The sequence below is a fragment of the Pelobates fuscus genome, chromosome 13 (genome assembly GCF_036172605.1).
Source record: "Pelobates fuscus isolate aPelFus1 chromosome 13, aPelFus1.pri, whole genome shotgun sequence".
NCBI classification, from domain to species: domain Eukaryota; kingdom Metazoa; phylum Chordata; class Amphibia; order Anura; family Pelobatidae; genus Pelobates; species Pelobates fuscus.
The window spans coordinates 16,248,983-16,321,071 of NC_086329.1; the positions used below are offsets into that span (position 1 = coordinate 16,248,983).

At 42.6% G+C, this 72,089-nt stretch overlaps 1 long non-coding RNA gene across 1 annotated transcript in view; it reads right to left on the bottom strand.

Moving 5' to 3' along the window:
* The window catches only part of LOC134582783 (uncharacterized), a 3,275-nt gene extending 2,847 nt beyond the window's left edge, over positions 1-428 (bottom strand). The window contains exon 1 of the long non-coding RNA XR_010086272.1: positions 350-428. This is a non-coding gene — a long non-coding RNA (uncharacterized LOC134582783). The remainder of the gene's footprint in view (positions 1-349) is intronic.
* Between the last annotated feature and the right edge of the window lie 71,661 nt (positions 429-72,089).

A 72,089-nucleotide genomic window follows, 5' to 3' on the forward strand; every position in this document is an offset into this window, starting at 1 on the left:
TCACTAGATTCCGGCACACAGACAGTTAATACTATTATGCTCCGGCACACAGACAGTTACTTTCACTAGATTCCGGCACACAGACAGTTAATACTATTAGGCTCCGGCACACAGACAGTTACTTTCACTAGATTCCGGCACACAGACAGTTAATACTATTAGGCTCCGGCACACAGACAGTTACTTTCACTAGATTCCGGCACACAGACAGTTAATACTATTAGGCTCCGGCACACAGACAGTTACTTTCACTAGATTCCGGTACACAGACAGTTAATACTATTACGCTCCGGCACACAGACAGTTAAACATTCCATCAAACATTGAATCTACTATAAAAATCTCTTACCTGAAGCCCAGACACATTGGGGAGATCCTCTCCTGCAACACACAGAGTAAGAATGATGTAAACAATGGGACTATCCTCCATCCTCCACCTCATACCCACCCACCCCCGGGTAGATCAGATTTATAGATCTAGGGTCCCACCCCCTTCCAATAAGCAATCAATAACACACCTGGGCAACACATTAACCCTTTCCTGGCTGAGCCTCAAAACCATTAACCCTTTCTTGGCTGCCCCACCCAATCATTAACCCTTTATAGCTCCACCCCTTTCAATTAGCAATCAATAACACCTGGGCAGCACATTAACCCTTTCCTGGCTGAGCCTCCAAACCATTAATCCTTTCCTGGCTGCCTCACATGATTATTAACACTTTTATACCTGTGCCCCTCCACCTGAGCAGCATAACGATCTTAACCAAACATTAACCCTTTTTGGCTACTTGCCTACCCATCAGCCATTAAAGGGCCACTCTAGTCACCAGATCAGTTTATTGTATTAGTTCTGGTGAGTAGAATCATTACCTTCAGGCTTTTTGCAGTAAACACTGTCTTTCCAGAGAAAATGCAGCGTTTACATTACAGCCTAGGGATATCTCCAGTAGCCACTCATCCGATGACTGCTACAGATGCTTCTTGGGTCAGTGCTGCACAGTGTGACTGACATTTAGTGTCTCCACCCTCTGCATGGAGACACTGAACTTCTATCATAGAGATGCATTGATTCAATGTATCTCTATGAGGAGATGCTGATTGGCCAGGGCTATGTTTGACTTGTGCTGGCTCTGTCCCTGATCTGCCTCCTTGACAGTCTTAGCCAATCCTAAGTGAAATCATTGTGATTGGCTGAGATCACCACTTTTGATGATGTCAGCCAAGCAAGCAGATCAGGGGCAGAGCCAGCACCAACAGACTGGAATAAAAGTAAGATTATACAATATTTAGGGGGGCAATGGGGGCCAGGGGCGCTAGATAGTGATATTAACACTCTAGGGTCAGGAATATATGTTTGTGTTATCGACCCTATAGTGTTCCTTTAATATCACCCAAGCCTGAATTTGTGTGATAGCACCAAGCAAGGAATTTGAACTTGTGTCGAATGTAACTCCTTTAGTCTATATTAGTATCAGACTATGTAACAGGAAATATATGCTTTGCTTTTACTAATTTCCATGGATTTTATGATTTATAGCTTGTTTTTTTTTTTACCTCAGCAAGATCAAGTCAAAGGTAAATCGGGGTCATCAACTTATGGCGTGTGAGGCTGCCAGACACTAACAGGCTGGGGCAATCCCAAGATCTCCACTGAGGCTGGCCAGACAAAGAACTTCTTCAGATATCTGCCAAGACCTGATAGCAGTAGGACGTGGCAGCCCTTAATTCACATTTGTCAGTGCTGAGAGGAACTGATCACAGCCCTCACCCTGTACCCCTAAATGCTAATAAAAAAGGAGGTTTGCTAAAAGAACAGCATTGTCAATGTGTGTGTGTAACATGGTGTGCGGCAATGTGTAACTGTGTGCCATAGCAGTGTACATTGGAAGAGTACCACAAATGCCACAAACTGCTCTCACACAAATAGCCCACAAATGCACAAATATATCTCTACACAGCAGTTATCATACATAACATACGCAGCATATGGCAACATACACATAAGTTAATAATAATAATAATAATAAAAAAGTAAGATCGGCACGCCAAGGGAATTCAAAGTCTTGCTGTGGCACAGTGCTGTGAAATGTCACCTACCCCTGGCCTAGATTGACATTGCATGTAGGGTACTACAGCGCTATCTCTGTGGTTTATATTATAGGGTTTTTCACTAAACCAGGAATTGTAAATAACTTTTTCCAAAAATAAAATGTAGTGACCAAAATTCTCCAACTCTGCCTTCGTCACGGCTTTCATTCTTCTTTAATAATTACGCTGTCGGTATAGGAGCGACCAGGTCGTTTATTATAAATAAGAATTTTATATTGTGAAGTGGAATACACTACATCATGTTTTAACCCCCAAAATATGTTGGGTTCTGTCATCTCAGACCCTTGTGGTTTTAGGTGCAGAATGAAAAGATCCCAAACTCCTTATTGTTTACTGGGAGGCGCCATTGAGGGCAGAGTCCGTTGTCTCATGCTGAAGGACATCATTCCGCTTAACCTTCTGGTTAAAATTAGATAACTGACCAACTATCACTAGGAGAATATGATTATGCAGATTTTAGACTTTCAGTAGTTGGTGATTTGGAGGACAATGCTGCCTGAAAACAATAATAGAAAACATTGTAAGATTAGATAAAAGTTAACCCCTTAACACCGCAGCCAAATGTACAAGTTGTGAACAGAACAAAACGTAAACAAAACCTGGCATTTGCGCTATGTCTGTCCAACCGTAATTCACCTCTTTCATATGAAATGCATCCCCCCTTATTATATATCATTTTATTCAGGGGAAACAGGGCTTTCATTTAACATTAAATATTTAGGTATTAAACATAATTTAATATAAAAAATATATAAAAAAAATGGGAGAAAAAAAGATTTTTTTAATTTTATTTAGTTCTATGTGACATTTTAACTGTGGATGTCAAAATACTGTTTGCTTTTACTGCAATACAATACACATATTTGTATTCAGCGATGTCTCACGTGTAAAACAGTACCCCCTATGTACAGGTTTTATGGTGTTTTGGGAAGTTACAGGGTCAAATATAGCGTGTTACATTTGAAATTGAAATTCGCCAGATTGGTTACGTTGCCTTTGAGACTGTATAGTAGCCCAGGAATTAAATTTACACCCATAATGGCATACCATTTGCAATAGTAGACAACCCAAGGTATTGCAAATGGGGTATGTCCAGTCTTTTTTAGTAGCCATTTGGTCACAAACCAATCTGCAGGGGGATCACTGTGCCAGTTACATGTGTCAGCCAATAGGCTGACACATGTAACACTGATCGCAGTGACAGGCTGTCACTGCGATCAGAGTGCTTTGAGATCGCAGTGACATCCTGTCACTGCGATCAGACTTAGCAGATCGCGGTCACTGACCCCAGGGGGACTGCCTGGGTGGCCAGGTAAGTCCCCCGACCGCGATCTGCACGACGGGAAAGCCGCCGGCCGCATGTGTCAGCCGATTTGAAATCGGCTGACACATGCTGAATACTGGTCGCAGTGACAGCCTGTCACTGCGATCAGAGACTGCAGATCGCGGTCACCGGCCACAGGGGGGGTTGCCCGGGGGGCCAGGCATCCCCCCCGACCGCGATCTGCAGCGGGAGAATACCGCCGGCCACGTGGGCGGCAATAAAAGCGAGGACGTACTATTACGCCCGCCGGCGTTTAGAGCCGGTTTCTGCGTGGCGTAATAGTACGTCCTCCGGACTTAAAGGGACACTATAGTCACCTGAACAACCTGAACATGCCCCTGCAGCCTAACTGCTCAATCCTCTGCCATTTAGGAGTTAAATCCCTTTGTTTATGAACCCTAGTCACACCTCCCTGCATGTGACTTGCACAGCCTTCCATAAACACTTCCTGTAAAGAGAGCCCTATTTAGGCTTTCTTTATTGCAAGTTCTGTTTAATTAAGATTTTCTAATCCCCTGCTATGTTAATAGCTTGCTAGACCGTCCTGTATGTGATTAAAGTTAAATTTAGAGATTGAGATACAATTATTTAAGGTAAATTACATCTGTTTGAAAGTGAAACCAGTTTTCTTTTCCGTGCAGGCTCTGTCAATCATAGCCAGGGGAGGTGTGGATAGGGCTGCATAAACAGAGACAAAGTGATTTAACTCCTAAATGACAGTGAATTGAGCAGTGAAATTGCAGGGGAATGATCTATACACTAAAACTGCTTTATTTAGCTTACCGGATTTTTCGCTCCATAAGACGCACTTTTTTTTCCCCTCAAAAGTGAGAGGAAATGTCTGTGCGTCTTATGGAGCGAATATGAAGCTTTACTTATCTGTCTTGTAGCGTGGGCCGGCTTAACAGCGCGCACCGCGGTACAGGAACTTCAATTTCAGGTTCTGGTTTCCGGCGGGACTGAAAGGAAGTGCGCACTCAGTGTGCACACTTCCTTCCAGTCCCGCCGGAAACTGGAACCTGAAATTGAAGTTCCAGTACCACGGTGCGCGCTGTTAAGCCGGCCCAAGCTACAAGACAGGTAAGTAATTATGGGACAAGGGGAGGGGAGAGGGGAACACTATGGGAGGAGGGGGGGAACACTGTGGGAGGAGGGGAGGGGGGAACACTGTGGGAGGGGTGGAGGGGGAAACACTAAGGGAGGAGGGGAGGGGGAACACGAGGGGAGGGGTAACACTATGGGATGAGGGGGGAGAACACTATGGGAGCGAGGAACACTGTGGGAGGAGGGGAGGGGGAGAACACTGTGGGAGGAGGGGAGGGGGAAACACTATGGGATGAGGGGGGAGAACACTATTGAAGGGGAGGGGGAACCCTATGGGATGAGGGGGGAGAACACTATTGAAGGGGAGGGGGAACCCTATGGGATGAGGGGGGGAGAACACTATGGGAGGGGGGAACACTATGGGAGGAGAGGAGGGGGGAACACTATGGGATGAGGGGGGAGAACACTATTGGAGGGGAGGGGGGAACACGAGGGGAGGGGGGAACACGAGGGGAGGGGGGAACACTATGGGATGAGGGGGGGAGAACACTATGGGAGAGGGGAACACTGTGGGAGGAGGGGAGGGGGAGAACACTATGGGAGGAGAGGAGGGGGGAACACTATGGGATGAGGGGGAGAACACTATTGGAGGGGAGGGGGGGACACTATGGGATGAGGGTGGGAGAACACTATGGGAGGGGGGAACACTGTGGGAGGAGGGAAGGGGGAGAACACTATGGGAGGAGAGGAGAGGGGGACACTATGGGATGAGGGGGGAGAACACTATTGGAGGGGAGGGGTAACACTATGGGAGGGGGGGAGAACACTATTGCAGGGGGAGAACACTATGGAGGGGAGGGGGGAACACTATGGGAGTGGGGGAGAACCCTATGGGAGGAGGGGGGGGACACTATGGGATGAGGGGGAGAACACTATGGGAGGAGGGGAGGGGAGAACACTTTGGGAGGAGGGGAGGGGGGAACACTATGGGATGAGGGGAGGGGGGAACACTATGGGATGAGGGGGAGAACACTATGGGAGGAGGGGAGGGGGGAACACTAAGGGATGAGGGGGAGAACACTATGGGAGGAGGGGAGGGGGAACACTATGGGAGGAGGGGAGTGGAGGGGGAACACTATGGGATGAGAACACCATTGGACAAAGGGAGGAGGGGGTTAAAGAACACTTGGACAAGGGGATGGGGGTTAAAGAACACTATGGGACAGGGGAGGAGAGGTTAAAAATCACTATGGGATAGGGGAGGGGGGTTAAAGATCATTATGGGACAGGAGAGGGGAGTGGGTGGTAAGGAACACTATGGGACAGGGGAGAAAAAAACACTATGGGATAGTTTTTTCAAAATATTTATTTTTTCTGGGTTTCCTCCTCTAAAAACTAGGTGCGTCTTATGGTGTGGTGCGTCTTATGGAGCGAAAAATACGCTGAGTAATTTAGGTGACTATAGTGTTCCTTTAAATAACATAACTCATTTCCTCATACAGTTTTGTGGATATGCAACATATTGTAATGTGAATATAAACCCACAGGACAATACTGAATATATACAGAATATTCTGGCACTGTATAAATACATATATAATGAAGCTATATTTATATGCAGCAATTTTAATGTGGATATGTCACAAATATTACTCTCAAATTATATAAAACACAATATAGACATGTAACAAATAATAATAATGCCAACTGGCTGCATATTTAAAGAACCACGCCAAGCACCAAAACCACTACAGTACGCTGGAGTGTTTATGTTATCACCTGTATTCTAAGTAATTCACTCAGGAATGGTTTCATTTGTTACTTGGGGTCTCCTCTATACTGTGCCGCTGTTACATACTCAGTTTGCTGCTATCCTGTACATATTAAAATGTCACTTCATTAGTTAATACTATTATCGAGTTAGCTCACATTGGTCAAAAAGTTTACTTACCTCCTCTGTAGTTCCATATTCGGAGCTCCCATTTTGTCCAATGATCACGAGGCATACTCATGCATGCTCTGGCGTCTACGGAGAAATATCGAATTTGTGTATTCCCCCTCCATGCATTCTCTAGTCGTGCTGTAGATGAGCATGGACGACATAGCAGGAGTTAACGTATTTGCCCACTGTGCCCAAAGTACGTGAATTAAAATTGGATTTTAGAAAACGAACACAACCAAAACCTTAGTTTACAGTCTGGTTGTGCTACCTTTGACAGTGTCAGTGCCTATTTAAGACAGTTAGTTTTGGTCCACTCTTTCTGCCCCATGATATGACAGTTGTAGTACAATGAACAAAAACCCGTGATAGGCCAGGAGAGCACCAATATAGGACAAGCACGGTAGTGCTGTAAAAAGTCATGTCATCACGATTGTCTCAGACATTTTTTTAGTTTTGTGGGACCTTATTGCATCAGTTACAATATATGAGGATTTACATGAACATTAAATGTGCAAATATTCTCTCTTTTTTTGCAGCAAGCTTTTTAGAATGCTAACAGGAGTTTGGACTGTCCTTTTAAGGCTGCAAAGCATCCTGGTAATTGTTTGACAGTTGGACTTTTTGATTTTGGCCACCCAGTTGCTTTGGAAAATCACAGGCAGGCAGGACAACACTGATACATAATTTCTAATTTACTTTCAAAAGACCATTAGAAATGTGTGTGTTTTCCAAAAGAACCCTTAGCATCATTGCTCTATTAAAAAGTACCCCATGCACCAACTAGTTTCTAACCACAAATAGATCTTAAAGCATGCGTGAAATTCCTAAATACCCCAATAAAGTATTATGCTTCTAAATTTACTTTCTAAGTAATGAGGTTCCATTAAAAAACAGAAAAAAAAACATATCACTCTTATAATATAAAATATAAGTTTTATTAAGGCTGCAGAGTAGGTCTGGAATAAACGTGCACATCATACAAGAGAAGTATCCTTCAGGGGTGCAATTTTAAATCGAGACCATAGTTGTTGCTTTAATTCATTTCAAATTAAGACGTTTCTTGTTCTGAGTCATGTGTGCCTGGATCAGATTAACCATATAAGTCTTCTTCATCTGAAGACAAGGGGTAGATATCTAGTTAAACCAAATAAACCATAACAAGAGATAAGTACACAAAATATACCTAGAACACATACCACATACAGTCTGTAAGCAATCATGGGTGAGGAGGTGAGAAGAGAAAAAATGTTTACTTACATTTAATTTGCTGTTCGTTGTGGATTCATCATATTGTAGTTATAAGATTTACCAGATCGAACAAAAAATGGCTCTGCGGCATTGTAAGTCACGACCTTTTAAAAGTAAAAAGTTACAGGAATAAAAATATGTATAAGAGCTACCCTTCACCCTCCCACCAATGGGTTTTATTTTCCATAATTCATTGCCAAAAGTCGAAGGGTAGAGTATAGGAGATGTAGGCCAGCAACAGCTTGCAAGGTCTATTGCTACCCACCATTTAGCAGGACATTCTGAGCAGTGGATCACCATAATTATGCAATCTTGGAGGTGATTGTCCAAGATCCTACTTGATACAGGTCCGATGTGAACTCAATTCAGTGGCTTAGACTGAGGCAGGTGAATTACCTCGATATTACATAATATACCCCAAGCAACACACATTACTGCAAAGGAAACTATGATTTGCAGACACCACTTACTGGTAATATTCTGTCTTGTACTAGATTAACTTTATGGAAAGCGTGGTTAATCTAGCAGGACTTAATGAAGTGTTCTTAACTTATCAGGTAGTAGCTGAATAATAATAATAAAATACATTTAGCATCACTACATATTTAATCATTTATAACTAAAGGTGAATGGTAAATTTTCTTAAATTTACACCACTGAATAAAACATTGGAAACTTTCGATAACTTTCATCAACTGGTTTTCACGAGATGCTCCATTTATTTAAACACTAAACTTATAGAAAATGACATAAGAATCTAGTTCATACATGGCAAAGTCAGGGCAAACATTAAAGAAGAGCCCCCAGGGGCTGGGGGAAATTAAACACATGGAGGGACTGGAGGGAAATGAGACACATGGAGGGGCTAGGGGGGATGGGACACATGGAGGGGCTGGGGGGAATGAGACACACTGGAGGCGCTGGAGGGAGTGAGACACCCTGGAGGGGCTTACGGAGTGAGACACATGCATGGAGGGGAGGAAATGAAACACATTGAGGGGCTGTGGAGGAATGAAACACATGGATGGGCTGGGGGGAAATGAGACACATGGAGGGGCTAGGGGGGATGGGACACATGGATAGGCTGGAGGGAATGAGACACATGGAAGGTCTGGGGGGAATGAGACACATGGAAGGGCTGGGGGAGACAGAGACAAGGTGCTGGGGGAGACACACAAAATAGGCTGTGGAGAGAAAGAGACACACAGAGAGACTGGGGGACAAAAAGACACAGAGGGGCTGGAATGGAGCAAAAATACAAACAGGGACATGCGGAAGAGACAACCAGAAGGGCTGGGGACGCAAACAGACACAGAGAGGCTTTGGAAGAGGCAAAAATGACAGACATGGGATTGGAGGGAGACACCCATAGTGCAAGGGGAGAACAAAGAGACACAGAGGGGCTGTGGGAAGAAAGAGACAAGGAGCTGGGGGATAAAGAGACATAGAGAGGATGATAAAGTAAAGAAAGATACACAAATGGGGCAGAGGGACGAAAGAGACATAGAGGGGGTTGGGAAGGGGAGAACGAGACAAAGAGGTATGGTCTGTCCTGTCTATTTGGGTCATGTATTTAATGGTGAGTGCACTCTGTTTTTGTAAGGACATGCATTGATACAGGGGATAATCCAAAACGTTTGTACTTTATGTCCTTGTAAATAAATCTTTATGGTGTGCACAATTGCAATTGATTGCACTGCCCTCATCTTTTTTTATTTGTGGAGAAAAAAAGACACAGGGGGTCTTGGGGGGGGGAGAAAGAGTACACAACGGGGCTGGGGAAGAAAGAGTACACAACGGGGCTGGGGAAGAAAGAGACACACAAAGGGGCTGGGTAGAAAGAAAGAAACAAAGAGACTGGAGAGCAGTAAGAGACCCATAAAGGGGCCGGAGGGCAGTAAGAGAGACACAAAGGGGCCAGAGGGCAGTAAGAGAGACACAAAGGGGCTGGAGGGGAGTAAAAGACACAAAAAGGGGCTGGAGGGAAGTGAGAGACACAAGGGTGGGGTGTAAGAGACACACAAAGGGGAAAATGGGGGGCTACAATATACTAAAGGGGAATATAAGACAAAAGGAAGATACAATACACTATAGACATTCAAAAGAGACAACAAGAAACAAAAGGGGGTAATAAATTCAAAAAGGGAATTAAGGGACACACAGGTGGAGATGCATTTTTTGGGGGGTGGGATGTGGCAAAATGCATCTTCGTCTGTGTAGCCAAATCTAAGCAAACTGATGTCACCTATCTCAACAAACAAATATGGGGATTCGGTTACACCATATGGCCATATTGTTTTAAACCCACCACTAGTTCACAGTATCCCAATATCGATGGGTCCTGCACTAATTCCAACATTGGCAAACAAATCAAATAGTGCTCGTGCTAAATATGCTGAAGTGTACTTAAATAATCTGTTGATATTGGGGGTACTGTGAAGTATTTTCTCTGAAAGTTTACTTTGCGGGCTAGTAACACCTCTAGTGACAGTCACTCAGACGGCCACTAGAGGTGCTTCCTGGGGCAGTGCTGCACAGTGTGACTGACATTCAGTGTCTCCACCCTCTGCATGCAGGCACTGAACATTCCTCATAGAGGAATGATTTATAATTAAATGGTTACTCCAAACACCAAGACCACTTCTGCATTTGATTGGACCTCCAAAAGGGAACCTGTGGCATGGCATGACAACAGAAATTACATGGAAAGGCTCTGGGAGATTGGACCAGCGCTGGATTTAAGATAAGTTATAAAGGGACAATCTAGAACCCTAAATCACTTTAGCTTTAAGTGCTTTATGCGTGACGAGTGTGTCTTTTTTGGCACTTTTATAAATTACCCATGTCTTGGCTGGAGGTCAGTTGACAAAGCTCTGTGATATTGAAAGCATAAATTAGAATTGTTGGAAATCCAAAGTGGATTCAATCAGGTTATCTACTAAAATGAGATTTGTCGAGAATTAAAAGTGAATTTCAATTTTCAAATATAAGACCAAATTTAGCAAAGTCAAACAATTTTCTATGTCGTCTATGCTGTAAGTTTAACTACTTCGTTCTTACTTTATTGACTGAAATGGGTTATTTACTAAACTGTTAATTGCTGAGATATCAAAGTAAATTTCAAAGATTAGTCTGAAATAGGTGAACTAGAAACATGACTTTTTGGCTACTTTGGCCCCCAAAAAATGGTTTGGAAGAATTGTCCATATTAACGACTATTTTAGGCTAGTTTTGTATTTTAGATTTACATGTGCCCAATTCAGAGTTTACTGAACAAACAGCATGTCAGTGTCATATATACCCAATATTAAAGTGCTGACGAATGATTAATAAAAATCACCTACTTGGATCTACAAAGTATGTTTAACTTAAAAAGATGTGATCGAATCAAATATAGTACCATGACATACAAATGTAACACGCAGAATCAATGTGGCATGCAGCTCTGTGCTAGTTTTCCATATAAATCAGCAAAACATACATACTCATACCTGCCAAGTGTCCCAGGTTTGTCAGACAGTCCTGAATTCCTGGGATCGTTCTTTAGGTTTGTTCACTGATATTCCACGTCATAGGAAAACAATGAAATGTTGCCACAGTGTAAGCACATCATTGGATTTGCTTGCAAACTGAGCTGAGGATATTCAGTTCATCCAAGATTGCTTCCTAAGTGCTGTGCACTGTGGCTACATTGAATGGCGCATGGTCTTAACCCAGGGCTTGACAAATTTGTTTGGAATATAGGAGCCAGCTAAAAAAGTTAGGAGCCAGTCATTTTCAACGAGAAAGTGCAATTCTAAAAAGGGACACTACAGCTTGATGTCAGGGCCGGATTAACATAGGGGCTGATGGAGCTGCAGCTCCAGGCCCAGGCCCAGGCCCATGGAATAGGCCCATTGATTTAAAAAAAAAAAAAAAAAAAAAATTTTTTTTTTTTTTACACACTACTCTTAGGGTTGCCAGGTATTTCTCATGTATTTCTTATGGTTGCCAGGTATTTCTCAGAAGTATTTCCCAGGTATTTGAGGCTGCCTAGCCGGTGCCGGTATTGCAGTTATACCGGCAATACAAATGTCTGTCTCAGTATAAACAGAGTTTATTCTGCAATACCAGCGCCGGCCAGTAGGGGTCGGTGTTTGTGTGGAGAGAGGCAGGGATAAGAAGTTACAGCATCTCCCTCCCTGCCTCTCTCTGTCTACTCACTGATCCGCAGGGGAGCAGCTCTGCACAGAGAGTCCAGACAGCAGTTTCAAGCCTGCAAGACATGGGGACAGTGAGAGACTTGGGGACGCTGAGACATATGGACACTGGGAGACATAGGGACACTGGGGACACATGGTGACCCTGAGACACTAGGGACACTGGGGAACATGGGGACCCTGAGACACCATGTCTCCCAGTGGCCCCTAGTCTCTCAGTGTCCCCATGTCTCCCAACCAGTGTCCCTAGTGTCTCAGTGTCCCCATGTCTCCCAGTGTCCCTGGTGTCTCCCAGTGTCCCTGGTGTCTCAGTGCCCCCTAGTCTCTCAGAATCTCCTAGTATCCCAGTGTCCCCATGTCTCACAATGCCCCCAAGTGTCTCAGTGTCCCCTAGTATAAAATAAAAAAATATCAGGCACTCACTGTGATAGATTTAAGCAGGTTTATTGGACACTGCAATGTTTTGACCTGTACCCAGGTCTTTATCGAGTCTCCAGTGTCCCCTATATATCACAGTGTCCCCTATGTATCACAGTGTCTCAGTGCCCCATTTCTCCCAGCAGGGCCGGACTGGGAAAAAAATTAGGCCCGGGCATTTTTCAATCAGAACGACCCTCTAAGGGGCGGGGCCAGAGAGAGTGTGTTTTGTCATCACTAATTACAAGCACGCCCCCTCTCAAAGTGTTGCCAAGAGCTCTGGCATTAGAAAAAGGCCCTGAATTTGTTCTGCGCAGCGCAAGCAAATTTAATAACATGCTTGCGCTGTGTTTGCTTTTAAATTGTCTCTGGTGTCTCCACAAGTGGGATACCAGAGGACAAAAGGGCCAGGAAAGTGTATGGTGCATGTGTTTAGAGCCTGCTTGAGGGATTGCGTGTGTTTACCGTGTGGTGTGGTATTGTGTAAATAGGTCAATTTAATTTGTGTTTGTGGTGTAATATGTGTGGCTAGAGGCTGTAGAGAGTGTGTGTATAGAGGGTATAGTGTTATAGGGGATGTAGCGAGTGTGTGTATACGGGCTGTAGTGTGTTTGTATAGGTGACGTAGTGTGTGTAGGGGTTGTAGAGAGGGTGTGTTTAGATAATGTTGTATGTGTTTGCTGACAAGGAATGCAGTGTGTGTGTGTGTGTAGGAGTTCTAGTGTGTAAAGGACCCAGAGTGTGTATAGGAGATTGTGTGTGTGTGTATAGAGGATTAAGAGTGCATATAGGGTAAGGGATCTAGCGTGTATCTGGAGCGTAATGTGTGTAGTGGTGCAGTGTGAGGGGTGCTGTAGTGTGTGTGTATATATATATATATATATATATAGACGTATTGTATGTGTGAGGGGCGCAGTGTGTGTGTATGTAAGAGGGGTGCTGTGTGTGAGGGTGTTTTTATCTGCCGTCACATTCTAGGTTTCTAATTTTCTTTGTTAACTCACTGAGGGTTATATTATATATATATATATATATATATATATATATATATATATATATATATATATCTGTAAGAAAAAATCAGCACTCCCAGGATTTATACGAAAAAAAAGAAATTTGGTCTTTATTCCAGAAATCGACGTTTCAGTTCCACTAGGGAACTTTCATCAGGACAGAATACAGATACACATACAAACAATCTGGTTTAAATAAGACTAGCAATCATGTTAACTCACGGTTCAGATGTGTTAGGGATCAATCAACCTATCCGCCGAGCGTCCGGGCGGGTGCAGGATGCTTCCGTGTTTCTAATCGCGCGCTCAGCTTACTTCCTGGTTCCCCGCGTCCTCCATTGCTATGGAGACGTCGGGCGCATGCGCGTTTACTCCTGGACTCATTTCTACATCAGCCCTTCGCTCGGCGGTAGGATTTAAGCGAAATCAAATTAGAAACATCACGGAAAACTGCTACCTCCATATAAAGAAAAGCAATATAAATAGAACAAATAATTAATAGTTACAAAATGAAAAGTATGTGATAGACTATTAGTAGTCATACAATGTGAATAAATTCTTGCAATGTAAAGACATCACTTTATCCTTAGTGAAACTCAAGTATTGTGAAATATTTAGGTATTCTCAGCAATTAATATAATCAAAGGAAGGTGATCTACTACCACTAATAGGGGAGTCACTATAGAATGTGATGTAGTGTGTGACATTAGATACTTACTATATCCATCTAAATGTGCTATACTTTATAATCTAGTGTGATGTAGTCAATATATTAAAATGTGAAAAGTGCTAATGCATCCTCAAATAAAGTGCTACTGCATACTCTTAAAAAGTGTTAAACTGTGTACAAACTGACTATTCATTGTGTTCTAATATAGCATTGCTAATTACTCCTATGTGTAAGCTAAATCTATACGTCCGTGATGCCTACCCCATATATAAAGGAGAGACTCGTTATGGATAGATTCTCCTCAACTGCCTTCTCTACATGCCCTTTGCCCATTCTTTGGGGAGCAAGAGTAGGAGAGAATCCCAATCTCTCCCACATATTAACCAGAGCCCACAGATTGCTATAGAGATGAATTTGATGTAAACCATATAATGAAAATTAAAAAAAATTTTGGGAAATAATCCAAAAGAATTAAGTTAAAAAATATTTTCCTTTTAACGGTAGCCTAGTTGTTCAACGTTTATTTTGTCATATAGTGACCCTAGTGATCTAGTGAACCCCACTATTCCTTAATCCAACCCGTTACTTTCCATATCGTGCCACTATTTTGGCCTCATTGGTAAGTAATCTATCATAAAAAGGGGATATAAGAAAGTTTCTCATTAAGGCCATTTGGAGCCATAGTCCCCAATTTCTGAATCCACCATGTCTCTTTCTGTAATAGTTGTTCCTGTCTGTTGCCGCCTCGTCTTGAGATTGGAAGGTGGTCAATCGCGATGCACTTCAAAGAAGATAATGGATGATTTTTTTCCAAAAAGTGTCTAGCAAGTGAGAATGCTGTCATTCTAGGCTCACCAGAAGGAATTAGTCTTAATATCAAACTAAATGAAGAAGTACTAAAATATAAAAATCAACTGGTTAAATTTAAACGCCAGAAGATGGAAAGAGTCAGAATGGACTATGGTGAAAATCGAGTATATAAATGGCTAATGGGGGAACAAAGACACAGACCCAAACGCTTCCGCAGGAAGATTATAAAACCAGATGTTACTACGATAGATGTAACCTCAGGGGAGTCAGCCTCTGACAATGAAGGAGCCTCTGCACGGAAATCAGTCACTTTTTTAGGGGACAGCGATCAAATGGACACACTGTCCCCCCCACGCAAAGTGACAAGAAGCAGCCGCAGAAACGCAAGAGACACATCACAAGAAGGGGCCAGAGGGGACATCCCCACTGGTCTCAGGGACAAACCACCTCTCAGGAACTAATTCCAGTGTTTAACTTATCAAATAGGCCCCTATCTGCTGAGGAGGTACTACTTTTAAACAAAGGCCTTTCTTTCATTCCGACGTTACTGCCCAATAAATTCCAGTGGGATATAGAACTCTTTAAATTTGGGAGAAGTCTCAGATTAAAGGACTATTTCCACAAATCACAAGGAGATGGAAATATGTACAAGGAGGAGCCCACGAAACATAAATTTAAAGTCTCTAGCAAATTTGATCCCCCCAGTTGCCACCCGACGATTAAGACCTTCCTGATGTCTGTAAAAACTGAAACAGAAGGAATCATGTCAAAGCATCAAATACAACATCCAAATGTCTCGAGGAAACAGAAACAGATCATTCAAGAACTTTCAGAAGATCCCACCATAACGATCCGCCCTGCGGACAAGGGTGGGGGCATAGTCATACAGAATTATGAAGACTACGCATCAGAAATCTATAAACAACTGGGAGATGAAAGTACCTACCAAATTCTCCAAGGTGACCCAACTAAGGAGATTATTAAGAGAATTGATGATGTTTTAACATTTGGACTAACATCGGGATTTATTGATTTACAATTGTTCCAATTTTTGCATAAGGATAGCCCCCGCACCCCTATAATCTACACGCTCCCGAAGATCCACAAGAATTTGGAGAAACCCCCAGGACGGCCGATAGTCTCAGCAGTGGGAGGTCTACTCGAACCTATCGCTAAGTATCTGGATTTTTTATTCAAATTACCAGTTACTAGAATCCCCACTTGCATTAAAGACTCGGCCAGTTTGATTGAGGAATTGAAAAAAATCGGAAAGGTGGAAGGGACAATAACATTAATGACCCTAGATGTTTCCAGCTTATATACTGTAATACTCCACGAAGGGGGTATAGAGGCAATGAGGGAGCTATTAACTGAGACAAAACACTATTGTGGTCCACCCGTTGAGTATACCTTAGAGTTGTTATCACTGGCATTAAAGAACAACTACTTCAGGTTTGAGACAAAGTGGTACTTGCAGAGGGCTGGGACATCCATGGGGGCAGCTATGGCCCCCATGTATGCCAATGCCTATATGTACCAGTTCGAAAGGGAGTATATTCTCAGCAAACATCATGACAAAATAATTAAATATTTCCGATATATCGACGATATTTTAATTCTGTGGAAAGGGGGCACTCAACAAGCAATGGAATTCATTGAAGATTTAAATGAATCGCCTACCCCAATAAGAGTGACTTCAAATATCAGTAACCATACCATTCAATTTCTGGATTTAGAAATATCCCATGATCAAGGAAATATAGAATATCAACTTTATACAAAACCCACAGATCGGAACACCTTACTTCACTACGAGAGTGCACATCCCAACCATGTGAAGAGTTCTTTGCCCCTCTCGCAGTTTTTGAGAGTCATAAGAAATAACTCCAGAGAACTACAATGTGAGAAACAACTACAGGAGATGTACAACAAATTCTCACAAAGAGGCTATCCTAAGAAGGTGTTGGACAGCGCTCTAATGAAAGCGAAAGATCGGAGAGGAGAGACGGAAAAGAAACTACAGGAGAAGAACTATAGGATCCCTTTTCCAATGACCTACAATACAGCAACAACAAAATTTTGCCAGACAGTTGTGAAGAACTGGCACATTCTGGAAAATGATAGGAGCCTCCCAAAGAGTATACATAACAGACCAATGTTCTCGTACAAAAACAACAAGAATTTAAGGGATCTACTGGTCCATACAGACCCAATTAAAAGTTATACATCTACAACACGAAGTGTGGCAAGCCTTGGATGTGTAAGATGCCTAGGCTGTGTGACCTGTGGACATCTTATAGCATGCAAAAGTTTTAATCATCCTAATACAGGTCAGGTGTATAAAATACAACATAGGATTGGTTGCCGTACAGATCATGTGATCTATAAATTATCATGTCCCTGCGGATTAAATTACGTCGGGAAGACGGAAACTGCCTTGTGCGAAAGAATAAGGGGGCACAGGTCTAGCATCAGATTGGCCTATAGGGACAACAAATCTGATAAACCGGTTGCTAGACACTTTTTGGAAAAAAATCATCCATTATCTTCTTTGAAGTGCATCGCGATTGACCACCTTCCAATCTCAAGACGAGGCGGCAACAGACAGGAACAACTATTACAGAAAGAGACATGGTGGATTCAGAAATTGGGGACTATGGCTCCAAATGGCCTTAATGAGAAACTTTCTTATATCCCCTTTTTATGATAGATTACTTACCAATGAGGCCAAAATAGTGGCACGATATGGAAAGTAACGGGTTGGATTAAGGAATAGTGGGGTTCACTAGATCACTAGGGTCACTATATGACAAAATAAACGTTGAACAACTAGGCTACCGTTAAAAGGAAAATATTTTTTAACTTAATTCTTTTGGATTATTTCCCAAATTTTTTTTTAATTTTCATTATATGGTTTACATCAAATTCATCTCTATAGCAATCTGTGGGCTCTGGTTAATATGTGGGAGAGATTGGGATTCTCTCCTACTCTTGCTCCCCAAAGAATGGGCAAAGGGCATGTAGAGAAGGCAGTTGAGGAGAATCTATCCATAACGAGTCTCTCCTTTATATATGGGGTAGGCATCACGGACGTATAGATTTAGCTTACACATAGGAGTAATTAGCAATGCTATATTAGAACACAATGAATAGTCAGTTTGTACACAGTTTAACACTTTTTAAGAGTATGCAGTAGCACTTTATTTGAGGATGCATTAGCACTTTTCACATTTTAATATATTGACTACATCACACTAGATTATAAAGTATAGCACATTTAGATGGATATAGTAAGTATCTAATGTCACACACTACATCACATTCTATAGTGACTCCCCTATTAGTGGTAGTAGATCACCTTCCTTTGATTATATTAATTGCTGAGAATACCTAAATATTTCACAATACTTGAGTTTCACTAAGGATAAAGTGATGTCTTTACATTGCAAGAATTTATTCACATTGTATGACTACTAATAGTCTATCACATACTTTTCATTTTGTAACTATTAATTATTTGTTCTATTTATATTGCTTTTCTTTATATGGAGGTAGCAGTTTTCCGTGATGTTTCTAATTTGATTTCGCTTAAATCCTACCGCCGAGCGAAGGGCTGATGTAGAAATGAGTCCAGGAGTAAACGCGCATGCGCCCGACGTCTCCATAGCAATGGAGGACGCGGGGAACCAGGAAGTAAGCTGAGCGCGCGATTAGAAACACGGAAGCATCCTGCACCCGCCCGGACGCTCGGCGGATAGGTTGATTGATCCCTAACACATCTGAACCGTGAGTTAACATGATTGCTAGTCTTATTTAAACCAGATTGTTTGTATGTGTATCTGTATTCTGTCCTGATGAAAGTTCCCTAGTGGAACTGAAACGTCGATTTCTGGAATAAAGACCAAATTTCTTTTTTTTCGTATAAATCCTGGGAGTGCTGATTTTTTTCTTACAGATATCTATTAGTGCAATCGAGCACCGGGTCTACAAACAAAAGTGAGTTGGAGTGCAAGGTTTTTTCCTTTTTTTTATATATATATATATATATATATATATATATATATGTGTGTGTGTGCTGTGTGTGTGAGCGAGGGTGCTGTGGGCGTCTGGGGGTGCTGTGGGCATCTGGGGGTGCTGTGGGCGCATCTGGGGGTGCTGTGGGCGCGTCTGGGGGTGCTGTGTGCGAGTCTGGGGGTGCTGTGTGCGAGTCTGGGGGTGCTGTGTGCGAGTCTGGGGGTGCTGTGTGCGAGTCTGGGGGTGCTGTGTGCGTCTGGGGGTGCTGTGTGCGCGTCTGGGGGTGCTGTGTGCGCGTCTGGGGGTGCTGTGTGCGTCTGGGGGTGCTGTGTGCGTCTGGGGGTGCTGTGTGCGTCTGGGGGTGCTGTGTGTGTCTTGGTGCTGGGTGTGTCTGAGGGTGCTGGGTGTGTCTGGGGTGCAGTGTGCATCTGGGTGCTGTGTGTGTGTCTGGGGGTGCTGTGTGTGTCTGGGGGTGCTGTGTGTGGTGTGTGTCTGGGTGTGCTGTGTGTGTCTGGGTGCTTTGTTTGTCTGAGGGTGCTTTGTGTGTCTGAGGGTGCTGTGTGTGTCTGGGGGTGCTGTGTGTGTGATTGTATTTTGTATTTCAATTAAAATATATATTTTTGTATTAATAAAAATAATAATAATAATAATAAAAAAAAAGTTATATCCCCCCTCCCTTCTTACCTTTAGCCTGGGAGGGGGGGGAGCCGTTCTGCCATGATGGGAGCCGTTCTGCCATGAGGGGGGGGGGGGCATGCTTCCTTCCCTTGTGGTCCAGTGGTGAGAGTGAACTCTAACCTGCAGGCTAGAGTTCACTCTCGCGAGATCTGAGCGTTGCCGCGGTAACCGCGGCAACTCTCAGACCTCGCGAGAGGACCCGGCGGAGATGCTGGATAGAGCTCCGCCGCTCCTCTCTCCTGCCTCCCTCCCTCTCCTGCCGGTGGCTGCATGTCAGTGCCTGTGGGCCGGTGAGGGAGATCTTTGATCTCCCCACCGGCCCATGGAGGCACACAGCAGGGCCGGCGCTCGGGTAGCGCGCTGGCCCTGCAGGGGCTGGCGGGAAGATCCTGTGATCTCCCCTGCCGGCCTCGGCCCCACGGCCATCGCGGCCCACCGGCCATTTGCCCGGTGTGCCCCATGGGCAGTCCGGGCCTGTCTCTCAGTGTCCTCTCATGTGTCAAAGTCACCTAGTGTCCCCATGTCTCCGTGTCCCCAAGAGTCTCAGTGTCCCTAGGTCTCCCAGTGTTCCCTAGCATCTCAGTGTCTCCATGTCTCCCAGTGTCCCAATGTCTCTCACTGTCCCCTAGTGTCCTAGTGACATGGGGACACTGGGAGACATAGGGACACAGACACTAAGGGACTGGGAGACATGGGGACACAGACATGTCCCCTTTTTGTGTATGTTCATCCCTTTCGGCAGTTCTGGTTATGCGATTTGTGTCAGTGGCCCACCCTTTTACCCCATCCATAGACTTGCTGCTTTACTGGACACTGCTGTTAGGGGGTATGGTATGGGACAGGTTTACTTGAAAGATGAAAGCGTGAGATTAGCATAGGGTATGTGTTTTCTCATAGTTGCATCCTATGAGTTTCCCTCCAGCACCATCTCCATCAGATACATGACGCTTAGGAGGTAGGACTGTTTTAGTGTTGTTGGTCAATAAGATTTTGTAATTACGCCCATCATATTGGTCAGCACCAGGCCCACGGGGCTCTTAATCTGGCCCTGCTTGATGTAGTTGTTCTGGTGTCTATAGCCTGTCCTTGCAGGTGTTTCAGTGTAAACACTGCCTTTTCCGCGAAAAGGCAGAGTTTACATTGCTGCTTAGTAACACCTTTAGTGACAGTCACTCAGATGGCCACTAGAGAGTCCTGGGTCACTGCTGCACCACGTGCAGCACCCAGGTTCAGTGTCTCCAAGAGCTAACCTATGATGATGGCTGAGTATGGTAGAAGGTACAAGTGTAGAGATTGCAGGTATATAAATGCGTACTGTGCCTTTAAGATATAAGAAATGTGTGCTGTGCCTTTAAGAAAACTAACATAATATACGTGGCAGGTCTATTAGCAAGAAAAAATATATAATAACAATAAAAAAACGGAGGGAATAGATGAATAATAGTGGTAAAAAAACAAAGGATGAGTCCAATAAATCACAGAAAAAAACAAAGAGAGAAAGATGAAAAAAATGGAGAGAGAGAGATGAAGAAAAAAATATATAATGATAAATAAAAACACTAAAATACAATAAAATAAAAAATAATAAAAATAGAAATAGAAATAGAAAATAATAAAAATAGAAATAGAGATAAAAAAATAGATATAAATAAATAAAAATAAAAAATAGAAAATAGAAAATAAAATAAAAATAAAAATAATAATAAAAATAAATACAAATAGGTAAATAGTAAAAAATGCAGCCGATGATGTGTGCAGTGCAGATATCTCTATCCCTAATATAAAATAGGGTAGTTGATATCCGCTCCAAATATTATACTTTGTATATTTCAAAGATGCGATTCAAATGTTTAAAAGTATAGTAGCAATACAGTATAAGGAACTGGATGCTAGGGTGGTACGAGAGATATATCACTGGATATAGAAAGCAATGGTACAAACTGGATGTAAATAACATAAACCAGTTTATTAGTAAAAAGATAAAAATATATAAAAATATAAATCAGGAACAGTTCATACAGTGGTTACCAGTCTAATGAGGCTCAGAAAAGTGCAGAGGCCCTTGGATTTGGCTGGGATTGATGTGGATTGACTTCGGCCGATGAGCTTTGGAAATCCTGCTGCCGGTGAGGACGGCGGGCTTCTCTGTGTGCGTCCCGATAAGGATCTCTCTCCAGGGGACGTGCTCTGTAAACGGCTCCACTCAGCAAATGCGCCAAAGGTCCTGTGCGAATGCGGTTCTCTGCTGGTAAACGCTCAGTATGCTGGTACTCAGTCATGATGAATTACTGAATTACTGAGTACCAGCATACTGAGCGTTTACCAGCAGAGAACCGCATTCGCACAGGACCTTTGGCGCATTTGCTGAGTGGAGCCGTTTACAGAGCACGTCCCCTGGAGAGAGATCCTTATCGGGACGCACACAGAGAGGCCCGCCGTCCTCACCGGCAGCAGGATTTCCAAAGCTCATCGGCCGAAGTCAATCCACATCAATCCCAGCCAAATCCAAGGGTCTCTGCACTTTTCTGAGCCTCATTAGACTGGTAACCACTGTATGAACTGTTCCTGATTTATATTTTTTATATATTTTTATCTTTTTACTAATAAACTGGTTTATGTTATTTACATCCAGTTTGTACCATTGCTTTCTATATCCAGTGATATATCTCTCGTACCACCCTAGCATCCAGTTCCTTATACTGTATTGCTACTATACTTTTAAACATTTGAATCGCATCTTTGAAATATACAAAGTATAATATTTGGAGCGGATATCAACTACCCTATTTTATATTAGGGATAGAGATATCTGCACTGCACACATCATCGGCTGCATTTTTTACTATTTACCTATTTGTATTTATTTTTATTATTATTTTTATTTTTATTTTTATTTTATTTTCTATTTTCTATTTTTTTTTTTATTTATTTATATCTATTTTTTATCTCTATTTCTATTTTTATTATTTTCTATTTCTATTTCTATTTTTATTATTTTTTATTTTATTGTATTTTAGTGTTTTTATTTATCATTATATATTTTTTTCTTCATCTCTCTCTCTCCATTTTTTTCATCTTTCTCTCTTTGTTTTTTCTGTGATTTATTGGACTCATCCTTTGTTTTTTTACCACTATTATTCATCTATTCCCTCCGTTTTTTTATTGTTATTATATATTTTTTCTTGCTAATAGACCTGCCACGCATATTATGTTAGTTTTCTTAAAGGCACAGCACACATTTCTTATATCTTAAAGGCACAGTACGCATTTATATACCTGCAATCTCTACACTTGTACCTTCTACCATACTCAGCCATCATCATAGGTTAGCTCCTGGTTTCTGCATACTATAGCAGAGTGTTTCATTTATTTATGTATAGGTTTTAGTGAATCCCTATTTTCCAGTTTTTGAGCGACCTATTGCTAGTCGGACTCCCTCTCCCCTGGGCATTACATTAGGTATACCAGTACTGTTTATTCAGTGTCTCCAAGCTCTGCATGGAGGCGCTGAATGTTCCTCATAGAGATTGATTAATGTAATGCATCTCTATAAGGAGATGCAGATTGGTACATTTGCTGCGCATGCACAAAATCCTCCCAAAGCTTTCCTAAGGGAAAGCATTGCCTTACCTGAGATCATAAAGATTGATCATCTCAGCCATGAGGAAACTGGCACGGCGTTGAAAAATGGGAAGAAAAACAGTAAAAAAACCTTCCTCATGTGATCGGAGGGGACAGGTACCTAAACGCGCACGCACACACTGACAGGCTCTCACGCACACACACTCTGACAGGCTCACATACACACTCATGCTGACAACAGGCTTGCACACACACACTTTGACAGGCTTTCATGCACAAATTCTGACAGGCACTCACACACACACATACAGACAGTAACAGGCTCTCTCACACACACTCTGACAGGCTCGCTGACTCTGACAGCACACACACACACACACACTCTGACGGCACACACACACTGACAGGCTCTCTCACAAACACACACACTGACAGGCTCACACACACACACTGACAGGCTCACACACACAAACACACACACTGACAGGCTCACACACACACACTGACAGGCTCACACACACAAACACACACACTGACAGGCTCACACACACACACTGACAGGCTCACACACACACACTGACAGGCTCACACACACACACTGACAGGCTCTCTCACAAACACACACACACACACACACTCTGACAGGCTCACACACACATTCTGAGAGGCTCTCTCACAAACACACACACACTCTTTACAGACTCATACAGGCTTACACACACACACACACACACACACACAGTTTTGTTTTAATTGAAACCCATTCAGCCTCCCTACCTTTGGGAGAGCTGAGTGGGTCTTTCCTGGGGTCCAGTGGGGCTGCTCTCTTCCTGTGTGCGAAGGAGCAGTACTCTGCCTGTAGCTCCTCTCTGCTCCCTCGCACTCTGTAATGATACCAGGGCCGGAATGACGTCATATCCTGGCTCCCGACATCATTAGACTGCGCAAGGGAGCAGAAAGCAGCTGCAAACTGAGTACTGCTCCCTCGCGCGTTGCCCATAATTCTCCCGCAGGCTGGCGACTGCCTCCATGTACCCGCGGGCGGCCTCCTCCATGTACCTGGGGGCGGGCGGCTGCCTCCATGTACCAGGGGGCAGTCGGCCAATTTTCCCCATGATGGCCGCCATCAAAGCTCCCTCCCACACTAACTAGAAAGCTGTCAAATCACACTAGGGCGAAATTTCTAGTCATCGTGGCAATCTGGCGCCTGGGATTTGTTGAGCCCTGTCTTAACCATTCTATTTTTAGGTGAAGCTACCACACTCTTTTCCATATAATGAATATATGTGGGCTCCCTCTGCTGATTAACTGCCTAAAAATTATGGAATCACATATATATATATTAGTTCTTTGTTGTTTTTTAAAGGGACACTCTAAGCACTAAAATAAGTTTAGCTTTATGAAGCAGTTTTGGTGTTCAGACCATGCTGCTTCAGTCTCATTTCTCTAATTTGGGGTTAAATCACTTTTACTTCTGTACATGCAGCCCTAGCCACACCTCCTCTGGCTGTGATGGACACAGACAAACATGGTTTAATTTCAATAAAATCTTCCAGCACAGTGTGTTTACTTTAGAAGTTCTTATCTCTTGCACTGTTAATTTAACTTTAATCACACACAGAAGGTTGTTGCAGGGCCTAGCAGGCTATTAACAGAGCAGAAGATAAGAAATTCTAGACTAATTATAATAATGGAAGCTAAGAAATTTAGACTCTTTTTCAGGGAGGTGGTGCGAGCCTCAGCCAAGGGAGGTGTGGATATAGTTGCATAAGCCAAGGGAGGTGTGGATATAGTTGCATAAGCAAAGTGATTTAACTCCTAAATGGCACAGAATTGAGCAGTAAAATTGCAGAGTTATGGTCTACACACCAAAACCACTCAATTGAAATAAGTTGTTTTGGTGATTAGAGTGTCACTTTTAGAATTCAATTGTTTTCAAGTAAAAAAGACCAAAGAAACAAGTGCAGTGCTCAAAGTGATGACAGCATCAATTAAGATATGTCTGCTAGACACATGTCAAAGGTCTCACCACCCCCATACCATCCAATGCTGGGCTTCACGTACAAACCCCTCCAACAAACTCTAATATGACATTTGAAGCTGAAGAGTCAGTAATTCTAACTACACCTATCAAGTGTATTATTCTGCGCACATAATTTAAAAATCTTTATCACTGTATATTTAATTAATAGCATTATGAATTTTCACTACAAAAGATAGGTTTTCAAAGAGATTAGCTAGTATTAAGTCCTATGAGAAATACATAAAAATGAATCTGAAAAGTCACAGGAGAGATTTTTTTTTAATTGGAGATGTTACCCCACTGACTTATTACAGATCCCAATTCTGAATTCTATCACGAAGGAGTCAAGACCACGAGAAAAATGAACCAATTTACAGAAGTCTTGCTTCTTTCTGTCTTGTAATAACAATCTTTGGGGAATTTAATGAACATTTTAAACGTATGAAGAATAGCATTTATAAGTGCAATTTATATTCGACAAATAAAAAAATTGGATGATGGCGATGCTTAGAAAGAATTTAAATTGTTGTTAGTATGTGACAATACAGAATACCTGTGTGAATTTTTTAACAAGCAAAAAAAATGGAATATCATTCCATCCACAACCCTCTGCTTATTTTTTTTTTTTTAATTATTATTATTTTTGCAAAGATCTCAGTTTGACAGATTTTGCCAGAAATTACAAATATTTGACTAAAGTGGAAGATTGTAGTGACTCATGGGATCTCCCACATGAAATGAAAATGTATATGAAGGTTAACGATAAAAGGAAATGTCAGGAATTTCACATGTGTTCTGTAGCGATAACACATGGCAGTGCTGAACGAGGTAGTGGAACATTTCGGAAGCCAAGGGAAAATAGTAAAAAAATATAAAAATATATATTTAAAAAATGTAGTAAATATGATTAACCCCTCACTATCAGAAAAAAAAAGGTTTCAATTATCACAGTGGCAAATACTGAAATTTGACATGTAGAGGCATCCACTTGCACTGCACACCAGAGTTAAAGGGAACCTCCAGGATCATCAGCAATGTCATTGAAATTAAGTTGTTTTGGTGCCAGGAAGCCTATGGTGCTGGCTTACATTTAGGGGTTAAACCATTCATGGATGGTTAAACACCAAAGGCTTCTCTTTGGTAACGGTTTGCTATGCCCCTGTCCTAATGCCTCTCTGAGATTCTTCAAATAGTAAGCCTCGGACTTCCTTGGCTTCCGATGATTGGCTGAGAGTGACAGCTGACAATCTAAGCCAACCAATAGCTCCCCATTCACAATAAGGCTTGAGAAACGTACATATTTTTCTCAAGCCGTTTTTTTGAAAGAAGTGCTACCAATTGGCTTAAATCATCAGTTGATGCTCTTAGATAATCAGCCGCACTCTTGTCCAACTCTTTCCAAAGTTTCCAGTTTGAAGAAGCTGAGAGAAGCAGAAGTGGCAGAGCTAAACGGTGCTGGAGAGGATTCTTTGGGGTAAAACCATTCGTGAATGGTTTAATCCCTAAAGGTAAGCCGGCAACAGGCACCTCCTTTCCAATTAAGTTGTTATGGTACAGGAGTGTTCCTTTACGCCTTAAGAAGTATCTTTTTAGAGTGCAGCTGTCAATTTAAATATCATCGAACAAATTTCTAAAATAGTGGCTTAATAATATTGCATATACATGAAATGTTACAGAAATTCCCTGGATGCTTTTCCTGCATGTCGCGGCATCATACAAGACTGATAAGTTATAATAGCTTATGTTTAAAGGAACACTCAAGTCACCATAACCACTATGGCACACTGTAGTGCTTATGGTACCAGGCATGACTTGTATAAAATCAAACTAATTTAGATCAGTTAGATAACTTATCCGGGTACCCCGGTAAGTATTCTCCTACAGGAGAAGTTAGGTGTCTCTATAGAAAAAAGCACAGCCAACCCACCACCGCGCTCACTTACCTACACTCTTAGTCAATGAAAACAGTCCTACAATCCTCCTCCGTGGCAAGATCAGGTGCAGGCTATATGGCTGTGGGTGCTCAGCAAGACCCAGGTAAGTTGTCCAACTGTAGAAAAACATTTAACTACTTACTGTGATACAGCACCAGGCCACGGCTTCTGGCACCATAACCACTACAAAAGCCTGTTTTGGTTATGTTGTTTGGAATGTTCCTTTAACCCCTTAAGGACACATGACACGTGTGACATGTCATGATTCCCTTTTATTCCAGAAGTTTGGTCCTTAAGGGGTTAATGTGTTTTATACCCAAAATGAAGAATATATATATTTCTTTCCAGATAGTTATTTTTTTTTAACTACTCTACACCGGACCCCACTTTAAGATTCTTTTTTAAGTGCACACATCAAAATGAAACTTTAACCCATTAGACCCAGAGGAATAATACATAATTATTAAATGCTTTATTATTATGGGCAGATGAGGGTTAAACATACTTTTAGAACTGAAAGGCTCGGTATGATGCACATAGACTTTCATCGAAAGCACCCAGTGCAGTTCAGGGTCATTTTGGGGGATATCAATGCGATATTGTCATGCCATCATTTTTAGAAGACTAACGAATAACATTTAGAATGACAGCTGTACTCTAAAAGGATAAAACCCAACACTTATAAGTTCTAAATCATTTCATGAGGACTTAGAGCAGATTTCATCTTAGTGTGTGGCAGAGAGTGTTGATCCCTCTGCATGCTATCTTTGGAAGCTACATTTAATAGAATACAGCTGATACTGAAATGTTATCTCACAGATGAAAGACACATTACTGAAACATTGAAAATCATATTGGATTGGGAGCATTTGGCCTGGGTCCTCAAATTTTACAAATTTCAGCCTAATAAGTTCTCACCGGGGCGTAATGGACTGCAGAAAAGATGAAAGTAAAGGGTGCCAAGCAAGCACTCAAGCAGGGCGATTTATAGCTAATACTAGTATTTAAGCAGCTTAAATATCTTTTCATGACTCCTATTGATCTACGGGATCCCTCGCTAGAGGAATAAGGGGAGACAAATATGTCATGCTACTTCACACTAAAAATGCAGTTGATCTTTCTATTCCCTCCCTGTGTATATATAGGTTACATTTTGCTTGTCATTAGAAAGCTATATAAAGCAAACTTTAGCCTGCAAGGCCCAACTTATGTTCCTCTTTACTCTAGCACTGCTCATTCCCCCATAGACAACCAAATAGCTCCACTGGACCTCTGTTCAACCCATCTGTCTAGAGCAGGGGTTCACAATTAATTTTTCCTGTGGAACCCTTTGACATAGTGTATCAACATCCTGGAACCCTTCCCCAACCCCCCCAAAAATAGCACCGATTTTTGTATGTGCCAGATTGTGTCAAGGTTTGTATATCTGTGCTTGTATGTGCCAGTGTGTGTATAAGTGTGTGTGTATATCTGGCACACAGATACACACACTGACACACAGATACACACACCTTGACACACTGTGTGTGTGTGTGTGTGTGTGTATGTATGTATGTATCTGTGTGTCAAGGTGTGTGTATCTGCGTTTGTATGTGTCTGTGTATCATGGTGTGTGTATCTGTGTTTGTATGTGCCAGTGTGTATGAATCTGACACACAGATACACACACACACTGGCAGATAGTGGCACACAGGTACACACACTGACACAGATGCACACACCTTGATACACAGTGTGTATCTGTGTGTGTGTGTGTGTGTGTATGTATCTGTGTGTATCTGTGTTTGCATCTGACGGTGTGTGTTAAGGTGTGTATATCTGTGTTTGTATGCATCAGTGTGTGTATCTCTGTGTCAGTGTGTATCTGTGTGTGTGTGTGTCTGTGTGTGTATATGTATCTGACACACAGATACACACACACACACACATAGTGGCACACACATAGTGGCACACAGATACACTCTGACAAACACCTTGACACACAGATACACACACACAGATACACACTGACACACACATCTTGACTCACAAATACACACACTCAGATACACATAGTGACATATACACACACTTGCACCCACAGATACACATTGGCACATACACACACTGACACACTCAGATACACACACACAAACAAACACAGGCACATACAAACACACTGATACACACTGGTACATACACAAACCTTGACACACAGATACACACACTGATACACTCAGACACACATACACTCTCACTGACAAACACACATACTATTTGACAGACACACATACACTCTCACTACAAACACACATACTCTTTGACAGACAAACATACACTCTCATTGACAAACACACATACTCTTTTACAGACACACATACAAACACATATACACTCTCACTGACAAGATCAGATACATTCTCACTGACAAACACATACACTCTCACTGACAAGCACACATATTTATTACTTATTTATTACTGCTATTTATAAAGCGCACACAGATTCCGCAGCATTGACATACACTCTTTGACAGACACACATGCAATTTTCTTTCTTTTTTTTAATTTTACTCCACTCAGCTCCCCTACCTTTAGGAGTGCTGGCATGGTGTCCCTGGGGTCCAGTGGGGCTGCAGAGCGGCTGGCGTGCAGAGCGGCAAGGGAGCAGTGATTTCCCTGCTCAGCTCCCTCGCGCGCCTCTTAGTGATGGCGTAGCCAGACTGACATCATATTTCGGCTCCAGCATCAATGCTGTGCGCGCAAGGGAGCTGAGCAGGGAGATCACTGCTCACTGCTCCCTTGCCGCCCGCGGCCATTTTATTTTTTTTACTTTTGGTGGAACCCCAATTAGGAAACGCTGGTCTAGAGTAGAAACAAATTAAAATGTAGTCCTGTTCCTTCGTCCACCTTACCATGAAAGAGTTCATATGGTAAAAATATATATTGGTTGCATTCTTCCAATGGGTAGAGTAGAGCTATAGACATTCTACAGGACTTCTCTGCAGACTGCAATATCAGCCTTGAATAACTTTTAGTATATATGTATGCACTATGCCCACATATGGACTATATATTTATCATCCTGATGATTTATTTAGTTTTATCATTTATATTTATCTGTTTTTTGTTATACCCAAGGGCTTGCCAACATATTTTTGACTAATTGCAAGTACGCTATAACCCCAGGTTGAAGATCCCGGAAGATGTCTATAAAAACACAAGCAGGAAGATAAACATTGAGTGCAACATATAACAAAATCTATCTAATACAATTTTGTTCTCATTTAGCTTTATGCAACTTAAATTAGAAAAAAGGAATCCATCAGAATTGCAGATGACTTGTCACTTATCGTGTGACAATAATGGCAGCATCGACTATTAACTGCCATAGTCACAGCGGCAGCTCATTTGACATTCGTATGACAGATGGAGCCACCTCGAACAACTGCCAAATTCACAGTAGAAGATCACCGACGGTCATGTGACAAATGAAGGAACATTCGCAAACCGCTAACCTAGCAGCAACAGGTTATTTTTGTTTAATATTTGCATTTCCAATATGGTTCCAATAATGTGAACTGGTGTTCAACAAGTACTGAAATTTATAAATAATAGTGAAGTGCTTTATAAAAAATAAAACATAATTTGCTTACCCTTATCGCATACAGGTTAAGTGGGGGACCTTGTTGGTCATTTTTTGTTGGTTAATTATTGAACACGCTTTCTCGTTTTAAGGATCATTTTGTTTTAGTTCCAAAAAAAAAAAAAAGTTCACCCCTCCCGAGCCCCTGGCCCCACCGCTGAGCGGTGGGTGGGGGCCCTAAATCAGAATAAGGGGGGGACCTAATGTCCTCCCCCTGGCCCCCACCCCTGAGCGGTGGGTGGGGGCCCTAAATACAAATAAGGGGGGGAACCTAATGTCCTCCCACCGGCCCCCACCACTGAGCGGCGGGTGAGGGCCCTACAGTAAAATAAGGGGGGGACCTAAGGTCCTCACCCTTGGCCCCCACCCCTGAGCGGCGGGTGGGGGGCCCTAAATACTAATAAGGGGGGGGACCTAATGTCCTCCCCCTGGCCCCCACCCCTGAGTGGCGGCTGGGGGCCCTAAATACTAATAAGGGGCGGGACCTAATGTCCTCCCCCGTGCCCCCCACCCCTCAGCAGCGGGTGGGGGCCCTAAATTGTAATAAGGGGGGGACCTAGTGTCCTCCCCCCTGGCCCCCACCCCTGAGCGGCGGGTGGGGGCCCTAAAAAAATTTTGTCATCCCCCCAGGTGACTAGGGGTCTCCAAACCCCTAGTCACTCCCTCCCCCCCAATAAAAACGATCCCCCTACCTACCCCTCACCCTAAAAACTAATGGGGGGGGGACCTTTAACTAAGTACCTGTAAAAAATAAATAAAACTTACCATTTAATGTTTTCTTTCTTCTAAAATCTTCTTTTTTCAGCCGCAAAAAAGGGCAAATAAAAAACCATAATAACCGTCGCAATTCTAAAAAAAATTTTTTTGACTTAGTATTAGTAAATTTGGCTGAAAGACCAATTTAAGTCTTTCAGCCTTTTGGTAGATAACTCCCTAATACCGTGGGAATTAGGGAGTTATCTACCAAGCGGCTGCAAGAGAAGTCCCGAGGTGCCGAAGTCCCGAAATTCCGAAGTGTCGAAGTGCCGAAGTTGCTGAATTTCCGAAGTGTCGAAGTGCCGAAGTGCTGAAGTATGAAGTGCCGAATTCCCGAATTTCGGAATGCCGAACCGAACCGAAAATTTTCCCCATGCACATGCCTATTAATCATTAAAAATGATTTACAACATTTTGACGTCAAACTCAAATTATGTAAACATGAATAAGGCTTAAATCCAAAAATTTGTATATAGTTTTGTGCTCCTGATCCTGAATAAAACTCCCTAACAATATCCCTAAAACTTCCTATATGCACTACTATGATTATCCCCTTAAGGACACAACTTCTGGAATAAAAATCATGACGGAATATTTCCATCATGTGTCCTTAAGGGGTTAAGTTATTGGAACATTCTACCTCGATTAGTTTTTTTAAATTTAATCTATATACCATATATACTCGAGTATAAGCCGACCCGAATATAAGCCGAGGCCCCTAATTTTACCCCCAAAAACTGTGAAAACTTATTGACTCGAGTATAAGACTAGGGTGGGAAATGCAGCAACTACTGGTAAATTTCTAAATAAAATTCGATCCTAAAAAAATTATATTAATTGAATATTTATTTACAGTGTGTGTATATAATGAATGCAGTGTGTGTATGAGAATGCAGTGTGTATGAGAATGCAGTGTGTGTGTATGAGTGTAGTGTGTGTGTGTATGAGTGTAGTGTGTGTGTGTATGAGTGCAGTGTGTGTGTGTGTGGGACCTAATGTCCTCCCCCCTGGCCCCCACCCCTGAGCGGTGGGTGGGGGCCCTAAATAAAAATAAGGGGGGGAACCTAATGTCCTCCCCCCGGCCCCCACCCTTGAGCGGCGGGTGGGGGCCCTACAGTAAAATAAGGGGGGACCTAAGGTCCTCACCCCTGGCCCCCACCCCTGAGCGGCAGGTGGGGGGCCCTAAATACTAATAAGGGGGGGGACCTAATGTCCTCCCCCCTGACCCCCACCCCTGAGTGGCGGCTGGGGGCCCTAAATTATAATAAGGGGGGATCTAGTGTCCTCCCCCCTGGCCACCACCCCTCAGTGGCGGGTGGGGGCCCTAAATACTAATAAGGGGGGGACCCAAGGTCCTCCCCTCTGGCCCCCACCCCTGAGCGGCGGGTGGGGGCCCTAAATACTAATAAGGGGCGGGACCTAATGTCCTCCCCCGTGGCCCCCATCCCTCAGCAGCGGGTGGGGGCCCTAAATTGTAATAAGGGGGGGACCTAGTGTCCTCCCCCCTGGCCCCCACCCCTGAGCGGCGGGTGGGGGCCCTAAAAAAATGTTGTCGTCCCCCCAGGTGACTAGGGGTCCCCAAACCCCTAGTCACCCCCTCCCCCCAATAAAAATGATCCCCCTACCTACCCCCCTCACCCTAAAAACTAATGAGGGGGGGACATTTAACTAAGTACCTGTAAAAAATAAATAAAACTAGGGTGGGAAATGCAGCAACTACTGGTAAATTTCTAAATAAAATTCGATCCTAAAAAAATTATATTAATTGAATATTTATTTACAGTGTGTGTATATAATGAATGCAGTGTGTGAATGAGAATGCAGTGTGTATGAGAATGCAGTGTGTGTATATGAGTGTAGTGTGTGTGTGTATGATTGCAGTGTGTGTGTGTGTATGAGCGCAGTGTGTGTGTATGAGTGCAGTGTGTATGAATGCAGTGTGTGTGTATGAATGCAGTGTGTGTGTGAGTGTGATGCAGAGTGTGATGCAGAGCCTTGGTGGGGGGTTATTTTTTTATTATTATTTTAATATTGTTTTTGTTTCATTAATATTTTTTTATTATTACTATTTTTATTTTATTATTTTTTTATTTTATTATTTTTGTTATTATTTTATTATTATTATTATTATTTATATATATGAAATTTTTCGTCCCCCCTCCCTGCTTCCTAGCTGGCCAGGGAGGGGGGCTCTCACTCCCTGGTGGTCCAGTGGCATTGGTAGTTCAGTGGGGGAAAGAGGGGGGCTGGCAGGGAGCACTTACCTCTCCTGCAGCTCCTGTCAGCTCCCTTCTCCTCCGCGCCGGTCCGGTCAGCTCCCCTGTCAGCTCACAGTGTAAGTCTCGCGAGAGCCGCACTATGACCCCGTGGCTCTCGCGAGACTTACACTGGGAGCTGACAGAGGTGCTGAACGGACCGGCGCAGAGGAGAAGGGAGCTGACAGGAGCTGCAGGAGAGGTAAGCGCTCGCTGCCAGCCCCCTGTCTGTATTATGGCAATGTAAATTGCCATAATACAGACAGTGACTCGAGTATAAGATGAGTTGGGGTTTTTCAGCACAAAAAATATAGAGTATATACGGTAACTGTATTTGCAAGCTAACAATATCAAAATATGGCATTGAGTCCATAGCATCATTAATGGATTCAGAGAAAAATAGTTTACCATTGCAGTGTTTATCACTATATATATATATATATATATATATATATATATATATATATATATATATATATATATTACTATCATTTGTTTTTGCAAAATAACCTTATTTTTAACCTAAAATATTTATAAATATTTGCATTTAGTTAATTGGCAGATAAGGAGTTTTGTCTGTTAGATTCACAATTTGGAGTTTAGTAAATAACTCCTCAATGTAAATTTTTTTGGGGGGGAAACCTCAATAATACAGTCTCTACTGACATAAATTAAGGACACTACATCTCCAGCAGAGTAAATATCTAACTCAGCAGAATTTACACCCAGAGATATCCTTCCAATAACCGCCATCGAGTTCCATTTAGTGTAACCCTGAGCTGGTAATTGTCACCTTGTTGGAATAGCTACAGAGGTTTTTTTGTTTAAAAAAAAAATACCAAACTGACAGCAACTTGGTGTCTTAGTGAACACACCTGCAGGCCTAGGACAGATATCCTGCTAACAGCAATCTTTTAACTTCTCGCTATCACGGTTTTAGCTATCACAGTTTGTACATTCACACAAGGCGACCTCTTGCTGATAAATGTGACATTGACAGCGAAGGACTAAAAGAATAGAATTTCAATATATATATATATAAATCTGGCAACATCGTATATTCAGCAATTTGTTGCAGATACACACATAAATGCACACAAAACATACTTTTATTAATACTGATTTTGTTTAAAGGAAGAGTACATTCTTATAGAATGTTTTCCTTTTCATTTATTGTGCACAACTATCTATTCTAGCTTAGGAGGATATAACAGAATTGCCTTTTTTTAGACAGCTTAGTGAGCTTTTGCTTTGTAATATTTTTCAGATACTCTGATTGACCTTCGAGAAATTATTCAACATAATTATTTAGACTTACGTAAAATATAAATTTTACTTTTGGGTTTCTTACACTGAACAAAGTTATAAACGCAACACTTTTGTTTTTGCCCCCATTTTTCATGAGCTGAACTCAACAGACTTTTTCTATGTACACAAAAGGCCTATTTCTCTCAAATATTGTTCACAAATCTGTTTAAATTTGTGTTAGTGAGCACTTCTCCTTTATCGAGATAATCCATCCACCACACAGGTGTGGCATATGAAGATGCTGATTAGAAAGCATGATTATTGCACACGTGTGCCTTAGACTGGTCACAATAAAAGGCCACTCTAAAATGTGAAGTTTTACTGTATCGGGGGAGTCTGAAAACCAGTCAGTATCTGGTGTGACCACTATTTGCCTCACGCAGTGCAACACATCTCCTTCGCATAGAGTTGATCAGGTTGTTGATTGTGGCCTGTGGAATGTTGGTCCACTCCTATTCAATGGCTGTGCAAAGTTGCTGGATATTGGCAGGACCTGGAACACGCTGTCGTATACGCTGATCCAGAGCAACCCAAACATGCTAAATGGGTATCATGTCCGGTGAGTATGCTGGCCATGCAAAAACTGAGATGTTTTCAGCTTCCAGGAATTGTGTACAGATCCTTGCAACATGGGACCGTGCATTATCATGCTGCAACATGAGGTGATGGTCATGAATGAATGGCACAACAATGGGCCTCAGGATCTCGTCACAGTATATATGTGCATTCAAAATGCCATCAATAAAATGTACCTGTGTTCATTGTCCATAACATACGCCTGCCCATACCATAACCCCACCGCCACCATGGGTCACTCGATCCACAACATTGACATCAGCAAACCACGTCATACACGCTATCTGCCCTGTACTGTGAAAACCGGGATTCATCCGTGAAGAGAACATCTCTCCAAAGTGCCAGACGCCATCGGATGTGAGCATTTGCCCTCTCAAGTTGGTTAGGACGACGAACTGCAGTCAGGTCGAGACCCCGATGAGGATGCCGAGCATGCCGATGAGCTTCCCTGCGATGGTTTCTGACAGTTTGTGCAGAATCCTTTGGTTATGCAAACCGATTGTTGCAGCAGCTGTCCGGGTGGCTGGTCTCAGACGATCTTGGAGGGGAAGATGCTGGATGTGGAGGTCCTGGGCTGGTGTGGTTACACATGGTCTGCGGTTGTGAGGCCAGTTATATGTACTGTCAAATTCACTGAAACACCTTTGGAGTTGGCTTATGGAAGAGAAATTAACATTTAATTCACGGGCAACAGCTCTGGTGGACATTCCTGCAGTCAGCATGCCAATTGCACACTCCCTCAAAACTTGCGACATCTGTGGCATTGTGCTGTGTGATAAAACTGCACATTTTAGAGTGGCCTTTTATTGTGGCACACCTGTGCAATAATCATGCTGTCTAATCAGCATCTTGATAGGCCACACCTGTGAGGTTGATGGATTATCTCGGCAAAGGAGAAGTGCTCACTGACACAGATTTAAATAGATTTGTGAACAATATTTGAGAGAAATAGGCCTTTTGTGTACATAGAAAAAGTCTTAGGTCTTTGAGTTCAGCTCATGAAAAATGGGGGCAAAAACAAAAGTGTTGCGTTTATAATTTTGTTCAGTGTATTTGTGCATAGCTATCTTTATAGGATATTCTGAGAATGTAAATAAATATCTGGAGTCTGTTTACATAGGCAGAAAGATATTAGTCAAGGGCTTGAATTCACATCAACAGTTGATAATAACAGTTATTATTAGATATGTGTATTTGGTTTCAAATTAATTTCCCTTTGTCTGAATTTTAGGTGATCTAAATCCTGTAACTCCAAATCACCATATGGACAATTCATGAAACAAACCTTCTATCTGCCACTCCTCACTTGACCTGTGAACAAAATGGCAGGACAATGCATCAATCAATGTACTGCAAAATATATGCATACTATTTATACTATGTATATATCTTGCAGTACATTGACTGACCAGTTTTCTTGCCATTTTCGCCAAATTGTTTTCCCTGAAACGATGGCATGGACAAAATTTATCCATACCAAAACGCCATAAGGACAAATCCGGAATCAAACCGAACTAATCTTTTGCTTGTTTTTTGTGCCGAAAATTTCTTCACCGTGCACATGCTCAGTTATTATCATTAGCATTTATATGGCACCAGCATATACTGTGTTTGTTTACAATTATACAGTAGCAATATATAACGGCATGTAATTGAGAGACAGTGCCGACATTTCTGATATCTCTACTTTCTTAAAGGTTACTCCTCCCCCTTGTTTTGCAGTAAAAATTGCAAAAGAACATATTTTACTCACCTTAAATCCAGAGTTGGCAAAAGCTTCCTTGCCCCCGCCGACATCATAGGGGTTTCGCTCAGTCCAATATGGCTTCTCTAAATCTCTCATTACACAACTGCCACATTCACTTATGTCCTAAAAATTAGAAAAACTTGAATCTCCCTACCATTGTTTTCACCTTCAGTCAATGCACTTAAAGGAACACACCAAGCACCGTAATCACTAAATGTCCTGCAGGGGTTATGGTACTTGGAATGTTTCTTTAAGTTCTCTACAAGAACAGCGTTAAGGTTGTGGTGACATTCTGTCATCAAACTAATATGGTGACCAGGGGTCATGTGACCAAGCTCATGTATGCCTTTCTCACACTGGGATAAGCTGTATCCTTTGATATGGTAATTCAATACCTTTACAGGCCAGGAAAGAGATAACCACTCCCCCCTACCCCCATTCCTTCCTGTTCCTTCTTGGCTGTGCTACTAAGCAGACCCTTAAGCAGACATGGGCTAATTTTTATCATGGTGAACTGTGAGTGGGTTCTGGTGATTTTGTAAGATTTAGTTGTTATTGTTAGTTAGGTTGTTGTTGCTGTTGTTGTTGTTGTTGGTATAGTTAGTTAGATTGTGTGTCATTATTTGTATGTTGTTGTTGTTTTGTCTCTGAATAAATATTTGTTAAAGTAGACGGACCAGAGTTTATATGTGTATGCGTACATAATAATTTATAGAGTTTGGTAATACACTACAAAGGTACCTACAGATTGACACGTAGATATAAGTTGATATTCTTTAACAAAACACAAATACGTTTAGTTTAAACTAATAACTTCAAATGATATAGTTAATTGGTTCTTACATTCAAGATGCTAGCTATTAATAAAAATGCAATGTATTATTTAATATAAACTCATATTATTATAAAATAGCAAGATTTGTACAGTTATCCTATACAGAAATTAAATAAATCATCTCTGATTATATTGCCTGTGGTATTGTTAGCAGGGTAGGCAATTAAACTACTAATATAAAATTATCACTAGGGAAATCTGCTTTTGCTCGCTAAGTAAAGGAAATTAGATTATGTAAAAAGTACCTCCAGAGGCAAAATCCTAAATGACTATTTTCTATTGTTTCAGGCTGATTTTGGTTTATAATTTGCATAGATATAAAAAGTGTGAAAATTTGGGAATTCTAAGATGTATTTGCTTTGTGATAATTGGAGAGTAAGAGGTCTATCCACTAAGGGCAAACACAGAAACATGGCCTTCACCAACAGCGAGATGATTTAAAAGTCCCATATTTAAGGATGTCCCAACGTACTTGAAACATAAGGTTCACTGACTGCAACATACAAAACAGAGCAGACTCCAAGCTACGCATCAGTGCCTGAAATCCAGCAAATAGTGTGCTCTGGGCGGACATTCAGCATTCTTGTTTACTGGAATTACAAAAGCCAGATGCGGCTAAGTCACTACTGAGTGTGGCTTGGCACTTTTCCAGACCCAGGTAAGTGGTAAAAAAAAAAACTTTTCCCCCTTGCCAGGGGACAGTTCCAGGGTACTCCTGGTATCATAATCACAGCAGCAGTTAATGTCTTTTTGATTTTGCTACTCAGTTTTTTGGTACCCCACATAGGAATCCTTATATTTGGCACCCCAAAATAGTGTCTGAATCTTGACACAGCTTTTTAAAACAAACAGGTTTTTTATTTTTTTATCCTTTGTTTATATTTACAGGCATACAATAAAGAAAATAACAATAAACACAAAGACACTGTGATAAATGGATAACGGCAGGGAGAGACCATGATACCTTCCTGTCCGTGAGTAACATTGTGACATTAGGCAAGTCCTATAAAGTCTATTATCCAGATGCGACATTGATGAGCGTATTGTTATCACCCAACATTTGACAATTTTACACGAAGGGAAAACGGGGGGGGAGGGAGAACAAGATGGGGGAAACTAGTGCTTGAGTTCCCAGCCACAGAGACTATGTTTCAGGAAAGGTGACCAAGGGTACGTGCACTGCTCTGGTCTTATACTAATAAGTAGATAATTGTCTGTGGTTCAAAAGAAGCTTGGATCTCTTGGGGTGACGGGTAAGGAGCAGAAAGGGTAATGGACAATAGGAGAGGGACTTACTGGGTGGAAAGAACTATGTACAAGTAAAATAGGAAGGTAGAGAAGAAAAAGCAGTAGATGAGACTTAGCCTTTGAAGAAATTCTGGTGAAGAAGGACCCGCTAGGCAGGTACATTATACTGATCTGCACTATCAATAGCTCCACCTATTCCATAGTCAACACATACCCACATACTTACCAAACGTACACCAGGGAACATACCTCAGTAATTTGTTAAACCACATAACACAGCTCCAAACAGGTACCACAATCATATGTGGGGACTACAATCAGTTCCAAGACCCCACCCTGGACTCCTCAGCAACACACACAACCAGTAGAGCAAAGGTACTGCACAGACAGTGCAAAGCCTTAACCAAACTGTTTAACACATACGGACTATATGACGCATGGCGCACACTGCACCCACAGGGGAAGGAGTATACACACTATTCCCAGGTACATAACACGTACTCAAGAATAGACGGGTTTTTGCTACAGAGCGCACACCTGAATAGAATAATAGAGTGTGAGATAGGAACATCCCCCTGGTCGGACCACAACCCAGTTACACTCCAATTAGCAGACCACTACAACTATAAGAACAGAGGCCCCTGGAGGTTAAATGAACAACTCCTCAATGACCCCCACTTTGTTCAAACACTGGAACAGGACCTACACACGTACTTTCAATCTAATGATACACAGGACATAAACGCCCTCACACTATGGATGGCCCACAAACCGATCATCAGGGGCATTCTTATCAAACGAGCCTCTTACCTCAAAAACAGCAGAATCACACACACGTCCAAAATCTCAAAAAACTGCAAGACCTTCACAGAGATAACATACTCACCCCCGTCCACGATCACACAAAAACAGATAAAAGACATGCAAAATCAAATTAATGTAGCAAACTTTCGAAAAGCGAGCTACGCACTGAAAAATTTGAAAGCTAACACATTTGTCCTATTAAACCAGGCGAGCAAAGCAGAGACTCAGAGACAAACAGGCCCAAACAAGAATTCCCTACCTGCTCTCATCACAAGGACACAAATTGACCCAACCCACACAAATCTGCAATGACTTTGCGTCCTACTACAGTTCCCTCTACAACCTGAAAGACAATCCCCAAGTACACCAACCCACCCAAAAATCGATCACAGAATATTTACGTAGATTTGACTTGCCCAAGCTTCACGAACAACAAATAGCGCGTCTAGCGAACCCCATCACAACCCAAGAACTAATGCCGAAGGGAAAGGCACCAGGCCCAGACGGATTCACCAACCTCTACTACAACACATTCAAACACATTCTGAGCCCATATATAGCACGAGCCTTTAACTTGGCTACGAAACAGAGTAGCCTGCCGACCGAATTCCTCACAGCCCACATCACCCTACCCAAACCAGGTAAACCGCCCACGACATGCCCAAATTTCAAACCCATTTCCCTGTTGAGCGCAGATGCCAAACTATACGCCAAACTATACGCGGAGAGACTCAAAACAATTCTACCCGACCTGATCTCAACGGACCAAGTGGGATTTGTGTCCGGCAGACAGGGCCTAGACAACTCGAGGAAGGTGTTAAACATCCTCCACTACCTCAATAGCTTCAAAATACAAAGTACACTCCTATCCCTAGACACTGAAAAAGCGTTCGACCGGCTTAACTGGCAATTCTTGCAGGAAGCGCTCAACGGGTATGGCTTCCCCCCTACCTTCCCCCCCACCCCTTCAGCGACAGTGCTAAACTCAGGGTTCAGCTCCACCCCACTAACAATCACCAATGGCACCCGGCAGGGCTGCCCTCTTTCCCCACTAATCTATGTGCTAGCCCTAGAACCACTAGCCATAGTGATCCGAAACAACCAAGATATTAAGGGGATCTCCATAGGTGGCAAGGAATATAAACTAAACCTATTTGCGGATGATATCCTTCTCACACTATCTAATCCAGCAATCTCCCTCCCAAACCTCCATAGAGAAATTCAAGATTACAGTAAACAATCATACTACCAGCTAAACCTAACTAAAAGCCAAGCCATGTGCATAAACACCCCAAAGACAGACGAAGAGAGGTACCGACTCAAATTCCAATATGACTAGAGGAACGACTTCTTGACTTTCTTAGGCATCAAACTTACCAAAAGACACACCGACCTCTTTGTAGCCAATTACATTAAACTAACCAAAGAAGTGGAACACATACTGCATTCGTGGTAAAACAAGTTTCTTTCCTGGCTAGGCCGAATAGCGGCCATCAAAATGACAATCTTGCGGAAAATCCTCTATTTGTTCCACTCTTTACAAATACCCTTACCGCAGCCGTTCCTACACAGACTCCAATCTAGCTTGATTAAATTCAGCTGGGGGGAGAGACACCCCAGGGTCTCAAGAACGTTGCTCATGAAGCCAATAGACAAAGGAGGCCTGGGCTTCCCGAACCTTAAGGCGTACCACCACGCAGCACAAACGGCGAACATCCTCGCCATGCAATCTGCTACTTATACCCCCCAATGGATAGCGATGGAGGCTAGCTGCAGCGAGATCACGGATCTCCCTGTGGCCCTGTGGATACCCAAACAACTATGCCGCACATCACCAAACGCCCTACCCACCACTAAACTTCTGTACCGCATATGGGACAGTCAAAGATCCAAACTATGCTCCGCAGAGCCATGGTCTATGGCGACGCCACTACACTCAATAACTCTATGCAACAACACATTCCCATACAGAACATGCAACAACACATTCCCATACAGAACATTCAGTTGCCAGTTATCCAAGCCACATACAACATACCACCACAGCTCACGTTCTCATACTGGCAGTTGAAAGCACTAATAGGCAAAGCTACAAGACAAGGCCCCCAGCTCACATCCCCCACCACCTTAACTCCTTTCGAAAAGATGTGTATACATCAAATCCCAACTAAAAAGACACTATCTGTGTGTTACAAGTCAATCACCGAGAGCGAAATCGAGCCGGAGTGGAGATACAAGACCGAATGGCACAGGGACACTCACACAAGACGAATGGTGCTGCATCCACACAAACCACAAGGGACTCACAACATGTGCCTCTAACATAGAGACCTCGCGCAAATTAATATACAGATGGTACATGGTGCCTTCACGACTCAAGATAATATACCCAGACACAAGTGACAGATGCTGGAGATGCCTGACACAGGAAGGGACTATGCTCCTCATCTGGTGGACATGTGCTCTAGTCCAGCCATACTGGAAGCAAATAGCAGGACTAATTCAGGGGGCGACAGGGTGCGTACTAGACCATAATGCAGAAACATTTCTACTCCAACTCCTACCCATAGGCACGCCACAATGCATCACCAAACTAATATTCCTAATTTTAACGACAGCCTCCACATTACTAGCGAAACATTGGAAAACCCCAGGGATCCCATCCCCAGCAGAGGTAGTAACGATGGTTACAACTACACTAGAATACGAAGGAATAATGTGGAGCCAAACAAAAATGGGTAGGGGAAATGCCACAGCGAAAGCACTCTGGGACACATACACAGAAGGCCGAGACCTCAGCATCTAACGAGGGGCCAACGAACAGGACAAAATAGATCCAAATAGACAAAACAACCAAACCAACGAAGACATACGAGTTAACTTGTTATCCCAGTTATTTCCCCCTCCCCTTCTAGATACCCTCTCCGACAGGTGGACAATAGAGGCATGAACATACCCGCCAACACAAGCACAGGTGGACACAGGTTAAAGAATGAGCTAACCTCCCACTCACCCCCCCTCCCCGAGAGAAGAACAGGGCCACACAGCTCCCAAGTAGGGATCAGGAAAGGGAGACAAAGTACCCCAAGGGGGCACAAGGTTCCCCGGAACACTCAAGGAGACACTGAACCTTCTCTCAACTGACTCAGGGCCAGGGAGACATGAGGGAAGGGGAGGAAGATACACCGCGCACACAATGTACAACCTGACACAGGTATAGGAGCTACGGTAAGGGAGGGCCTCATGATAGACCTCCTAAAACCGCTGATAACGTAGACACATAACCCCCGTGTACCCACCCCTCTTGTCTTTTGTACCCCATCCCCATCCCAACATGATAAGAAGTCACAAACATAGCCATGGGTGGAAACCACGGAACTACGGAGAACAAGAAATGTAATGCAACGGATGTACTGTCGCTTCTATGGTATACTTGCATGTCCCCATCCCCGGTTTCCTTTCTGTACCCCATAACAATAAAAATTGTCAAATTGAAAAAAAAAAATTAGGGAAGGGGGTGGCTTTGGAAAGACAAGTTTTAGTAGTCTGCAGTTTGTGCACCCTGAAATAGAGTTATTCACTTATGCACGGCAGGTGACAAAAAAATTCACAAGATGTTTCCATTCAACCCAGATTTTATGGAATGTTTTTGTTCAGTGAGCCTATCCATCTCCATTACCTCTCTAGTTTTATGACTGATTACTGCCATGGCGGGACTTCCGGCACTGCCCACAGCTCCCCTATTACCATGCGAGTGGATAGGGCAATTCTGGCTGCTAGTTTGTTTTTGGCCCTAGTGTTGGAGTCCAAGAGCTTGGACAGTAGCAGAGCACAAGTGTCACGGGCCAAATAAACAAGGTTTAAGTTTATGTGGACTGCAAAAAAATTTAAATAAAATGAAACCCTGTGAAGGTAGAGCACATTGATGTCACGTCAGAATGTGACGTGGCATTGCATGCCTTTGTGCACCTCCAGGTCCTCCACTGTCCAGCCGCGGCTATCACAAAACACTGACCAACACATACTCACTGACAGACCCACACACACACTGACAGACACACACCAACAGACGAACACACACACAGTCACTGACAGACACACACACACTGTTAAGCAAACAAAATATACATCCAACACTTTATACAAATAAATAATGTGATGGGAAAACACTTATCTGAATAGATAGTGGTAGCCTTTCTTCTGGAATATCCCAGACTATATTCCTTTTATATAGTACGAAAAACAGCAAGTATATTGGAGAATGTGGCTGCAGATCTACAAACAAAATTGGGGAAACACAAAAGGAACATATATAGTGTAACACTGTTATCTGAAAAATAAAATTGCGCAAACACAAATTGCACTCACAAGATGTAGTCAAATAAATCGCAGAAGGGTGCCTCCCCCGATAGTATTGAGGGGCTAAACAAGGACCTCTTCCTGTAGCAATTACGCTGTGAGTATGGAGAGCCGGACTCAGGATTCAGGTAAAAAAAATGCTATTTATTATATAAAGTTTATATAAAAACTTGAAATAAAGCTAAAAAACTAAATGATAAAATAAGTTGCTTAGGAGTAATCCTACATGTTTCGCCCCAAAGTACTTCCTCAGGGACTCTCCAAATAGTTATAGCAGCAATTACAAAAGCACACACACACACTCACTGACAGACACACACTCACTCTCTGACAGACACACACTCACTCTCTGACAGACACACACACTGACAGAAACACACACACACTCTGACAGACACACACACTCTCTGACAGACACACAGACACTGACAGACACACACACTCACTAACAGACACACACACACTTACACTTTCTTGCAGACACTCACATCATTTTATTTATTCTTCCCTACCTTTGGGAGCTAGTGTGGGGCCTCTTACTGGGGTCCATTGGGGATCATCTCTCGGAAGGGCTCCTACCTGTTCCTCACTGCTCCCTCATGCGCGCAGTTTAATGACGTCATATTCCAGCACCTGGCATCACTACATAGGGCGCGAGCAAGGGAGCAGTGAGGAGCAGGAAGACTGAGCTTCCTCACTGCCGCCAGCAACCTCTCCTCACCGGTCGGATACATTTTAACAAAGTAGGCACCTGCAATGTGGGTAGAGAAAGTGCCTACTCTGCTTTAGTAAGCATGTCAAACTCACGGCTCGCCGGGCTGCAAAGATATTCAATGTGGGCGGCATGTGGCCCGTGGGCCGCGAGTTTGACATGCTTGGATTACAGGATATGGTTTATCTAGATTTCAACAGTAGTAAGTTCAACCCAGATAGGTTGGATTTTAGGGCATGACCACCAGCAGCTTGTGGATCCTCCAATCATTCAGCGAATGTTGCAAGCCATGCTGGACAACGCGGTCACTAAATGCAAAACACGGTGACGGATGCAATTGTTGATATGAAAAAAAAATTACAGAGCTATCTACCTGAACACAATGCTTGGAGAATAAAACGGAAGCCCTGCACACTGTATATAGTGAAATGAGTGATCATATAAATCGACTTCAAGAGAAAATAGCTTCTCAGGAATCTAAAATCATGAATATTGAAGATAGATCACGCCGCAATAGCATTCATCTGAGAGGTGTGCCAGAAGAGGTGAGCGGTCAGGAACTGGTAACTTACTTTACTGAGTTGTTTCAAGCATTATTACCGGATATGCCGCCTGAGAAGCTGTTAATAGACCGAATACACAGAGTACCAAAACCACAACAATTACCTGCCTCTACTTCAAGAGACATTATTATAAGGCTGCACTTTTTTCATATTAAGGAACAGATCCTCCGGGCCCACAGGAACAATACAGGGAGTGCAGAATTATTAGGCAAGTTGTATTTTTGAGGATTAATTTTATTATTGAACAACAACCATGTTCTCAATGAACCCAAAAAACTCATTAATATCAAAGCTGAATATTTTTGGAAGTAGTTTTTAGTTTGTTTTTAGTTATAGCTATTTTAGGGGGATATCTGTGTGTGCAGGTGACTATTACTGTGCATAATTATTAGGCAACTTAACAAAAAACAAATATATACCCATTTCAATTATTTATTTTTACCAGTGAAACCAATATAACATCTCAACATTCACAAATATACATTTCTGACATTCAAAAACATAACAAAAACAAATCAGTGACCAATATAGCCACCTTTCTTTGCAAGGACACTCAAAAGCCTGCCATCCATGGATTCTGTCAGTGTTTTGATCTGTTCACCATCAACATTGCGTGCAGCAGCAACCACAGCCTCCCAGACACTGTTCAGAGAGGTGTACTGTTTTCCCTCCTTGTAAATCTCACATTTGATGATGGACCACAGGTTCTCAATGGGGTTCAGATCAGGTGAACAAGGAGGCCATGTCATTAGATTTACTTCTTTTATACCCTTTCTTGCCAGCCACGCTGTGGAGTACTTGGACGCATGTGATGGAGCATTGTCCTGCATGAAAATCATGTTTTTCTTCAAGGATGCAGACTTCTTCCTGTACCACTGCTTGAAGAAGGTGTCTTCCAGAAACTGGGAGTTGAGCTTGACTCCATCCTCAACCCGAAAAGGCCCCACAAGCTCATCTTTGATGATACCAGCCCAAACCAGTACTCCACCTCCACCTTGCTGGCGTCTGATTCGGACTGGAGCTCTCTGCCCTTTACCAATCCATCCATCTGGCCCATCAAGACTCACTCTCATTTCATCAGTCCATAAAACCTTAGAAAAATCAGTCTTGAGATATTTCTTGGCCCAGTCTTGACGTTTCAGCTTGTGTGTCTTGTTCAGTGGTGGTCGTCTTTCAGCCTTTCTTACCTTGGCCATGTCTCTGAGTATTGCACACCTTGTGCTTTCGGGCACTCCAGTGATGTTGCAGCTCTGAAATATGGCCAAACTGGTGGCAAGTGGCATCTTGGCAGCTGCACGCTTGACTTTTCTCAGTTCATGGGCAGTTATTTTGCGCCTTGGTTTCTCCACACGCTTCTTGCGACCCTGTTGACTATTTTGAATGAAACGCTTGATTGTTCGATGATCACGCTTCAGAAGCTTTGCCATTTTAAGAGTGCTGCATCCCTCTGCAAGATATCTCACTATTTTTAACTTTTCTGAGCCTGTCAAGTCCTTCTTTTGACCCATTTTGCCAAAGGAAAGGAGGTTGCCTAATAATTCTGCACACCTGATATAGGGTGTTGATGTCATTAGACCACACCCCTTCTCATTACAGAGATGCACATCACCTAATATGCTTAATTGGTAGTAGGCTTTCGAGCCTATACAGATTGGAGTAAGACAACATGCATAAAGAGGATGATGTGGTCAAAATACTCATTTGCCTAATAATTCTGCACGCAGTGTAGAGGAATCCCAGAAAAATTCAAGGAAGTTCTTATGTTTATGGACTTATCGGCTGACACTTTAAGACGGCGAAGATTATACAATAGCACGGTAGACTAGCTCTGACACAACATTCCTTATCGCTGGGGGTATCCTGCTAAATTGATCATTAGAAAAGAAGGAGAAATCACTACAATAACTACCCCGGCAGAAGGGTTAGAGGTGTTACGGGAATGGGATATCCCTTTAAGTGGAACAGATACTACTTCATTTAGCAAGCAGCCTCATGAGGACGGCCGGTCACTTAGATCTAAGAAAGTTTCCCCGAAAGAAGATTAAGAACTAAGGGCCAAGGAAACCAGAAACTTAAGATCGCAAGTTTACCAGAATTTGGTCTTATTATTCTTCTTCTTATTATTATTTTTATAGTTTTTGCTAAATATTTCAGCAATATGTGAACACTTTGACCTTATGATGTTATATTATGCTAACTATGACATTAGGATATCAGTATACGGTTAACGGGAGAATTATCGGGTGAATTATAATATGAGGTCAAGACCTTACTCCACTCACCCTAGTCCCCCCCCCCTTTTTCCTTTTTTTTTTTATTAGGCCTTACTAAGTAAACTATTAGCTGTTAGATCATTATGACTAACATAAAAACCCAATAGGTTTATGATATATGATATATACTCTATGCCTTAAGATCTAATTAACTTTAAGGGGCCTTTACATAGACTAGGGGTGGTTGAATAACAATAAAGCATTGTTTAAGAATTACGTAAAAATTAGGTACTGACAACCTATATAAACCATATACCTTGGAAGTATACTAATTACACTGTATCCTTAAATCTTGATAATTTAAACTATGGACCTTTATATAATATATTATAAGGCATATCAAATTACAAGTAACACCATTTAATATTACATTGAATACTCACACTTATTATTGACTACTTATTACTTACCTTATAATTCTGAATGTGTAAAAATATGTACAAGGGTTATACCATACAACTCTTTTAGAGTTTGGCACACCATGGGTTAAACGGCTTTCATTATATATAGGAGTACCCGCCATAGTATATCCGATCCAACTTATTGATTGATACACCATTACTCATTATGCTTATAAATAGTATTAGTTATTAGAGATGTGTAAACTTAAATAGTATAAACTGATAGCCATTATATTAAATATGTTTATTCCCACATAACTGACTAAACTTGAAAATAATTTTGTAAAAGCAGATATTTATATATCAATCTGTAGGGTAAGAGTAGTAGCACACTTGCAGGATTGTTCAATGGAAAATGCTTAATTTGATATTTTTATTTTTTTTGTCTTATTCTTAAAGAACATTTTATATAGTATTGTTTAGTAGATCTCTCCCGATCTCAAGTATCCTCAGTATTGTTTCTTCACTATGCGTTCATTTTGTTAGTTTATCGTCAAAAACACACGTGTGTTGGCAAAAGTATATATGCTATTGGTTGCTGATAGCATAAACATTTATGTGGTGGGTTTGTTTATTAATGTTGTTCCCATTTAATTTACTAAAAGTAACGATTTATATTTTTGGGAAACAGTAAATTGAGAATCTCTCGCTCCCTTTTCAGTCTCTCTCGTTTGAGAGGGAGACTCTTTTTTTTTAAATTATTTTAACATTATATTGAATACTTATACCGTATATACTCGAGTATAAGTCGACCCGAATATATGTCGTGACCCCTAATTTTACCCCAAAAAACTGGTAAAACTTATTGACTCGAGTATAAGACTAGGGAGGGAAATGCAGCAGCTACTGGTAAATGTCTAAATACAATTATATCCCCCAAAAATTATATTAATTGAATATTTATTTAGTGTGTGTATGTAATGAATGCAGTGTGTGTGTGTGTGTGTGTGTGTATGAATGCAGTGTGTGTGTGTATGAATGCAGTGTGTGTGTGTGTATGAGTGCAGTGTGTGTATGAATGCAATGTGTGTGTATGAGTGCAGTGTGTGTGTGTGTGTGTGTGTATAATTGCAGTGTGTGTGTGTATGAATGCAGTGTGTGTATGAATGCAATTTGTGTATGAATGCAATGTGTGTGTATGAGTGCAGTGTGTGTGTGTGTGTATGAATGCAGTGTGTGTGTGTGTGTGTGTATGAATGCAGTGTGTGTATGAGTGCAGTGTGTGTATGAATGCAGTTTGTGTGTGTGATGCAGAGTGTGTTTGTGTATGTGATGCAGAGCCTTGGTGGGGGTGGGCATTTATATTATTATTTTTATATTATTAATATTTTTTTTTTTTTTTATTATTTTATTTTATTATTATTTAAATTTTTATTCGTCCCCTGCTTGTTAGCTGGCCAGGGAGGGCGGTTCTCATTGCGATTGCGTATTCCTTACCAAGTAAAGAAAGCATGATAATGCAATGCCCATGCAGTATCACTTAATTCTCTGCCATTTAGGAGTTAAGTATTTTTTTTCTGTGGGGCCCGCTCTGCCCACTTTAACCCCCTTTTGAGAAGTGTCACGGTTAGATTCTTAGATTTAGAATATTCTACTGTATCATACTTTATTTAGTTTAATTTAATTTAAGTTTATTCCCCTTCATTTATGTTTTTCCCTCCTCCTTCCTCCTTTTTTCCCTGCTGTTTGCGGTCTTAGCGATGAAGCTCTACACACATAATGTGAGAGGCCTCAACGCACCAAGAGACATATGATTCTTAAAGAACTCCAAAATTCACAGGCCGATATAATCTGCCTGCAAGAGGCCCACTTTACACACAATTCTAATCCTATCTTCAGCTACATCTCCTAATAAGTTAATATCGACAAGGGGGCAGGGCCAAATGTTGTATTGGCCAATCAGCACCTCCTCATAGAGATGCATTGAATCGGTGCATCTCTATGAGGAAAATTCAGTGTCCCTATGCAGAGTGTGGAGATGCTGAATGGTAGGGCTGCTTACTGTGCAGCACTGAGCCAGGAAGCACCTCTAGTGGCCATCTAAGGCAGTGTTTGCATAAAAATGCCTGAAGGCAATGACTATACTCACCAGAACAACTACATTAAGCTGTAGTTGTTCTGCTGACTATAGTGTCCCTTTAACTAAATAATTATCTCATATGGTATTAGTTCAGGGTTATGCAAGTTTTGTAGGCTATCACCTTGCATCCTATTAAAAGTAAATCATTTGTTATAAATGTTTTAAAGAATCACATAATTATTTTCCTTCCTAAATTAAACATGAATTAGGCTTTGAAACCTGTGTTGCTGATAAATATTTAAAATAGAGCTCTGTTAGAAATTATCTTTACGTGTTAAGAAACAATAAATAAATAATATTTTTTGTTCGATTAAAACAAAATAATGATACAGACTTTCATAAATTATTTTAAATTCATGAATTTTAGCAAAGAAATTATTTTAATATAGAACATTTTTGACTAGGGATCTTAAGTTGATTTTTCTTTGCACACGAACAACACACAAAAACAAAATAAATTAGCATTTAATACAGATATTGGCAGACTGCAAATATGTTTACAAAAAACTGGTGGAAAAAGCTATTTTTAAAACTGTTCTACAGCTGAGGAACCATGGCCTTAAATTCTTATTTTTGGATACGCTTTTCAAATGATCACAATTTGTTAGAAAACAATTTCACATGATTGATATATACATAGACATCACCATTAAAAACTTTGACAAATTTTGTAGATAATTAATTTTAAAGGTTTTTCAAACAGATTGTGATCATTTTAAAAGCTCATCCGAAAATATTAATTGAGGACTATGCATGAGAATACTATATCCACTTTATTGTAGGGGAATACAGTACATTTCCAAAAGTGGACTGGGTGTATAGGGGAGTGGAAACCTAGTGTGAGCACATTATTCTGGTAGTATGGGAGTTTTAAAGGGACACTATAGTCACCAAAACAACTTTAGCTTAATGAAGCAGTTTTGGTGTATAAATCTTGCCTCTGCAGTCTCACTGCTCAATTCTCTGCCATTCAGGAGTTAAGTCACTTTGTTTATGCAGCTGTAGTAACTCCTCCCTGCATGTGACTTGTACAGCCTTCCTAAACACTTCCAGTCATCTAATATTTATCCTTCCTTTATTGCAAATGCTGTTTAATTTAGATTTTCTTATCTCCTGCTCTGTTAATAGCTTGCTAGACCCCACAGGAGCCTCCTGTATGTGATTAAAGTTCAATTTACAGAGCAAGAGATAAAATCTTTTAAGGTAAGTTACATCTGATTGAAAGTGAAACCATTTTTTTTCATGCAAGCTGTCAATCAGAGCCAGGGGAGGTGTGGCAAGCACTGCAAGGGCTGAAACAGAACCAAAGTGTTTTAACCCATAAGTGGCAGTGAATTCAGCAATAAAAATTCAGAGGCATAATCCATACACTAAAACTGCTTCATAAAGCTAAAGTTGTTTTGGTGGCTATAATGTTCCTTTAAGGATATATTTTTTTTTATTAGACAATAAATATATGTGCAGCGTGCAGTGAAATTAGGTCTTAACCAGCTCTTAGCATATTACTGTAATGGGTAACTGCTCTGATCACTTTACAGGACAAAACAAAATTTTGACAAGAGTTCTACAGAATGTTGAGATTCTTGGTGCAGGTGAATTTATTACATTCCCCTATTTACTGATTTCTTACAATTCCTGTAACTAAATAATGCTTTTAATTGGGAATGCCAAATCTCGACCTCAGTAGGAGATAACGAAAAAAAAAAAATCATCCCATAGAGACATACAGCTAAAATACCCAATGTGTTGCTTTTTACGCTAGTTATTGAGAAATAAAAAAAAGCTACAGCAAACCTGGATACATGTATCTCAATAATATTCCCATTATGGGGACTATGGGATTAATTTAACAGCTACTACTTGTAATATTTATACATGAGAAATAATCCATTTGTCTAACATGGAATATTAAACCCAATGCTTGGAAGCACATCAGAACTATATTAAACTGAACATAATCCAATTTTATTTTGGCAGAGAATTGGTTAAAATGAAACTCCTTTAGATTAAATGTGTATAATATATTACCCTCGTGCTACTATGGCAAGGACAATTAAATTTAAATTCCCCAGCTGCCATTTCATTTACATAAGTGGTGCTGAAACTCACTATTTCACTCATAGACATACTACATGTCGGTGGATAATTAAAATAATCTTTTTTTATGATCAATCGTAATTTCGTGAAAACATATGGCAATTTAACTTTGTGAAAAAAAAACAACACACTGAATTTAAATAGAAAGAAAACAGAAAACAAGTTAATAGGTCATAGACACCATTTGATAAGATCTGTAAGAGTAATGCATATAAGATGGAGCCTGCAATTAATCATAAAGTTGATCAGTACTATTAATCATGTGACTCGGACTATGGCTTTGATTTAATATTGTTGGGTAAATTTTTCAAATGATTTATTATTTAATATATTGGATACATTTTTTTTTTTTTTTTTTTTTTAATTCTTTATTTTTGTAGTGCAAACGAAAGATACAGCTACTCAGGTATGCCACAACAGCATAAACAGACAATGTTTGGTACAGGATGATACATTGAAGTAGCATTGTTAATTCTGCACAGTTTTTTGTTTTGTTAGTAGATGATTCGTCAACGCTTAAAGTTAGGTTTAGTAAGATTCACGTTATTTTAGGTACAACAGGTTAGGAACATTTTTGCGTGCTATGATTCTAACATATATATAAGTAATTAGAGTCGAGTGAACATTGCTATATATCTCTGTCAGTGCCACGTCAGCTGGGATAAGCAGTTACACGATTAGGCATAAGCATGGCGTTGGGATAGTGGCAGGATTTTGTGCGCTGAGTGGGCAGTGTAGATGCGTTAGTGTCTGAAACACGGCTGGCCACTTAAGCACAGGCAAAAAGGGGGTACCCACTGGTTGCAAGGATTGATAAGTAAAAATTACCCTTAGCTAGGCTAAGTAAGTGAGAGAAATAATAAAAGTAAAATAGGCCTGTATTAGGTAGCATGTAGGGAGGCAGTAATCTGCCTATAAGATTGACAGGACACTTAATTAGACGTGTATTGAACACGGTTCCACCTTGCTTTACAGTAGATGTACATCACATGCTAGGTATATGTTACTTAAGCTTAATCCGGACCTACTATTCCGCTATGCAGGCACATTTCACAAGGGTTAAATTAGCATACTTAGCATTAAATCAAAAATATAAAAGCGATTTTTGCAAGATGAGCTAGGATATCCGCTGGGTCATTCCTGTGGATAGGATCATATAAGGTCCTGAGAGTTCGAGATTATGAATTATGTTCAAGTTGGATTGTGCATTAGGGGACCAGCGGTGGTTTGTGTGGCCCCTGCCCGATGTTGTCAGGCTGACTAAACAGCGGCTTGGTGGTGTGTGAGACTTGGCTGTCTGGTCACGAGCTGCCTAGCGTGTGCCTGGCGCCTGGCGAACGGTTCTTTTCCCTGTGGGGTTGACTCACGATTTCCAGGTAATGCAACCAAGTCCATCAGTGCTCCAGCGGGATCGGATCATAGAGTCCCAGGCCAATCCGAGCGTCTCCACAGTGTAGGTTGCCTCAGCAGGGGTTGCTGTCTGGCGAGATCTCCGCCATGCTGCCTGCCGCTTGAGGATTTGGCAAGCCGCCATCTTAGGTGGTTTCTGCATACCCTGGGAGGTGTGTGTTGCGTGTAGAGTGTCCGACGGTCACCTTTAGCATGTGGCAGTGTGGTGGGCAGGTAAGGCAGTTGCCAGTTGTGGGTATATACTGCTTAACGCCCTGTGTGTCTGGGCTAGGTGGTAGCTGCAGTCCGCCCCAGGTTTTGTATTGCAGGTCCTGTGCACGTGGCCACCGCCATCTTAGTCTCGGTGTACTGGTCTGCTTGATGGTGTGACGGTGCCTCAGAGTGTGGCCCCATAGCTTGGACCGGGATCACCCCCCCGGTCCAGAGGGGGGGGGAATCAGGACCGGGTCCGCCGATGGTGCTAGTGTGTCGGGCTCCGTCGGGCAGGATAGCGGTGCGGCGGCCGTCCGCACCACTCACCGCCAGGCGAGGTCCCATCTGTTGCCGCGGGCCCTCTCCTCTGAGGGACTGAAACTTCGGGAGCCAGTCTCTCCCCAGCTCGGGTAGCCCGGTTACTGCATGGGCTGTAGGTTTTAGGCGGTTCTTCCCGGCAAAATCACGATTTATGAGCTTTATTTGCCTTTCTGTGCGGGAGCCGAGCCGTCTTGCGACCGCTCAGCTCGGCGGCCCGGCCCCGCCCCCTATTGGATACATTTTTAAGATTTATTTTCTCAAAACATAAAAATGTTAATAAATATCCTATATATATATATATATATATATATATATATATATATATACAAAACATTATCAATATATGAAAAACATTTAAAAATTACAATATTAAAAAAAATTCTAAAACTTTATACAAAAATGTAAAATCATTTGAAAAGAGTATTCAAATATATTTAATTAAAAGTCCCATGATGGATGAAGGGTGGAATACTGCAAAGTATGACATAATTGATTTCTCATATTTTGACTGCTATAAAATAATTATAGGAATATTTTTATATTTTTATATATATATAAATATTCCTGTATATGTTTATATATTATAGCCCTTTTATTATATATAGAATAATTTTTTTAGGCTTTAATGTAAAAAACAGACATTGGAGAATGCAATACAAAACCTGAAAAAACATAGTTAAAGATTGCATTGAAGTAGCCCCTTGATGCCCTTTCCTTTTTACTACCACATGTAAATAACCCTTGTTCTGAAACTCACGGCATCTTTAACAGACATATGCTGTATCACCATTGCACTACTGTGGCATTCTAACCGATGCAGAAGCATGTAAAGCAGGCCTCCAGGGAAAATTACATTAAATAACTGTTATTATCAGGATACCCTGCCTGGAATTCAAATAGATTTATTCTGTTTACAGAAGTGCAGTATATCCTGCTAGAATTACTTTTAGTTGCAGTACTAACACTATATAATCAAAATAAAAAACGTCTTTATCTTTGATTTTTTTTCAATTTTTAAAAATAAATATATATATATATATTATATATTATTAATTATTAATAAAAGTATTTTACAATAGGTACAGTGAGGGGGGAAATTATTTGATCCCCTGCTGATTTTTAACGTTTGCCCACTGATAAGGAAATGATCAGTCTATAATTTTAATGGGAGGTTTATTTTAACTGTGAGAGACAGAATAACAAAACAAAAAAAATCCAGAAAAACGCATGTCAAAAAGATAGAAATTGATTTGCATATCAACGAGTGAAATAAGTATTTGATCCCCTATCAATCAGCAAGCTTTCTTCAGGTAACAAGCTGAGACTAGGAGCACTCTCTTAAAGGGGGTGCTCCTAATCTTAGTTCCTTACCTGTATAAAATACACCTGTCCACAGAAGCAATCAATCAGATTCCAAACTCTCCACCATGGCCAAGACCAAAGAGCTGTCCAAGGATGTCAGGGACAAGATTGTAAACCTACACAAGGCTGGAATGGGCTACAAGACCATCGCCAAGCAGCTTGGTGAGAAGGTGACAACAATTGGTGTGATTATTCTCAATTAAAAGAGACACAAAATAACTGTCATTCTCCCTCTGTCTGGTGCTCCATGCTCACCTTGAGGGGTTTCAATGATCATGAGAACATTGAGGAATCAGCCCAGAACTACACAGGAGGATCTTGTTAATGATCTCAAGGCAGCTGGGACCATAGTCACCAAGAAAACAATTGGCAACACGCTGCAGTGCCCGCAAGGTCCCCCTGTTTAAGAAAGCACATGTACAGGCCCGTCTGAAGTTTTCCAATGAACATCTGAATTCAGAGGAGAACTAAGTGAAAGTGTTGTGGTCAGATGAGACCAAAATCGAGCTCTTTGGCATTATCTCAACTCGCTGTGTTTGGAGGAGGAGGAATGCTGCTTATGACCCCAAGAACACCATCACCCATGTCAAACATGGAGGTGGAAACATTATGCTTTCGGCGTGTTTTTCTGCTAAGGGGAACGGACAACTGCACTGCATCAAATGGACGGGGCCATGTTCCAGCATGACCATAAACCAAAACACACAGCCAAGGCAACAAAGGAGTGACTCAAGAAGAAGCACATTAAGGTCCTGGAGTGGCCTAGCCGGCCTCCAGACTTTAATCGAATAGAAAATCTGTGAAGGGTGCTGAAGGTTTGAGTTGCCAAACGTCAGCCTCAAAACCTTAATGACTTGGAGAGGATCTGCAAAGAGGAGTGGGACAAAATCCCTCCTGAGATGTGTCAAACCTGGTGGCCAGCTACTAGAAACATCTGACCTAAGTGATTGCCAACAAGGGTTTTGCCACCAAGTACTAAGTCGAAGGGGTCATATACTCATTTCACTCATTGCAAATCAATTTTTAACTTTTTTGACGTCTTTTTCTGGATATCTTTTTGTTATTCTGTCTCTCACTGTTAAAATACGCCTACCATTAAAATTATAGCCTGATAATTTCTTTGTTAGTGGGCAAACGTTCAAAATCAGCAGGGGATCAAATATCTTTTGCAGTATGAATTAGGCAGATTGGAACAAAAAGGAGAAGAAGGGCCAGTTCAAGCAAGTTTACAGTCTCAATGTAGTGAGGTATAATTACACAAAATGAAAACTTTATATACACAGTATCTGTTTGTGTTAAGATTTTAGTGTAGGCCTTTATCGAGGTAGCTTTTTGACCTTTATCAAGTTGTCTATCTAGCTTGATAAGGGCCTACACTAAAGCCGAAGCGCAGCTGCTTTCTCTGTAACCTCAATAAAATTGGTGTGCTTTTTTATATGTAGTGGTGTGTTGGACAATTCTTTTTTGGTTTGCGAAAATATACTGGATGGTGTAACCAGGGTTCCATTGCACCCACTAGCAACTTAAATTTTTTCACATTGACTGTAGGGAGTATCTGATCTTATAGATGTTGAAGAAAGGGAACCAAATGAATGCATTTTGGGTTGTACCGATGTAAACTAAAAAAAAAAGTTGTATTGTGTATCTACTATTCTTAGTTTAGAATTTCAAAGTCAAGAACTATGCAAACTAGGTCTCGATGCTTGTTTTTTTTTTGTTGCTTGCTTATTTTTTTTATTCAATGAGATCGAACAAACATTAAATTGCATTTTTGGAAAGCCAATGAATCAACGCACGGAAAGGATCGCACTGAAGATTAGTTTAGGTTACCTACACTTCAGAGAAGTGGGTAACATTTCATCATTTTGACAAGTCACGTCATTAAGCTGTATAATGTAACAATGTGACACGCCGACTTGATGAAATACCATCCACTGTCTTACATTCTTTTATGAAAAAATAGCTCTAGCCGCATCCCTGAAGGTCACTAAATCATCCCCCTCTGTCCTAAGTAAAAATTCAAATGACTTTTGTAAGCATTTTTGTAAGTCAGGGGGTTGTAGTCACACTTTTTTGTTTGTCTTGTTCTAGCATTTTGTAAAAAAAAAAAATAAGCACATGGGTAAACGGTGATAAATATTGTATAGTGTTGAGTTTGTTAGCATACTAATATGATTGCTATAAATTAATTTCTCTTCTAAGTTTTCAATTTTTAAAGTATAAACAGACTGAGTAACTATTTCTGCTGGTGTTTTTCAAGAAAATAGGACTCATCTTCCCCTTCCACTTGTAAATAATAAGGAAAGGGCATTTTTCATGCCCCCCAAGGCATAGATTATTGTAGTCGTAAGATAAATTGCCGTGCCTCGGCATTTGCATTTTTAGAAAATTCAACTGGCTATAAAGATCTGAAAAGCAAACTTTATGATACAAAGAGATACATTGCTGTTCCGTAAAATACATCTTTTGACTCCATGACAAAAATAAATTATTTTAATGTTAAATTCACACTCGCAATGACAATTATTTGTCAAGAAACTTTATTGTAGGACAGAACAAAATGTCAAGTAGACAGGCCCAATCCATAGATTTCTGGTGCTCGAGGAAAAAATGATTTTGGTTTTATCTACACAGCCTTCTTCCTTAAAAAAGTTTTCGATGTATTGGACTAAAAAATAACAACGGTTAAAAATAGTCCTGCGTCAGTGCCAATCAGCCCCCCGCCACCATCACCACCAGACGCCCCTCGGGCAAACTGTAGAAATAGACAGAAAGATCTGATAATGCACAGAAGACATAAGAACCTTTGAATTAAATAACTTAGTCTCATAGGCTTAAGTGTAAAAGGCTAAATGTGTAGCTAATAATTTCAAATCGGACTGTTACGGTATGCTTCGACAGTTCTTTATCTACCCTAGCAATGAATTTGATGAATTGTATTAATTGCATTTGAATAGTTATATTTTAGATAAGAAGAATGTCTTAAAATGCATTCACTATGGGGGGCGCGGCCAACGCATGAAACTGAACAGTCGCCATTTCTTTGAGCTCCTCGCAGGCCCAACAAAATCTACCAAATATCCCCTACCTGACACGCCATCCAACTACAAAACCACGAAAACTGAATCCAGGACTTCATCCCACATCAACAGATGCCATTTCAGTATACCCCAGGGAAAAACAGGCAGAAGCGCAAATCTGGGGCCTACCGCCATCAGACGCCTCAAGGCCTACACTCCTTCCTCGACTCCCTTATCGGAGTACAAAGCACAGAATCCCCGGAGCAGCTCTGGTCATCCCCGCTGCCAGACATCTCCACTATGAAACGACGGACTCAAAAACCTGACCGGGACATAGGAGCTATGCTCCAGAAATCCGCAACCCCAAAGACACCAACAATGGAGGCCGCCTACGCCACAGCGACTCCACTCCCGCGAACAGAGAGCGGAGAAAAAGATAACGGGCAGGCATCCCAACCTGAGACATCCCTCAGTCTACAACAGGAGGACAGCATGGCACCGACCACTAAAGGCGATCTTAAATTACTCCTCGCAGACCTCCACAAAATGATGGCTGCCGACCTTGCACGTGTACGCACGGAAATACAGGCGAACACAGATCGTATCCAGGCCATGGAGGGAAACATCCAGGGGGTGCATACAGAAATGTCCCGTCTCAAGGCCCCAATACAACAGCTCAACAGTCACCACCAGGCACTGACACAATGGCTGACTAACCTCGAAGACCAACTAAGACGGAACAACATAAAAATAAGAGGCATACCAGTGGCAGTGGGAGCTGAAGAACTCCCACACTATGTCAGGAGGCTACTGACAGCTCTGCTGCCATCTGCGGTAGCCGAGAGAATCACGCTGGATGGCATATTCCGGCTTACCAGCATAACCAGGCCCTCCGTCCCTGAGCCGAGAGACGTAATCATCCGCTGCGTCTCAGCAAACGACAAAGGCCACATTATGGCGGCAATACGAGGCAAAACCCCACTGCAGTTTGAGGACGCCTCACTACACTTCTTTTAAGATCTCACAAGGGCAACACTACAGTGGTGCAGACAAATGGGCCCCATCACCACTCACCTCCGGAGCAAAGGAGTACCGTACCGTTGGGGAACACAAGGCACCCTACTCGTTACCCAAAATGGTGCTACCCACACTATCCAGGTTCCCACGGAGGCGCAAGCACTATACATGGCACTAGGGCTAAAGGCACCTGCCCACAACACCCAGGGCTCCACCACGCAAGGCTCCTGGAACCCCGACACGGTGACCCCCTTTGTACCGCGACAGTGGAGTAATTCCTCATCAGAGACTTGAACAGGGGATAGATCTGACCCAGCTCAAGCACAAACAAGGGACTGAGCCACAGACGAACGAACAGTCTATGTATACAAATTTCTTCCTTATACTCAGTTGCTCGTACTTTTACTTTTGGTAGTTTATTTTGTTAGCTAATTTACTCGCTGGTATATTTGGTATTGTTAGCCTACCATGATACACACCATAAGCACCTGACAACCCCCCCCTTACCCCAGGGTTACGGGGAAACGCACACACGGCCATGCAGGCAACACTCAATCACTCACACAAGCAACAATCACTCTCCACTATATACGGAACTCTCAAGCATTTTTAGAAAAGTTCCTACCTACAAACATGTTATACATTGAACGCTTAGACAGGACCGTTAAATCTGCTTATGTTACAAAAAAAAAAAATTTGTGCTGATCTTTCCTCATGCTGACCTACTGTTAACAAATGTATGATTATATTCTTGTCACTGCTGTTGGGGAATGACGAGCCCTCTTGTTATACCTTCATGCACTTCAAAAATAAAGAATAATAAAAAAAAAATGCATTCACTATGATAAATAATGTAAGTATGATACAGATATAAATACATTAAAAGTACTGTGATGGATATACAAGATTAGATTGGAAAAGTAACTCACAAACAATCCTGATTATTCTATGCATGAAATAATGAATATTTATTTATTTTTCCAAAATGGATACATAAATATGATTTTTCTTTCTAATACTAGAAATTGCAATGTATTGTAAAATATAATTGATATAAATATGAATTAGTAAAAATAATCATATTAAAATAATCATGATGGATAGGTTTAACTCGGAAAATAATTGTCAAATTCTTATAATCATAAAAAAAAATATGCCAAATATATTTTATATTTGTTATACATAAATGTTTAATAAAACAAAGGACAAAGACATGATTTTAATGCAAAATGTAATTTAACTCACAAACAAATCTGGAATAAAACAATTACAGTTAGGCAGATATAAATATATGATATAGGAATTGTTTTATCATTGGTGTAGAGACCCTATAACTATTGGGGGAGAACTGGTTACTTTTGGCCTTGGGACCAAACTGAGACCAAATCTACTTAGTATACTCAACTCCCTTTCTTCTCCTCGAGAGAGTTGTGTACATCAGACTGACTGACTTTCTTGAATCCAACTCTCTGCTTGACCCCCTTCAGTCTGGATTCCACGCTGGTCATTCTCTCGAAACGGCTGTGACCAAAGTGTCCAATGATCTAATCACTGCCAAATCTCGTGGCCATTACTCTATCCTTATTCTCCTTGATCTTTCTGCTGCCTTTGACACTATTGATCATCAACAGCTTCTTTGCATTCTCCATAATTTTGGTCTACGGGATACTGCTCTCTCCTGGCGCTCTTTCAGTGTTTCTTTCTCTGACTCTGTCTCTTCCCCCTAACCACTCTCTGTCAGCATCCCCCAAGGTTCTGTCCTTGATCCCCTACTGTTCTCTATCTACACTGCCTCCCTTGGGAAACTCATCAGCTCCTTTGGCTTCCATTATCATTTCTATACGGATGACACGCAAATCTACCTGTCCTCTCCTGATATCTCTCCACCCATCTTGACTCGTGTCTCTGACTGCCTCTCTTCGATCTCCAACTGCATGGCTGCTCACTTCCTTAAACTCAACCTGTCCAAAACGGAACTTCTGGTCTTTCCTCCCTCAAGTGTTACTACTCCTGTGTCTGTCTCCCTCCGAGTCAACGGTGCTACCATCACCTCTACCTCACAGGCTCGCTGCCTAGGTGTTCTTTTTGACTCCAACCTTTCCTTCACCCCTCATATTCAATCAATCACCAAATCCTGTCGCTTCCATCTCAAAAACATAGCGCGCATTTGCCCTTATTTAACCCCAGATGCAGCTAAGGTGCTGGTCAATGCTCTCGTTCTCTCTCGCCTTGACTTCTGCAATACCCTTCTCAGTGGTCTTACATGTTCCCAGATTGCACTGCTGCAATCTATAATGAATGCAGCGGTGAGGCTCATTTTCCTGTCCGCTCGCACCTCCCACGTGCTCTGTCAGTCCCTGCACTGGCTTCCAGTTAAATATAGGGCTCAATTTAAAATTCTGGTGCTTGATTACAAGTCCCTACATAATGTTGCTCCAACCTACCTATCCTCCCTAATACACAAGTATGTCCCGTCGAGGCCCCTACACTCTGCCAAAGACCTACGTCTATCCTCTGTCCGTACTCCCACCTCTGATGCTCGCCTCCAAGATTTCTCCAGGGCTGCACCTCTTCTGTGGAACGCCCGTCCCTTTTCCGTAAGACTTTCACCCAGTCTCCACTCATTCAAAAAAATCATTGAAAACTCACTTCTTCAAGAAAGCATATCAATTAAACTGTAAGCAGGTTTTCATCCCCCACCCCATGACTCCTCTCCTGCAACTGTCAAAAATTACCTACTAAGCCCTCAATGAATACTTTTCTAACAACCTACTTCGTACCCTACTTTTACCCTTTGTGTCACTATACCCCACTCCCCAGGGCCGGTGCAAGGATTTTTGCCGCCCCAGGCAAAAAAATTTTTGCCACCCCCCCATATGTCCTGCCCACATGTGACATAACAATGCCCCGCCCATATGCTCTGCCATATGGGCCAATGCCAGTCTTCACAAATTGTCTTTTCTCTGAAAAGTCAGTGTATTTACATTAAAAAGCCTACAGGCACAGGTTATAGACACCAGAACCACTACATTATGCTGTAGTGCTTCTGGTGACTATAGTATCCATTTAATGTGAGGTAAATTAGAGATTAGTGCCACTAATAATATATTGGATTGCCTAATTACCACCAGATTAGGACAAGAAGCTGATGATGGGCTCAGTCTGGCTCCACAGGTCTGGTGTAGAAGAGGCTCTCTGGAGAGTGTTTGTAACAGTGCTCACAACAATTAACAAACAGGAAGCAGCTCCATTTTTTTTGGGCCCCTTACACAGCTCAAAGTCTGGGCCCCCAGGGCTTGACCATGAGAATGCCTACAATACCCACCCAGAAATCCACCTACATGGCCAACCCATGAGTTCTCTCACAGGAAGTGGAGTGTATGTGTGTAGGGGATGTTTTATGTGTTATTGTAGAGGATGCAATGTGTGTGTGTTCTTATAGAATGTAATGTATAGGGATACCAATTTGTGTAAGGGATGTAGTGTGTGTTTGCGTGTAAGGAATGCATTGTATGTTTCTGGGTGTGTGTGTGTGTACAAGGGATGCAAGGTGTGTTTCTGTGTATGCAATTGAATGCAGTGTGTGTCTGTAAGGGGTGCATTGCATTGATGCATTTTGTTTCTCTGTGTAAGAGAATGAGTGTTTGTGTGAATGTAAGGGATGCATTGTGTGTTTTGGGTGTGTCTGTGTGTGAGTAGGAATGCATTGTATGTTTCTGTGTGTGTGGGGGATGCATTGTGAATGTGTGCAGTGTAAAAGAGAGGGTTTGTGGGGTAGGATAGGGATTGAGGGGAGCAGCTCTTATTTTATTTTTTTTAATTCATAGTGCTCTCCACTCCTGTCAATTATTGATTTCCCCTTCCCTCCTGTCCCTCCGTGTTCTCCCCTTCTGTCCCTTAGTGCTCTCTCTTGGCCCCCTGTCCCTCTGCAATCCCCCCTTGGTAGTCTTCTCCCCCCCCTCTCCCCCTTAGTGGTCCTCCATCCCTCCCCTTAGTGGTCCTCCCTCTCCCAAACCCCTTAGTGGTCCTCCCTCTCCCAAACCCCTTAGTAGACCTTCCCCTCCCCCCACCCCCTTAGTGGTAATACCCCCTCCCCAGTGGTCATTATCATCTCCCCCCTTAGTGGTCCTTACCCTCCTCCCCTCTCCTTAGTGGTCCTCCCTTACCCCCTTTGGTGATCCTTCCCCCTTAGTGGTCCTCCCTCTCCCAAACCCCTTAGTGGACCTCCCCCCCTCCTCCCTCATTGGTCCTTACTTCCCCTCCCTCAGTGGTCCTTACTCCCCACCCCCCTCCCCCTGTGTTCCTTCACCCCCCCTTCCCCAGTGGTCCTTACTTCCCACCCACCCTCCCCCAGTGGATCTTACTCCCCCCTCCTCCCCCAGTGGTTCTTACTCCCCCCTTCCCCCTCCCCTCAGTGGTCCTTACTCCCCCCCCTCCTCCCCCAGTGGTCATTACTTCCCACTGAGCCTCCCCCAGTGGTCTTTACTCCCCAGTCCCTCTCCTCCCTCAGTGGTCCTTACTCCCCCAGTGGTCCTTACCCCCCTCACCCTCCCCCAGTGGTCCTTACCCCCTCCCCCTGTGGTCCTTACCCCCCTCCCCTAGTAGTCCTTACCCCCTTCCCCTGTGATCCTTACCCCCTCCCCTCCCCCTGTGGTCCTTACCCCCTGCCCCCTCCCCTAGTGGTCCTTACCCCCCTCCCCCTATGGTCCTTACCCCCCTGTGGTCCTTACCCCCCTCCCCTAGTAGTCCTTACCCCCCTCCTCTCCCCTCCCCTAGTGGTCCTTACCCCCTCCCCTCCCCTAGTGGTCCTCCCCCTTCCCCCTCCCCTCCCCTCCTCTAGTGGTCCTTAACCTCCCCCCTCCCCTCCCCTCCCCTAGTGGTCCTTACCCACCTCCTCTCCCTCCCCTAGTGATCCTTACCCACCTCCTCTCCCCTCCCCTAGTGGTCCTTACCCTCCTCCCTCCCATCCCCTTCCCTCCCCTCCCCTAGTGGTCCTTACCCTCCTCCCTTCCCCTCCCCTAGTGGTCCTTTCCCCCCTCCTCTCCCCTCCCCTAGTGGTCCTTTCCCCCCCTCCCCTCCCCTAGGGGTCCTTACCCTCCCCCCTCCCCTCCCCTAGGGGTCCTTACCCTCCCCTCTCCCCTCCCCTAGGGGTCCTTACCCTCCCCCCTCCCCTCCCCTAGTGGTCCTTACCCCCCTCCTCTCCCCTCCACTAGTGGTCCTTACCCCCCTCCCCTAGGGGTCCTTACCCTCCCCCCCCCTCCCCTAGTGGTCCTTACCCCCCTCCCCTAGGGGTCCTTACCCTCCCCCCCTCCCCTCCCCTAGTGGTCCTTAAACTCCTCTTCCTTCCTGCCTATATAGTGTGGCCTCAGTGAGCACTTCCTGTCATTCCACCGGCGGCCGGGTAAGGAAACAGAGGTTCCTGTCTCGCGTTCCGTGCCGCCCGGCCACGCTACATTGAGAGACCGGCAGGAGGTCACTCAAATCCGGCCGCCCTCCATACAGCAGTGCTGCGCCGCCTGAGGCTTGTAAAAGCGCTCAGGCGGCGCAGCATGAGGAGCTGCACCGGTGACTCCGGGCGCAGGGATCCGGCGCCCCCTAAGTTGCGCCCTAGGTGGCTGCCTATGTCGCCTTACAGGTAGCGCCGGCCCTGCCACTCCCTCTAGAATGTAAGCTCATTGAGAAGGGCCCTCCACCTCTCTGTTCCTGTACGTCCAATTGTATGGTTAAAATTACATGTCTGTTAGTCCACCCAATGTACAGCGCTACGGAATGTGATGGCGCTATATAAATAATAAAATAATAATAATAATAATAATAATAATATACTACTATTCCAAGAATTAGTAAAAAAATAAAAATAAAATACAAAAAAATTATTTCATTTTAGTATCGATCTGTGAGGAAGTGTGACACAGTTATCAAACTGAGGATCAGTTGCCCCATCTCCTTTCACCATGCCCACTGTCAATCCTTCCATGGCAACTATTAAAAAAAAATATATTATTTAGTGAATTAGTTTATACAATAGAATGTTTGTTTCACTGACTAAAAGTGGACAATCCGGAGTGACCCCCGAATTCCTTCCCTGGAATGCCAAGCAACTATAGCGACATCCGAAAGACCCTATTTAATTGAAATCTGGATAAGAAACCCCCATCAGGTGCATCAACAAGGGGCCCATAGACTGCAGGCGACGGCACAATACCTCTGGGACTAACCAGCTCCCCAACCTGTAGAGCCTCAAAAAAGACAAACGTGAATGCAAACTGGAACAACCGCACCTCAAAGTCCAAAAAGCAAACCCGAGGGAGGACTGATACAATACCCAACAGTAACACCCTGGAGACCAACCTACAGGAGTCAGGCACCCTAGGCCCCCTCCGCCAACCCCTTATCACCAAGGAGACCATGTAGTCATTGGTGATGTTGGGCACCCTGGTTAACTTAAACCAAAAACTGAGACCTAAAAATTTTGCAGAGACCGCCACCAGTGAACACCCCAAACTTTCCAAAACCACAGAAGACGCAAGAGACCCTGAATCCGGTCTTCAACTGAACGGAAACCACCGTGTTCCTATTCAAAGGCTAACCATTCCCCCCAAGCCTTACCATATTAAGCCCAAGTGGCATCCGATACCAATGACCTAATCTAAGCCCTCACTCACTCAGTCCAAGGCACCACAGTCCTGTCGAGCAGGGGCAACCTTTCGTGTCTGCTTCTGGCGCGGCTGCCCGGAACGCCTGCAACTGTGAATGAGAAAGGGCATCCGCTGTTATGTTCCTAATGCTTGGGAGGTGCACAGCTCTACAAGTAACATTTAAGGACAAGCAGCGCAACAGGAAACACTTCAATAGGGGGAGGAAGCCAGCAAGCTGTTAATAGCTAAGACTACCCCCAGGATATCGCAGTGGAACATGACCTGCCAATCCTGAAGGAAGGTCCCCCACAGATGTACCACCACCACAATCGGGAACAGTTCCAGGAAATACAGGTTCCTTGTCAGACCAGCCGAATTCCAGGACTCCGGACAGGTCTCCAGGAAGGCACCAAAACCAACTGACACCGCCACATCTTTAAACAGATGGATTTTGGAATGCCAGTAGGATCTGCCATTATACCCGTCGAGAAAAGTGCTTCTGCGGGACCCCAAAGCAACACGTAATATCCGTGACCGACTAAAGAAGCTGAGCACACACTTGACAATAGGCGAGACCGACACACAAAAAAATCATCAAAGTAATGAAGGATAGAGTCACAACCAGACCCCTGCAGCACCACCCACTCCAAAAATTTGCTAAAACACTCAAAATAGAAGCATGAAATTGAGCACCCCACTGGGAGGCACAAGTCCATATATTATTGCCCCTCAAAAGTACAACCCAAGAGGTGGTGACATTCTGGTTGCACTGGAAGGAGACAAAACGCTAACTCAACATTGGTTTTCGTCATCAACGCCCCTGAAACCGTCACTGGTACCATCTGTACCGCCGCATCGAACTAAGCATAAGAGATCGTACACTGCTCCACTGTGATTTCATCATTTACCGAACCCCCATGAAGATGTGATAAATAATGAACCAGCCTAAACTTTCCCTGTTCCTTTTTAGGAACTACACCCAAGGGTGAAACTCTGAGATGTGGAAGAGGCGGCACCTGATAGGGTCCCGCCATGCATCTAAGTGCCACTTCTTTTTGCCAATTTTGCCCACACCACTACTGGGTGATCCCCCACTGACCTAAGATTCCAACAAGACAAAGTCGCTACCCTGTCCTGATGAGGGATCCAGATACCCTCACCAAAACCCGTGAGTAGCAATGCCGCCACCTTCCTATTTCTATAAAGGTTTAGCCAGGGGCGCATCTCACCGACGTCCACTGGCGTCCTTGCCCTTAGCGCCCACAGCCTTCCCTTTGTTCCCAGACTTACCCCGCTTGAAGCAGTGGGATGCGGGATGGGATCCCCCGCATCCCAAGCCCTCATGTTTGAACTTACAGCCAGCACCCCACTTGCACTGGCTATCATTGTATTGCCAGCAACAGCTCAATCTGCGCTGACTAGCCGATGCAGAGGGTGAATTCCTTGTGCCGGCTCCCCCAAAAAAGGACAAGAGCCCCCCTTGCTGTTAAGCAGGGCGAGTCATTATCGCCAGCCAGACATTAATATCCATTTGGTCCCACCCTGTGGACAGGCAAACTTCCAACTGCTTGCGGAACTGGATGTCGTACCGCAAGCACCTCAGTCCCCCATATACCTGACATGCGTTCCAAATAAGATTTTGGTAACAAAAGAGGGCAGAGTACTTCTCGGGTGCCTTTTCCCCAATTACACTGGCCAAAATCGAAAAAGCCTGAATCCAATTCCCGAAGGTCTTCAGATTTTCCTGTAACGGAAATGCTCCTTTTCCGACTCTTCTGAATACTTATCCGTCAGGGGCAAGTACTCAAGGGGGAGGAGGGAAACTCCCCTTTTCAAATTTTCTGGCTTATCTCCTGGTTCAAGTGCAGTAAGCCTGACCAACACATGTATGCCGCCCCATGGGTGGCCTGGGCCACCTTGTTGACACTGCAGGTGGAGCGACTGGCATCACAGGAGCCGGGCCCAAAACAGGAACCTCCCCGGTTGATGAAGACAGCGCAATGACCCCGGGGCTACCACCCAGCCCGCCGTTATCTGGCTATCCACAGAAGCAGACAGCGGAGACGCCACCTGGTTTTTACACTCTCAGGAGTCCAAGAACCCCCTCACGCTTTTAACCAAGTTAACCCATTCCTGTACCCCAAATGCTCCATTGCAGCTAAATACTCACCAATGGTTGCAGGAGTAGTGGGCCGCAGTGAAGCCAAGCCAGGACCAATAGGCTGGGCCACATCCACGGAAACGGAAACCACAGGATTTACAGCACCGTTCACAGCAGAAGAAGTTGCTCAGGAAGGACCTGTGAAGACAGCAGAGGTATGTGAAGTCCCAACCCACCCACCCCAGCATTTGAAGATTTCAAGGCCCAGCCCTGAAGGTGTTAGAGGTAAGTAGCCTAGAGACAGGTCCAGAGGAGACAGAAGGGCAAGCAGGTGGGGAAGAGGGGAGGAGGGGCATTCAGAATCACTATCCACCAGAGAGAGTGAGCCTTGCAGTGCCGGATGAACACCCTACCTCCAGACCCCCTAGACAGAGCAGGAGCCCTCTTGCTGCTAACATGCAGCCCACTCACCCTACCAGTGGTCTGGCTAGCGCTCCATTTCATGGATGACTGAGACGATCGCTGGATGGAGATGGATGCTGGGGCTGGTGGTCGGGCTGCAGCAGTCCATCGCACAGCCCGCAAAATCTGTTGGATGGACGGTGGGGATGCTGGTGATGGTGATTGAGCTGCAGCCCACGAAATCCAGGAGGCACCAGGGGCAGGCCAAGACCCGACCCCTGTAGTGCTCACGGCTGCATGGCAGCCAGCCTGCAAGAGTATTAGATGGGGCAGCCGGAGCAGGACGGGGAGCGGCCCCATGGCTCGTGGCCGCAAGACACATGGCCTGCGAGGCTGAAACAGGGCTCTTGCTCCGCCCCTAGCCCAGTCCTCACAAGAAAGGACTAAAATGAGCAGGGGTACACACCCGGTGGCACGGTATGCCGTGACCACAGGCGAGGGAGGCGGCAACCATGGCAGCACTCTGCAGATGCTCCAGCAGAGCCTGCAGGTGCCAGCCACTGTCTAGGAGGTTCTCAGCCTTAAGGGCAGCAAGAACTGCCTATATATAGTACAGCCTCCCCCCCTCCCCCCACCTACACTTCCCCACACCCACACATTCCCCTAAACTGGCTAGCTTTCAGCCTGCCTCCTCAGGATTCTGAATATACTGTGTATATTTATCAAAAAGTAGATCTGGACCAACCCCAAAAAAGGTTGTATTGAGAGAAGTAGCCTCATCTAAAGTGGGAGCATACAACGTGAACTACTCATACACCGGAAGTACCGGACACACAGAGTACCCGTCAGAGGTACGGGCCACATGGTCTGCCTCAATGGCAGCAAGAAAGAGGAGGAACACACTTTTAGAAGAGAATCTGAACTCCTCGTGGGTGGGGAGTATAATATGCAATTTTAATAAGCCAAAATGCAGTGAAATCCCCCAAACCAGCTACCTATCACATGGCATAAAAAAAAAAAATATATATAACACATTAACAATAAATATTGAGGTATCTAAAGTAAAAATAGTTCTTATCTATTAATCTTGCCCTGGTGGTCAAATGGAAAAAAGTTAACCCAAACGTACAGTAATTACAGCATTGACAGCCAATAAAAACGTTTTTTCCTCTAAAATGGTAAATGCATTAACAGTGTAGGAATGAATTAATATATTAAAAATAAGAACCTGATTGCAAATTAGCGCTCACAAGGCTGGAGAGAAGAGAAACATAAAAGTGTATTTTATATCCTGTAGAGAATGGACAACATACTGGAATATATGAATTTTATCTGAAGGAACTATTAATTTCAGTGATGAGCAGTTAAGCAGAAAATAGCAATTATATTCAAAGTGGGTTTGGATCTTTGCTCTTCTATTCTACGACCTGACACCTGATGAACAGCAAAATTAGTTTTCAATCTTTCTCTTCATACATGATACATCTACGGTATAATTCAGATTTTTTTTTTTATAGCAAATTAAAGCAGCTTTGTCACTTTATCACAGTGAATGAAGAGCCAGTGGGACTTAAAAAGGTAAGTAGCTCGAGCACTGGGGTTAGCAACAGTAGGGAGGCTTGGGGAGGAGAAAAGACAGAGTGACATAGCCAGTTTAATTTACTAGCAAAACACACATTTTAAATACGTCGAGGCTATTTATAAATACCCAAGTATGGGGTCTGGTTACAGTATATAGCTAATTAAGGAAAGTAGTCATCTGCTAGAAGAGACTTGTTCCAATTTTTATTGACACTTTGTTTATGTACACTTGTGAGTGGAGATGCAGGTTGCTTGACCTATAACGCCTCATCATGTGTCCAAATAGATATAGATAAACAAATACAGGAAACACAACTCCAAACAAACATTATATGAGAGTAAAGTAAGCGACTCAACCATAACTTATACAAACTACATAAAAAAGGAACACACTCCAAGATTAAAGTGTCCATCAGATCTTCGTAAAAACATGGATACTCAACTTTTGTTTTAATCTGAATAAACGTCAATTCACAAGAACATCACATGTGTAGACGAAAGCCAACAGGTAGCTACCCCAAAAACACCTCATGACGCTCCAAAATTACAATACTGAAGGAAATTATGAGGACAAACTTGCCTTTTGTCTTATTGTATATGTAAAGAGCCATTTTTAACACATTCCAAAACATTTATTTGAAAATAAGTTTGATTTGCTTATCATCATGAAATCTATAGCCGATGTAGATCCATTTTTAAAATTTCATATAGGTACGTAAAATTATTAGTTTGTTATGTTTTACATAGACTAGAAATATTATTGATACTTTAAATCGATGATGGGTTTTTGTCTGAGTCTTCTGTGTTTCTCCTTCACTGAATCAATGCATGTGATCACATTTTCATTTATACAACACAAAACATAATACACAAACATGAAATTAAATTTCGGAGCAGCTGCTTCAGCTTATCTGTTATAATTCTGCTTCAGTAACAATAGCACAAATATAAATACAACAACTCTAAACATAACATTTACCCTTTTCACAATTATTATACTTGTAAAATGGTTAATGGATATTGATCCAAGTAAATCATATAGAATGTGACGGCATATAAGAACCATTCGGCCCATCTAGTCTGCCCAATTTTCTAAATATTTTCATTAGTCCCTGGCCTTATCTTATAGCTAGGATAGTTTTATGCCTATCAACCATATCTTTTTTTCAATAATTGTTACAAAGTCTTCTTTGTTTAGGTGTTCTATTAGCCTGTTAGGGAAGGGTAGGAAATTTCTCATTTCTAGAGACACAATATCTAGTCTGGTTCTAATACCAGTGATATCCTTGCACAAATTCTGTAGTGGTCATTATGTTATGAGTACCATCATAAAAGTTTAAGCAACACTTTGCCTCTTATTTGGGTCTCATTAGGCAATTAAGCTCCCACAATGGAGGCTT